The 72,089-nt window shown below is 31.5% G+C and overlaps 2 protein-coding genes across 2 annotated transcripts; one reads left to right on the top strand and one right to left on the bottom strand.

Moving 5' to 3' along the window:
• Positions 1 to 22,359: 22,359 nt before the first annotated feature.
• On the bottom strand, positions 22,360 to 26,822 carry LOC140448631 (uncharacterized). Its single transcript, XM_072541729.1, has 2 exons — positions 22,692 to 26,822; positions 22,360 to 22,635 (listed from the first exon to the last, which is right to left on the bottom strand). The coding sequence occupies exon 1, from the start codon at positions 26,769 to 26,771 to the stop codon at positions 23,061 to 23,063; it is 3,711 nt and encodes a 1,236-aa protein (XP_072397830.1). The 5' UTR covers positions 26,772 to 26,822; the 3' UTR covers positions 22,360 to 22,635; positions 22,692 to 23,060.
• Positions 26,823 to 27,379: 557 nt separating this feature from the next.
• Positions 27,380 to 28,492, top strand: LOC140449146 (uncharacterized). Its single transcript, XM_072542294.1, has 3 exons — positions 27,380 to 27,474; positions 27,685 to 28,238; positions 28,295 to 28,492. The coding sequence occupies exons 1-2, from the start codon at positions 27,380 to 27,382 to the stop codon at positions 28,232 to 28,234; spliced, it is 645 nt and encodes a 214-aa protein (XP_072398395.1). The 3' UTR covers positions 28,235 to 28,238; positions 28,295 to 28,492.
• The last annotated feature ends 43,597 nt before the right edge of the window (positions 28,493 to 72,089 follow it).

Genomic DNA, 72,089 nt, shown 5'->3' with positions numbered 1-72,089 from the left:
GAATTAGTTCTTGACATAGCCTCACTGCGCTTTATATAGAGTGTATTGGAGTTTTCAGAAGTTCAAACAAATTAGGACACAAGACATTATACGAACAAATGTCAATTTTTTAGAACAAAAAATCATAACATCAAAAACTAGTATTTTTTTACAAGCACATAAGAATTACAACCTAACTAATTTCATGAAAAAAGCATTAGTTACTTTATCATCGGTACAATTGAGGCATGTATATAATACGTAATTAAGTTAGATAATTTTAGAGTTTTAGGAGTGTATCAATAAGATTACAGGCATAGTTAGATTAAGTTTATAAACACTCATCAATGTTACTATTTCTCGTTTTAATTTGTCTTTCGTGGATTCGCGATACTGTTCACGTGTATACATTGTTTACTGTTTTCTTTTGATTAATGGTTCATTAAGAGAGAATACAAGAGCATCTATCTTCTACGGGAACCAAATTAAGAGAGACGAAAAAAGCTGTGTTGTCTACGATAATCCATAGGTAAGAGAGCGAATTTTGTTTTCATTATACAAAAGTGTCTGTATTTCTCGAAGACGGGGATAAAAGTAGGGAGGAGAAATTATTACTAAGGCTTGGTTTAAGTAATGATTTTAAAATTGATGTTGGAAAACATAGGAATGATACAGTAAAAGATATAATACTGTTTTTTTGCATCTAAAAAATTGAACAGGATGCCGAGAACGTGATATAATGGTATTATACTCAGTAACAAAAGAATTATATCATGATATTAAAAAATGAACGACATCATAATAAAATTAAAGGCTAAAAGGCTAAAATCAAATACAACACATTAAAAAACGGTTCAAATCAAACTGCTTCGAGAAGAATTAATGAATTAATTCTGGCTACTTCTGCTAAGCAACGAATTAAGTCGTTGACGAATATTATGTCGTTGACGTTTGATAGACGAACTATCACCTTAAACAATCAAAAACGTGGCTTGCCATAGATTCAATAAGATTATTATTGAAAAAATAAAGGATATGACATTAAGGTGATTAATGGTTATTGGAGGCAGCGTGAGTTATTGATTCTCACTCGAAATCAAAAGATCAAAAGATCAAAATAAAAGTCAGATATTCTAAAAACTGAATACAGCTCTTCCAATAAATCCTACTCCTACGTGACTTTCTAAGCCCAAATGTTTAGTGCAGCTTAAGTACTGAATGTATTGGGTACAATTAATATACGACATGAAACTGACGAGAGACGACAAAACGCAAGTTTTCGGCACCTATAAAATAACTTGAATATATTGCCCAAGAGGTAGAAAACTCATACAGAAACGAGGTAGATTGAAAAAATCGAGGGGGAATCTCCACTGTAAAGAAAAAATTAGTATCACACGAAAAGTTCAGACGGATCAAAATCATGACGAATCAGGCAAATTAAAATAAAAAATAAAAAAGCTCTAAAAAATTAAAGATATCTACTTGAAATTGGAGAAAATTGTAGTAAAAAGAAACAAGAAATAAACATTAAACTAAACGATTGTTGGATTGTTGGATTGTTAGAAAGAGCTAGTTGTGGTATAGCTTTATTAATAGACAAAAAGTGGATACTAGAATATACAATTACATATATATATATATATATATATATATATATATATATATATATATATATATATATATATATATATATATATATATATATATATATGTGTGTTTATGTCCTCTCAAAGAAGGTAAAAAGAAAAAAAAAACAGTAAATCTATAACTCTGTGTTAATTGTGTGGTGAACTGAAGAGCAACTTGAGTTGCTATCATCAAGTCCTCGTAGACACTTTGTCTCAGGACCAGCAACTTCATGTGGAGTCGTACGTTGCCATGTTATCATATCCACTGGTAACTTTAACATCCTAAAATATAAGACTAAATAATGTAAACTAAATTGTAACATATAACTTTTAACGGGTTTTTATCCAGATATTTAGTCGCTCAATATGTACACCTAGACACTGATGATGGGATATGGATTCCGAAAACATTTTGTCGTCATGACATAGCCCGTTTGGGTTTTTTAATTTATATACCTTTTATAAAAGATTTTAACAAAAATTTTTTTTTAAACAATATTAATATCGGTTGTTCTAGAAACAAAGAAAAACGCAGGAAAGTCACACAAACTAGAAAATACTTTCACATTTTTAGCGGCGTATCAAACGACAAGAGAGCGGCCAAGTGGGCACCTATACTTATGGAAAAAAAACTAACAAACAAAATAACAAATTGGGAAGCTTTTAATGAAAAGATAGTAACTATAAACCGAACAGTTACGGACACAAAATTAGTATATTAAGCATATATGACTCTTATGAAGATACATAAATCCAAGAAAAAGATATCAACAATTAGCAGACGTACTCTCAAAAATAGGCAATCAGCGAGAAATAATAGTGAAAAGGATACAGCACTAACTGCCACTTACTAGTGATAAAGAAACTGATAGAGAAGTCTGCAGATTACAACAAACCATTGGCACTTATCTTTGTCGACCACAAGAAAGCATTCGATACCATAAGCCATCAGAAAATGTTAAAAGCATTGACATAATGCCGAATAGACCATCTCCACGCTAACATAATCAAATTTATCTATCACAGCTAGATATATTTACTACTACTATTTACTACCATCAGGTATTGACTATATTTTACTTAAGCAGACATTTGAATTGAGAATACAAGACACCCGAATATACAGAGGTGCAGAATGTGGTTGCGTACTAAAATTTCGAGCTCAAATTTTCTCTGAACATAAAAACAATCAAATCTCAACCGAAAACTGTCAAATAATAAACAATAGCGTAAACGATGACACCAGACGAAAACTATATCAGAACAAACTAAACCAGATACCTAATAGTGCATATGTAAATCATCACACAAATATATTTTGAGAGCTTCATATAAAGCCTTGTAAAAAGAAGAGCGAACCGACCGACGAACAAATAAGACCTCCAAATTTTTAACAGAATGAGTATGAGACATAAAATCCAAACATGGAAACGAAAATTCGAGGAAAAAAGGAGTGAGGACATAAATACAAAAACCTACAAACCATCAACATCAATGTACTTAAAAGTAACTACACAAACGAACAACAAATTCCTCATTCATTTCCTTTCATCAGTTTGAACAAATTTTGTACAGTCCTGGACAATTGTTTTATATATCTTGCTTATAAAGCTTTACATCGCATTTATGCATATGTTGCAGTTTGTTTATGTTATTTATTATATATACAGGACGTTAAAAATTAAAAGCGATTGGCCTGTGACATATCCCGGAGGTCTTTAACTCACCCTATTCTGTCTGGCGTCCGTGCGTACACATTCCGAGCATCCGCCAAACTCCGGGGTCAGAGGGGAACCGTTAACTTTGGGAAGCTGCGGGGTGAAAAGAGAGATCTGGTGTTGGGGATCCAAATTCTCCCCTTTACCCTTCTCTGGCATTCCGACGAACTTACAAGACAGGAGAAACGTCGGGACAATTTTTTCCAGTCCAACTAAAAAAGAATTTTGTTCGGTTTTCTTTATGATCACTTCTTATTCGACAGTGGGTCACGTCGCGGAGAATGAAGAGATGAAATGGAAAATCGAAAATATAACAGGGATTAGACATTTTTTAACGATCTCCCTGAAGTAGGAGTACATGTTCGATAATCGGATAATATATATATATATATATATATATATATATATATATATATATATATATATATATATATATATGTATATATATATATATGTATATATATATATATATATATATATATATATATATATATATATATATATATATATATATATATATATATGTATATATATATATGTATATATATATATATATATATATATATATATATATATATATATATATATATATATATTGTGCATTAGCCAAACATGTCCATTCCACTGGCCATCTCATGGACTATACTAACACCACAATTCTCCACCGTGAGAACAATAAATCTAAAAGAGAGTTCATTGAAATGTCTTATATTTTCCTTAACGATTTCTCCATTAATGTTAAGAGTGACATCAAGAATCTAAGCGATATATACCACTTGTTACTTAAATCAGATACCAAGAACAATACTATATTACAGATAACTAACTTGACTGATATATCCATTAACAACTAACATACCTTTATAATTAATTTTCATTAACACAAAAAATATATAACATTCCCTTGCTTTTCTTAGATACATCTCAATAAGATGCAATAATACATGAACAATATATTATAATTAAATAAAGTAAATCAAAATAATATTTCCCTATACTGGGATTTAAATTCATTCGTTTTTTACCAATGAACCTTAACGACATAAAGATTCATAAGAACAATGAAGTTGTCAGCGCTTGCGTTCTGGCTAAAACAGAACCTCACTTTTAAACTATCTAAAAATCAAAAATTTAGTTATTGCCGACAATTCAAAGAATTACCTCCTTTTAAATGTAGTTACATTGGGTTTTTCGATTAACCTTGGGTAAGCCTTTACGTGTCAAGTTCAAAGCTACCATACATTTCAAACCTTAAAAAAAAACTTTTTTTTGCACATAGTAACAAAAAACACCACTATGTTACTAGCTAAGTTTTTTAATATTCTAACTCTACAATTCTAAGTTACGGTAAGATCAATAATGTTTTAATAGATAATATATGGTAGCTAATTATAATTTATTCTCTTTCAGCCCTGAAGAAGCCAAATTAATTCTCTTTGGCGAAAACGTTCGGCGAAACAATTGATACACATTAGAGTCTTTCTTGCAGATTTCCCCAACATATATATATATATATATATATATATATATATATATATAAAGGGCACCAAAAAATCTGGAAACACCTAATTAACTCCTAAATAGATGGTCCGAATTGTACAAAAACTGGAATACGCTTATTTTGTATATTTCTGGATTATTCTAGATATTTCAAATTTGATACTTAAAATGTTGCCAGATTTACTATTTTTTAGTAGTAGGCAGATACTGTAGGAACCTAGCTTATATATATATATATATATATATATATATATATATATATATATATATATATATATATATATATATATATATATGTATATATTGTGGTACTTATTAATGTCTTTCATGAAATTCAGTTACAGTCTGCACCTAGAGCTTCTAGAAGTGGTCCTGGTATCTTGTTGTTACTTCGTTGTTGATTGTAGAGGGGACATTTAAATAGTATGTGCATTATTGTTAGTGTCGTATTACACGTGTCACATCGCGGCGGTTTTCGCACTTTTTAATGAAGTAATCATGCGTTAACTTAGTTTGTCCGAGTCTGAGGCGCGTAACTATTATTTCTTGGCTTCTTGACGTAGGTAATACATTCCATGTCTCTATGCTGGCTGTCACTTGTTTTAATTTTGAATTCGACACATTCCATGTATTTTTCCATGCACTTAAGATTGATTTTTTTATAAAAGCTTTTATATCCGTTTATACCGATGTGATTACGATTTCGGAAACGTCACTCACTATCGCGTCTTTCGCACTATTGTCAGCAGTTTCGTTGCCTTTTATTCCTATATGGGATGGGGTCCAGATAAAATTTATCTCATTATTATTGATATAAACCGTTTTAATTTTTTTTAAAGCTGGTTTTTTGTGTCAAAAAATTTATTGTTACAATTTATGCAAAATTATGCAAGATTATGCAAACAACGTAGAACATTCTCATAGGAATAATTTTTCCGAACGAACCCGAGCTTTTCGCCTTGTGCATGGGTTTAGTTAAAACATCTGTCCTGACTAGTCCTCTGCTCTCAGTACAAAAACATTTTCGTTAGCTTTCATTTTATGCCAACTCATTTTGGAACAGATATTCTTTACACGTATTATAAGACAAATTTAAAAAATAAGTTAGATGTCTACTTATCTTAACAGATATTTTTCCATAAAAAATAAAACCGCTAAACCAAAACTGGTGTTAACATCGAAATCGACTTAAATGTGTACAAAGGAAATATCTACTTTCAAGTCACGTACTGTTTTTGTATGCACAATCTCTAACTCAAAACTAACCTTATCGGTTACGTGAATTTGGGAATGCAATTTAATTAATTTCTTTTTTCGCTTGAGTTTCTACAGAATTGTATTAACAGAACCGACTTTATCTCACATAGAACGTTTTTGTCATATTCATATTTCTACTTAATAATAATAATTATTGATACATTATAAAATTATTTCACAGTGAATTAAAATATCGACTACTTTCAGCACCCTAGGTAATTACATCGTTATAAATGATACATAGAAAAAGGTTTTTTTAAGATTTCCTTGGTGATATTTAAAATGTGGTGATAAAGCACAATACTTTGACCTTGCTGGACGACCGGAAAATTAACTATGTAATTTATTAAGGTAAACATAAGGTTAGAAACCAGGCCGGCGCTCTAGTTTCGTATTTACGGTGATATTAAGCTTCTTGGGTTACCCGCGGGTTGGGGTTGGATGAGTTTACCCATATTGACTGCCTAATAGTGGAGTGTAACCCGAAGAAAAAAAAAAGAGGACGAATAACGAGGCAGTTGGAGAGACACAATTGAGGAACAACGCAAAACAAATTTTGCGAAGAAATCCTAACTGGAGAAATATGAAGATTCAACTCCAGAAGAACAGAAAAACTCATAAAATAGTAACAAAATTATAAATATTGCCGATTGAGTTTAAATTCAATTCGAGTCTTTCCCTTGCACGTGTTTCAAGGTTTGCCTTTCATCTGGGTAGACTTTGCGAGAACTGAACTTACGCGTACCATAACATTTTTTATCATTAGATACATATCTCAATAATTTCGTGAAAAAATAAAAATTTTTCGTGAACATGTTCTTGCAATAATTTTATACGATAATTCTTGTAAAGTTGTCCCAAATAAACAACAATTTGTCGATCGACTTCGTTTTGGTTTTTGAGTTAAAGCACCAATACCAATAGGATATTATAAATTTTTATTTTTTTTATTTGTAATATATGAAATTACACTTAGCGTCTCTGGCAAAAGTAAAACCCTTAGAACGTCTCTGCACTGCACGCGATGCATTACTAATACCAACCTTGTAGTTATTGGCGAAACATCGATAACAAATAGAATTCGTTTCAGGTAAAAGATTATTAGGAATACGTATTTCACGCCTTGAATATCTTATGACAATTTTCTTACATCTTACTTTTGTTGGATCTTTTTAATTTTCAATAAGGATATTAAAATTTTTATTCAAAACAAGATTTTCCTCTATTTCGAATAAAGATTTAAGGAGTTTTATATGACAAGTTTGTATTAGTATAGTTCTGAAGCTAGTTTCTTGTATATATTTACTACTTTTGTTGGGGATAAAAAATAAAAAAGTTTATTGTATTAGTAGTCCAGTCGTCAGAGATTTGACCCCTAAAAATCATACGAACAAGCTGAATTTTGCCGAGAATATTAATCTAAAGACCTCAAAAAAATTCAAAAAAGTTTACCACTTTTACCCCCAGGCTTCCCCCTAAAACCCCCTCCGTAGGACCTCCAAAAAAATGGATTTACCAAAAATATGTACGTCATAGAAAAAAATATTTGAAATAAAAAATGTAGCTGAGATAATTTTAAATAAATATGTTTATTAGCACTTTTTGTGTAGAATGAACCGTTCTTTTACAAACAACGCTTGAAGCAAACGTCGATTTTGAATGTCAGTTACGTGCGTTAAATCAATGTACAAAAAATTTTTATCAGCTCGACGGTAAAAATCCGATATCTTTTGATTTAAGTGTCCTATCGATAAACATTTAGATGCGTTTTAAAGGCAAATTATTTAGCAGCTTTTGTATAAAGTTTTTGTATTTTGTCGCGAATAAACTCAGTTATTATAAAGGTGTTAACTAAATAAACGTGTCATGATTTTTGCCATTTTATAAGATTCTCCTAAGATCAATAAAATTGATCACTTTCATTAGCCAGTCGTGGTAAAATTTTCATTTTTAGAAATTAGTCTTTAAAACTTATGACATTAAATTTCAATTTTGAGTTGAGTCTTTAAATATGAGGCATTTGAAATATGAATAAACAACGCAGAATTAAATGTTTTACATTTCAAACGATCACACGTCACGGAAAATGCCTCCAAGAAGACGGTTTTGGCTGTAGTTTATAGCAGAAGTTTGGTTCTTCTGAAAAACGTACTAGTTTTATTTAAAAAAAAACAAGTTTCAAACATTTTAAATTGTTTGTTATATGAAAGTTTAAATCCAGCGCTTTTGAAGCATATTTCAAAGGCCTCACATTTGTTGCCAAAACTTAAAACTAAAATTTTAAACCATAGGTTTTGAAGGTTAGGCTCTAGTAATCGAAACTTTATAGTGACCAGTCAATAAAAGGAATATATTGTATAGATAGATAGATAGATAGATTGTACTCATTACAATTATAAAAAATGGCAAAAATCCCGCCACGTTTATTTATTTACCACCTTTATAAAATCTAAGTTTACCAGCGGCACAATACAAAAATTGCATACGAAAGCTGAATTCTTTACCTTTAAAACACATCTTGAGATTTGTCAATAGAGCACTTGAATCAGAAGATATAGAATTTTTACTGTCGAGCTGATACAAAATTTATTGAACATTGATTTCGCGGGCGTAACTGACATTCAAAATCGACGGTAGCTTCAAGCGTTGTTTGTAAAAGAACGGTTTATTCTACACAAAAAGTGCTAATAAACATTTTTGTTTAAAATTACCTCAGCTACATTTTTTATTTTAAACATTTTTTTCTATGGCGTACAAATTCTTGGTAAATCTATTTTTTTTTGTTTGGACCCCCTACGAGGTGGGTTTCAGGGGGAAACACTTGCATCTTTTTTGGGGTCCCACAATTAATATTCTCGAGAAAATTTAGCTTGTTCGTATGATTTTTAGAGGTTGAGTGGATTTTTCGTCTCTATGTCTCTATGTCAATACAAATTATGAAATTAAATAGATGGATAGATTGAATAAGGTAGCTCTTGGTCTATTTCTCTGCGACCTTTTCAGATCTATTGTGGTACTCTAGCCCTAGATTACATTCTTTAGACTGATCCTTTTTAAAAGGTCTAATAACTTCGAGATTGAACCTTCCACGTAGCTCTTTGCTGGTGGCTTTTCTTCGCCAAATGCAAACAACCGCACATTTGCCAGGCATTTACACTGACATAAAATGTGCTCTGATGTTTCTTCCTCTAGGTGACAGAATTTCCATAGGTCATCGTCTACCAATCTCATCAGCTTCAATGTCCTGTTAGCAGACTTACTAAGGCTTTGACTGTTTTCCTGTCTTTGCTTATTAGGTCTGCCGCAAATTTTGACGAATGCTCTTAATAAACTGTTTTGCCTGTCTTTGTCTTGGTGACTTCCTTCGCCATTACAGAGATTTTTAAGCTACCCACTTTCTTGTACGCCGCAGAAGGAATTATAAAATTATTCAACAACAAACTAAGTCACAATGTAATGAGCGGAATAATATCGGCGTAGAACATTGCTTAAAAGCGTATTCAAAACATACACTTTATTATTCTCTACAATCTTCTTTCCAAATCATTTAAACTAAAATCTTTCCCGCGATGTAAATAGGTTTGAAAACTTCTCTCTTAAGTTTTTTATCACTAGTAAATCGTCGTTAGCACTTTATTCAGATCTAAATCTAGCTTTTCCATCCATCAGTTCTTTGGGCTGATAGAAGTCTAATTCAGTCCGCAGTTTTTTTTGATAATTCTTGTATAATAAAACAATTGCTGCATTGTTCTATTAAGAAAGGGTTTTTCCTTGGTAGATGAATTCAGTAAAAAGTTTCGGCCAAATCCTGGATGTTTAATTGAATCGATCACTACTTCATCATCACCAGGAGATTTATTATTTTTAAAGTGTCATTTTGACTTCCTTTATCGTTATTTCTAGCATTTTTTCTCATCCCTGATTTTTAATTTTAAGCAGAGACTGAATTTGTATTGCGTTGTATTTTGTAATTTGTATTTGTTTGGTTCTATCCGTAGTAATGTTTCTATTTCTGTTTCTTATTATGTACATATTTTTGTTGCCTATATTGTTCGTATATTTCTTCAAAACATTTAAACTTTTGTTTAAAAGTCCTGTGCCTCTTGTACTGTTTTCTCGTATGTCTTTACGATTTGATCGGTGAATATGTTTATTTAATTTCTGAGTTGTTGTACAGTTGGAGTCATACTTTTCGGTCAGCTTTCTTTTTTTACTTAGAAGCTCTTTGGTATTTTTACTTAGTTTTCATTTATGGGCCACGACTGTCAGCCAGCGGTTTTCTGTTTCTTTTCGTGCCTTTACTATGTCATTATTTGCTTGTTTGATATGTTCTATTTTGTTTTCTAAGTCTTGCCTATGTCTGGTTAGTGCATCTTTATACGATTCGTTCGTATACGGGTGAATTCATTTCTTCTTTTGTGTTTTTAAGATCATCTTGGTTCTCTTCAAATTGACATTTTAATCGTATCTTTTCTGGGATTGATCTTTGGTTGCTACCTATCGAAAATTTGTTAAGCACTTCAATGTCTTTGATATTACTTTTTCTGTCCGTTATGATAAAATCTATCGTTGACTACCATTTACGTTGACGCGTTTTGAAGAAGTTAAGTAGTATTTCCCCTTACACATATTCTCATTTCTTTTACCATATCCGTACTTGCAGTTTATGAAGTCATTCATAATTATTGTTTAGTAGGTAGATGTAGCACGTAATGCTATACCTACCTACTAAATAGGTAGGTGTTTTTAACAGTTTTTAAGTCCTCATAAAAATCTTAAATTTCTATATCGCAGTGGATAGTGGTTGGAGTATATGCCTGAAATACCTTAAAGTATTTGTACTGCATTTAGTTGGAAAGTGAGATAAAATCCTTGGACTTATACTGTAAATTTTAACTATATTTTGTGTATGTTTTCTATGTATAATGAATCCTACTTCATCATTTAAAGTGTCTTCTTCACATCTAAAATAAAATAGGTGTCCTGATTTAAGAGTGATTTGGGTTATTTTCTCTTCGGCCAATTTCGTTAAGATTAATGATGTCCCATTTTATTGTTTTTAGCTCTTTTAGACTCTAGTCCGATATAAGAGTTTTCACATTATATAAAGTCATATGCATTTGTCGCTCTTTGTGATAGCCTGATCTTTTCTGGAAAATCCAAGCATCCTCTGTTCCAAACCTATTCAATTTTGAAGGTATTTTCACTTAATAGATGCATTCGGTAAAAACTTTTGTCTAAAGCCTGGATGTTTTTATTTGCACCTAGTTTGATCACCTCGATCACTACTTCATTATCGCCAAGGGATTTGTTATTTTTCATTTCTAAAAGTGTCGTTTTAACTTCGAATGGTGTTATTTCTGACATTTTTGGTTTGTGATTTTGAACAGTGGCTGATCTTGTTTTTCATTAGTCCTCTCATACATTTCGCGATACAATGATTTGACGATTTTAATTCTATCCGTAGTTATGGGGTTGTTGGTTTGGACATGGTTTCTCTGGGGATGGGTGGCTGAAAAGACCGTGAGCTCGCGTGAACAGTTTGGCTATTTCTGAAGTAGATCCCTGCCAGGATCGCTACCTAGAAGTATCCACCTGCTACCACCCGCATGTTTTATTGGTAATTAATGCATTTGTTTCTTCAGGTAATTTAGAAGTACAAAAACATCCCGCACTAGTTGTCATAACACAAATTTTAGTAAAAATGTATCCTTTGATAGCATATAGAATAATTTAGCAGCAATATTTGTATTGATATCTTCAACATATACTATACATTAAGAGGAACAGTACGTTTATATATTAAAAATACATATAAACATTACCTCGTTGTGCAACTTTCTTTATTTATGAAATGGGTTTTATAAAAATTTTAACATTATTACGATCCCACCCTGTACATTTTTTAGAATTTGTTTTATAAATTTTATTTTTAAATAAGTAAATAAAAACTTGACAAGAAGAGAAATAAACCACAAGAAGAAAAACGAAAAAGTCAGGGAAAAGAAAGAAGGCAAGCTACAATATACGAATAGTACGAGAGGCAATAATTTCTTGTTTTGTTGTTATACAAAAATTAAACCATTTGTATTACAAACTATACAAATAGAAGAAAAGTTTTAATTTTTAACAAGTTATTAATAATTAATGCATTTACGGTTGTGTATATTTTACATAGAGAAATTTTTATACTATTATGGCATAAGCATGTTTAGTATGTTTGTAATGTTCTTCATTTCATATAATTAATTGCTTATAAACACTCGAAGGCATAATTAAATCCTAAAATTAATTTTCCATAAGCGTAATTAATACCAATGAGCTCGTGCGGCAAATACGAGAAATAGAGTAAAGCACATTAGTTATTTCATAACAATTATCTGGATGATGAATATTAGCTGATATATATTCGGAGTTTAATGAAAACTTTGACTTAAATTATTAAAAAGCTTACATACGAATTAAAAATTTCAAACATACTTTTGTGTTTAGTAATATTATGTTTAATTAATAAATTTTATTATTTATTCTCCGTTAAACCAGAAATGTGAAAGTTTCACTTTAATTTCCAGGTTTTGCTCTTTAAAGCAATAACTTTTTTAAATTTTCCTAAAACAACCAGAACCAGGCAGCTTTCACACATAATAAAAAAGCAAATATTGTACAAATACAAAAGCTGTATTTGAAGTATCGAATTTGCTGCTCTCTGAAATCAATTTCATCAATATTGATCAAAATTGTGCTCTACATAAATAATAAGCACAGAGGTCTGCTTTACAAAGTAAAAATAGCGCTATCCAGTAACTATTTCCTCCTACTTAAATCCTATATATCAAATAGATATTTGATATGTAGTAAAATATACCGATATACCAGAGACTAATAATACTACAATCGCTTCCTTTGCTGATTACGTAGCAATACTAGCTGTAAATGAAGATCCCATACAAGCCTCACAAAACCTGAAACATCATCTGAACATACTCAGTAATTGGTATACGAAATGGAGAACAAAAATAAATAAAACAAAATCAACTTAAATAACATTTACCAACCGTCACAACATATAAAGGATGTAAAGGATGTAAGGATGGAAAATGTAAGAATACCAACAGTAACAGATGCTAGAGACCTTGGACTTCATATTGACCAACGTCTGCCTTGGAAGAAACATATTCAGACCAAAAGAAGACTTCTTCTTCTTCTTTGAGTGCCTTTTCTATCGGAGATTGGATATCATTAGGGCGATTCTAATTTTAATTACAAAAGAAGACAACTTGACTTAAAATTTCGTAAAATGTATTAGCTTCTTGCACGTAAATCAAAACTTAACATCCAGAACAAAATACTTCTATACAAAGCCATACTCAAACCTATCTGGTTCTAAGGACTGCACCTATGGGGCTGTGCAAAGCCAACGTCGCTAAATATTATCCAAAGATTCCAATCTAAAGTGCTAAGATCGATAGTGGATGCACCATGGTACATAAGTAATCAAACACTTCACTACGACTTAAAGATTCCTTTCATCAGAGAATAAATCCATTGAGCCACGGAGTAACAAAATGAACGTACCATTTACCATGAGAATAAGGGAATTATTCAACAATGGTCCAGCCTCAAGAAGACTAGATAGAACCTAAGACCTAGCCCCAAGACCTACTTCAAAACTAAACCAAAATAGAATAAATTAATTACTATTTAAATGGGAATAAGCCACAATTAAAAGTTAAAATACATTTATTGACGTTTCAATTTTTACTTCGGAAATCGTTCTCAAAATACAAACATTAGTAAATTAAACAAATTTTGTTTTTGTTACTTAGTGAAAAATTCTTCTAATAATTTAATTTTATCTGACTCATCTATATTGACAATTCAGACATACATTATACATTTTAAAGTAGACGACTTTAAAATGATATTGCCAATATTGTTGAGTTGCGTTCCTGGGACGACTTTACTTATAAGATAGTTCATTCGATTACATAAAATCAACTTTAACTTGAGAATATCCGTCAGAAAAAATCATAACATGTAATTCGCCTTTAAAAAGACAAATACATGCCATGATGACAGTAAAATTCTCCTTTTAGTGATTCCATAGTAAATTATGAGGGAAAAACCAGGAAAAAAACCTCATAATACTATCCCGACATGGTAAGTATTTGATCTTGCATTTAGTTTACCTTCAATAAATACCAAATTCCGACTTTATATGTTTGTTATTTAAAAAATATAAATGATGTATTCTCTATATGTTACTGACTTACCAATACTGGTATTTTTCTTTTAATAACTTCCTTTTTCAATATGGGTAACCAGATCCTACTACATTCTGCCGAGGAATTCGCGACACAATTGGTCTCATTTAGCATAATTAGAGCCGCTTCTTTGATTTTTTTTAATTTTGGTTTTTCCCTCATAATTTACTATGGAATCACTAAAAGGAGAATTTTACTGTCATCATGGCATGTATTTGTCTTTTTAAAGGCGAATTACATGTTATGATTTTTTCTGACGGATATTCTCAAGTTAAAGTTGATTTCATGTAATCGAATGAACTATCTTATAAGTAAAGTCGTCCCAGGAACGCAACTCAACAATATTGGCAATATCATTTTAAAGTCGTCTACTTTAAAATGTATAATGTATGTCTGAATTGTCAATATAGATGAGTCAGATAAAATTAAATTATTAGAAGAATTTTTCACTAAGTAACAAAAACAAAATTTGTTTAATTTACTAATGTTTGTATTTTGAGAACGATTTCCGAAGTGGAAATTGAAACGTCAATAAATGTATTTTAACCTTTAATTGTGGCTTATTCCCATTTAAATAGTAATTAATTTAAAATGCCACAAGAAAATAGCTTCAGAACAATATTACAAAATAGAATAAGGTGAGACATCATTGGATGTCTCTTCTTCACGCCCAAAACCTGTAACACATTTATTTAATACTCTGTAATGATGTAAAGAAATAAACATAATAATAAAAAAACACCCTGTATCTCGGAAGTGAAGCATTTACGGACATTATTTCATATAGCAAACTGTTAATACAGAGTGGAACAGCGAAATAGAATAAATTCGATAATAAATAAATGGGGGTGTGAAGAAATCGCCCAGACACTTCGATTAGTATTTCTTATTGCGTATTTCTTGGAATGAAAAAATTTAATACAGGGTGTGTCATGTAAAAGTGGCTAGTACCAACTTTCTTACTTGAAATACAACACCCTACATATATGATTCAATTTTTAGATTTTTCAGAATATTCTAGACATACCTCATGTACCTTTATCTTTAACTAATTTGGAAATATTGAGTGTTATTGCAGAAACTTTCCACGGATTCAGGGACTGGAACTGGAAGACTGGGAAATTTATGATGACTGGGATCGCCACTGGGATCGCCACCGGACTCTGCTCTTCAATGTAGAAGAGCAGAATGCTCTATGAAAGATTATGTCAAAATTTTAAAACACAAAAAAGTTATGAAATAAAATCTAAAATAACCCTCCTATAAAAGCCGGCTATGACTGCAATTACAAAAAACGTATTGATGGCCTCCTTCTTGACCAACGTCTTACTTGAAAGAAACATATCCAGACCAAAAGAAGACAGCTCGACTTAAAATTACGGTAAATGTATTTGCTTCTTGGACGTAAATCAAATTTAACATCCAAAACAAAATTCTTCTATACAAAGCCATACTAAAACCTATCTGGTTCTACGGACTACACCTATGGGGTTGTGCAAAGCCAATGTCGCTGAATATTATCCAAAGATTCCAGTCTGAAGTGCTAAGATCGATAGTGGATGCACTATGGTACGTAAGTAATCAAACACTTCACCACGACTTAAAGATTTCTTTCATCAGAGAAGAAATCCGTCGAGCCACGGAGTCATAAAATAAAGACTACTTTCAACTACTTATAAAAGCTCATTTTATCCCAGCAGGCAACAATCAATTGACGAATCGATAATAAGGATCAAGGGATAAAGTAGTTTACGCCAATATATGCCGATGAAGCCCATAAAAAAGGGATATAAGGTATGGGTACGTGCTGATCAGTCAGGATATGTTTTACAATTCCAAATATACACCGGAAAAGTAAAAGATGTAAGGGAGCAAAACCTCGGGGCAAGAGTAATAAAAGATCTTACAAGAGATTTAGTTGAAAAAAATTATGAAGTTTATTTCGATAACCATTTTAATTCTGTTGCATTACAACGCGACTTGATAAAAGACAAAATCTACGCATGTGGAACAACTCTAAAAGATAGAAAAGGTTTTCCAAGTAAACTTAAAACACACAAAAAAATGAAAAGGGGTGACTCAAACTCGAGAATTAGTGAAGACGGCGTGCTAGCTTTGCAATGGATGAATAAAAACCCATTTATTTTCTAAGTAATTCTCACAAACCTGAAGAAAATATATCACTGTGAAGAGGAAAGAAAAGGATGGAACATCGGTAGAAATTAATTGCAAACAATTAGTACAAGGTTACAACAAATATATAGGCTTCGTTGATACGTCCGATATGTTTGTATCTTGCTACGAATTGGATAGAATATCTAAAGAGTGGTGGCATGGAATATTTTTCATTTTTTGACCTAATATTACTAAACTCATATATAATTTTCAAACAATTAACAAATGGTACGAGAATGTCTTTGAAAGAATTTAAAATTGCTGTGGCCACCGGTTTAATTGGAGCAGACACCAGTAACAGGTTCAAAAAACAAGTTCCTCTAGAAATAAGAACTCACAAACCAGCCCATATGCCTCGTCATGGAGCCAAAGTACGTTGTACATACTGCAGTACCAAGCCAACTCCTCATTGTTCAAGATGGCACTGTACTGCATGTAAAGTAGGTTTATGTCTATCTGAAAAAAAAATTGTTTCATTCCACTTCACGCTAAAATATAAAAACCTTTCATTTGTCTATCTTTTGCCCTAATATGTCCTAAAAACAAATTGTTCATTATTTGATATAAACAAAAAAGGTCCGTCCACAAAGGGTTAAGACTTCGTTAATCGTTTTCAAAATTTTTTAAAATTATTCAATTATTATAGTTAACCTACAAATCAAGCGTCCAAATGCAAAACACGACAAGTCACATGTTTTACGATTTTGAGGTTTAAACGTCATCCTACTCGTAATCTAAAGGATTACTAGTTTCTGTACAGTTTTAATATAAAAGTTAACATCTTCCATGCAATATTTACCTTCTTCTTTAAGTTCCGTCTTCTATCGAAGGTTGGAAATCATCGTGGCTATGCGGACTCTGTTGACTGCCGCTCTAAAAAGTTCTGCACTACTGCAATCAAACCATTCCCTTAAGTTCTTAAGCCAGGATATTCTTCGTCTTCCCACATTTCGCTTTCCTCGGATTTTGCCTTGCATAATAAGTTGTAATAATGCTTATTTTTACCCTCTCATCACATGTACTAAGTACTCAAGTTTTCGTCCATGATATTTATGCAGGATACAAAACAAGCTCTAGAGCATCGAGCAAAAAGACAAAAGAGGGAATGTAAAGGTAGTGGGGGCAAAAATATTGTAAGACAGGAAGTGCCATCTTGAGAGGCCACATTAAACAAGGAAAGAGAAACTCTTTCCTTGTTTAAGAAATCAAATTTAGTTGGGTTATGTTATTGCTGATGTTATTGTTTGTCCCAACTGCCACATGAAAGATTATTTGTATTTTCTATTGAAGTTTTTTAACAATTGTTTCACATTTTAGACTATTATTGTTATTATTTAATTAAAACTTTATCGTGTTCTAGTGTTAAAAAAAGTATTTTAAGTGTATTATGTATTAATATTATGTAATATTAATATTATGTAATATAACAAATAAATAGATAAATTAGAACTCCTACACCACTGTATGATTATTGTGAAGTGTCATGAAATTTAAATTTGGCGCATTCGCATTTCCGGATATGTCCGTCATCAGAGGCCACTTTTTGACGTGACAACGTCTTAAATTAGGTTGTAGCTCGGAGTCATTTAAGAAAAAGTGTAACGCCCGCTCACGTCTGTTACAGTGAGTCGCCGAACGAGAGAGAGGCCCGCCGGACCGGCAAATGCCTTGCGTCTCTCTCCCACTCAAACATGATCGGTCCGCTGCGCGTGGCACTAGAGAATTAGGCGCGTTGAATCGCTAAAGTTGAAAATCGTTGAAAGTATCGTCAGCTGTGTCTGTAGTGAAAATGTGGAGTGCTTAGATTCGTCATTTACAACAACTACAACAATAAAGGTAAATAATTGTACACTAATATTTCATTATTGTAAACTATGATTGATTGATTAATTGTTAGATTGACACAAAAGTTGAGAAACTGAGTTTATAGGTTATGTCATACTATTGACAAATGTTGATAGTGTTAAGTAAATTATTAGTTTAAATCACTCTGCAATCAATCGTAATTCAGTCGATTGAGAAGAAACAGCGCGTATTGCTAGTCAAACATTTAAAATAACAAATTATAACTTCTAACCTGTCAAAACAGGGCGACCAAACAAACGAACTAAACCGACCAATCACCACGCGCGGAGTTAGAATTTAACTGTGTTTAGCAAGAATTTCAAATTCCAATTTTAGTAAATGTTTTAATTTTCAACTTTACCATTTACATTTACAAATTTTAATTAATTTCAAATTTATTTAGCAAAAATTTGAACCTTCGATCTGAATAAGTGTTTTGATTTTCAAATTGATTCTTTAAAATTAAAAATATTAAAATATATATAATCAGAAGTGAACGTCACATAACATTATCTGTACTTATTATTATTTAATATGTAGGCAAATACATGTGACCATACTTGGTAGACACAATTGGAAATAGTAATTTTTTATAACTGAAAAAAATAAATATATAAAATACTGGTAGCAAACAATAACTTCAATGATCGATATCTCCGCAACTAATTGATATATCGAAAAAATTTTCAAATAAATTTTGTAGAAAATAATAATATCAATAATATAATATAAAATAAATAATATATAATTCATATCAATAAATATTCTACCGAGAAAAAGACGTTGTCACGTAAAATCTTCGCCCGTAAAACCGACTTTACAGGCAACCGATTTTTTTTTGGTCTCCTTTTCATAACGATTAGATTCCCTCTTTTGTCTTTTTGCTCGATGCTCTAGAGGCAAACCCCGACACGTCCACAGCCAACTTCGGTCCAAACACCGACATGTCAACTTCAACCAATAAGAATGTGAGGCGCATATCAGAGACAGGGCCATTAAACTACTTAGTCACATGAAAATATGCACATGTTTTATGCAAATCAGATCAACACATACAATTGTTAAACTAAACTAAAAAAATCATTAAACTAAAAAAAGGTCTAAATAGAGACTTTAGTAAGATATATGTCTTTAAAGGAAAGTTTTTATTTGATATTTACTACAAATTTACAAAATGCTAATTGCTTTCAAATAACTTAATTTAGGGAGTAATTATACATGTATCTAGTGATGACCATGATGTCCATTATGTCCATTGTGTCCATTATGTCCATTGTGTCCATTGTGCCCATTATGTCCATTGTGAGCGTTTTGTCCATGATGCCCATTTTGCCCGTGATGCCCGTTCTGCCCATTGTGTCCATGATGACCGTTGTTACCGTTGTGTCCATTATGTCCATTATGACCATTATGATGTCCATGAGGATTATGTAAGTGTAGTGGCAAGGTAGGACTGTCTGGTACTGGTTGTTCGGTAGGAGTATCAGGACGGACATGATGCGGGTCAAAGTTTTTGCCCTCAACGGGTGTCAGCATGTAATAAGAAATGCAACCAAAGGCAACTAACGCAAATTGTAGTTTCGAAACCTAAAAATAATAAAATTATAAAATAATAACTACTGCGCATAGTAATATTTTCAGTAAGACAATATGAAATATATATTTTAAAATATCCGTTTGTTAACTAAAAAAGAAAAATAGGTGAAAAAACTGGATTAAGAATACAAATTTTGATATATTGGCAAACATTTTAAAGTATTACTAAAAAGAGTGATCTACTCGACTGTAAAGGATTACTTGGCAATAGCTTGTGAAATTAGTAAGCAACAACATAAGTTGCTTTTGCTGAATTTTGCTGAAGTTAAAAATTAATGAAATCAAAATATCGCATATCATCACAAAAATTTGTTGGTGGATGTTAAAAAAGATTGAATGATAAAAGTTCCATATATGGCTAGTAAGACCAGGAAAGAAACTTGGTCTAGTAAAAAAGTAAAAAAATATTTAAAATTATAAGTGCAGTTAAAAAGAAGTCCGAAGAAAAAATATAGATCATTTATACAATAGGCACAAAAGAAGAGAAAATAAGAGATATAAAATAGTTAAGCAAATAGCAAAAAAAAATAAAAAAGGATTGTGTGGTTACATGTATGCAAGACTTAAATAATAAAATATTAATAAATATTCTTTTTATTGATTATGAACGAAGGTAATAAAATAATCTACTTAAACGAAATATTTTACAGAATATCAATTAAAAAGAGCTTTACTACGCAGCTTTAAAAACTTGAGTCGTTAAATGAAGTTATTACATAAAAATATTTACCATTTTGTTATGTTATTAATAAGCTTTCTTCAAATTGTCATACACAATTGAACTGTATCTATACTACCAATTTCAGATGTTTATATATTATTTTACTACACGGTTTTTGTGTTACTTTTAAAATCCAAATTATTTTAAATCTGTTCGTCATAAATAAAAATTTAATTGGGAAATCGGTAATATTGCGTATTAGGTTGGCTTAAATACGGGATATTACAAAATCGAAAATTTTAATAGTGTGTTAATGGTTCTACTGATTTCGTTATTTACAAAATAAACCAATAATTAAAATTTTTCAATTGCAAGAAATCAATGCTTTATTATTTTTACACTACATTATTTTCTAAATACGTATAACAAATATGCAAACAGAAACAAAATAAACATAAATCTAGATTGTCGAGACCTTATAATAATTTTAATTAATTCTAAGCAATTTGAATGATTATTTCCCTATTCTCTCTTGACGATTCTCTGGTCTTCTATAAAATTAACTAAATAGCTCGGAATGTATAACTACTTTTCTAATTAGCCTTCTTCGGTCCATCTTTGGACATAGGCCTCCCCAATCCTATTCCATTCTTCTCTGTCTGTCGCTACAGTCATCCACCTAGAGCCCATGTGCTTTTTGATATCATCTGCCCATCTCATTTGGGGCCTTCCTCTGCTTCGTTTATATTCCCACGGTCTCCAACTTATAAGAATTTTGTTCCATCGGTCTTCTTTTTGTCTTATATTGTATCCGGCAAATCTCCATTTCAGTTTAGCAACTTCTTGTCTAACATCCCTCACTTTTGTTTTATCTCTTATCCACTCGTTTCTCTTTTTATCCATTAGTCCTATGTGCAACATTTGTCTTTCCATTGCTCTTTGGGTTTTTATGATTTTGTCCATGTTTACTTCTGTAAATGTCCACGTTTAAGAACCATAAGTGAGAACAGGGAGTACGCATTGATTGTATACTTTGGTCTTAAAATGCTGTGGATATCTTTTGATATTAAGAATGTAGCTTGGTTCGCCAAATGCCGCCAGTAGTATAGCAAGCGGGGTTCAAACGCACTTTGGTAACCTGTCCATCAGGGTCTCCGATGCGAAGGTATCGATGCCATGATTTGACCTTGGGGGTGTACAAGAAGTACAAGAAGTGATCGACAATGACCAGAGGGTTGTAAGAACTGGTCGCTTATCGCTTGATCTCTTCTTCTTCTCTCCCGAAGAAGTGATCAACAATGACCAGAGGGTCGTAAGAACTAGTCGCTTATCTCTAGATCTCTTCTTCTCAGCCGAAGAATTGTCACCTACGTTACCTGTATGTTTTTACACCTGTCTCACTTGTCTCTTCTTTGTCTTACCTGTCCTGAAGAAGTAAAAGAATCGGTCGACAATGACCAGAGGGGGTGTCTTTGAGTGGAACGGACCACCTTGTATGTCGAGTGCAAAACTCATCGCTTATCGCTTCATCTCCTCTTCTTTTAGTTAAATTTGTACAGGGTGATTGAAATAAATGAGTATTGAGACTTGGAAATTTTTTTTTGGTAGTGGCGAGTCAAAAAATAACTTGTTGTGTACAGACTTGCTTAGTCGTATCTAGCCTAGCCTAGCCTAGCCTAGCCAATGTCGTTTTTACTCTTGAAATTTAAGGAAATTAAAGAAAAAACAATGTACCAAATATAAAAGTTTATTTATAAACGATGATATAATTCATAATACTGATAAATTGCTATATTATTCCATAGGTTTGTTTTTACGTCTTGCCAATACGACCACGTCACCTGGTCAATATACTTTGCCCAAATTAATGCATCTCTGTGCAGTGGATGTTCATCAGGTATTTGGGCATTGTAATTGCTTTTATAATTAAACACCTCCTCCGATAAGATTTCTTCTTTAATTATAAGAATTCCCATACCCGAAGCTGGTATCGGTAGGTGGATTAAAGGCTGAAATAAAGAAAAAAAATTAATCAATAATAATTGAATATTTGTTACCAGTATACCTTTATGAATCAGACATAGTTTCATAACAATACAATGTAGTAGGTTCAGCGTCCATGTGGACGTCTAAGGATCTTGTACAAAAACAAAAAAATTTCTTGCATTCGAAACATGGTATTGTTCCATACATTTTGTTGTACCATGATATGGTAGGTCTAGTTTGCGGTTTTATTTTTTTTTCGGTCTTAAATTGTAAGCTTACAAATCGTTTTTCGTCTTTGAAAACTGCCTCCCATTTATTTAATTGAGACTAAAATAAAGAGCGTTATTTCAAAATATTTATTCAATGTAAATAACTTACCAGCATTCGCTTTTAGTTTTGGGTGACTGTAGATTAATTAAAAAACGATTTACAAAACTTTATAAAATAATTATTTATCATTGTAACCCCATGGAAGAGTATCAGTGGATAAATAATTTAATATTCTCTTATCATCGTACGGGCTAAGGGCCACCTTTGTTTGCGACATTGTATAAACATCATGCTTTTTCGACACTATTGAATTTTGTGAAATTTCTACGATTACCTTATTAAATAAACTTGCATAATAGTCATCATAGGATAGTTCCGTTAATGCAGATTTTTTTATTCCTTTAGCCTTTTTAATTTCTTCATTCTTATTTAAAATTTTCATAGTGTACATTTTTGAACGTAATCCTATAAAGTGTGTCATCAATTCCCCTTGGTTCTCATCTTTCATCAGACCTAACACTTTTTTATTCTGTAATGGAATATTGTATACATTATTCTCTTTGTAGTCTGATGTGTCAAATTTGTCAATGTCTTCTCTAATATGTTTATATATATCGTCAACAAAAAACTGATATATTAAACTATCTGTATCTGTATATAATAATTTTGCCTGATCTTTAAATTTTTTTATGACATAATTATAATGAAAGTCATATAAAATTGTTTTGGAAATATCTAAAATACACATCCCTATATATATCGGTTTATTAAAATTGACTTTTTGTTTTGTCATTTCAATTATTACAGTATTTTCATCGAAAACAGTACAACTATGAAAATTAGGTTGGGATATATAGAAATTTGCTCCATATCTTCCATTATATTTGTTTACAATTTTTATTTCTCTGTGTTTCCTGACATTTTCAATACTTTTACCGTAAGGGGCATTAATAAAAAGTTTAAATAAGTTTTTTTCAAATTCATTTTTGCTTTTCTTTCGCAAGTCAATGTTCAAATCGATATATTTTTTTAACCAAGGGGATTGTTTAAATTTCAAACAGCGATGAATTTTCGTTATTTTCAAACCCAAGTTAACAATCTGTTTCAAATATATATAATGAATAACATATTTTTTTTTATCGTACAATGTGGTTAATAATTTGGGAATTGTTGAATTAGAAGATGGTGGGATTATGTGTTCAGGACAAAGAGGTAAATCTTTATGTAAATTAAAAAGATCTTTTGGATATTCAATGTCTACCTCAAGTATATATCCATATTCTCCATCATTGGGACAATCCAATATATGTTCTTTATAAATATCAATCAAATTAATCCATTCAAAGCCTGCATATGGCAACGCATAACTCATCGCTGTACCATAAAGATTATTAAAATCCCAATACATTAGATAGGAGATTTCTTTATCAGGATTGTATTTATCTTCCATATATTTATTATTAGCTTCTCCATATCTATTACTACACTGTGAAACTCCTCCTCGTTTGGCTTTTTCAAAAAACAAAACCATCTCACTGTCTCTTAATAACTCTAATTCGACATTGGTTACTTTTAACATAGCATCAAAGGCTAATCCTGGTAAAGTATAATAATGAAGACTATCTAATCCATAAGTTTTTAAACACATATATCGAAAATTCTCAAAAATGTCAGCCAAAAGGAGTACATCTGTCTTTAAATATAATTCTGCATATTCCTGCAAGTTTTTTATCTGAAATCTAGTCCAAACGTTGCAGGCATGTTGATAGTCCTCTTTAGTAATATACTCGTTATTGATTTTACTATAAAAATTTTCAATAGGCGGAAGACAAGTGACCTGTAATTTCTCCCAACTATCTAAATACTCATAAGGGAAAACACCCTTTCTTTTAACCAAATTAAACTTCGAATCATCATTAAAATATCTACGTGTAATATTTTTTTGGTTATCATCTAGATATGAGGAAAGTTGATTTAATGAACATGACATAAATCTAAAGGAATCAATAAATCTAAAACTAATATTAGTGCCATGGATATATTTGGTAAATGATATATACCTCTCTTTGTTTAGCGGTAATAGTGACAGATGCCCTTGTATGTCAGAATTAAGACTTTTAATTAAAAAATGAGCGTCGTAGCCAGAGAGATTATGAAATGCGATAGGAATTGTGTACGAAGTCTTGTAATTAATGTTACACCTTCTGTGGCTTGCCCCACGAAATTGTCCGGTAATATGACAGTGATCTCGTACCTTTTCTGATTTATCAATAGGTTTTGAGCAAATATGACAAATAAAGGTTGAATTAAAATCTTTCTGTTCTTTATCAGTTAATGATATAACCTTTTGAAATTTTTGAAATAAATTTTCTCTATATATTTTCATAGCTATCTCTTTGAGTTCTCTCACAAACCATGTTTGACAATCACGACCCGTATATGTTTGTAAGTAGGATAAAGAATCATCATATGAACATTTAAAATAATAAGCTATACTGAAAGCTTCATGCTTTTCAGTTAAACAAGATTTCAAATTATTATTATTATCGTTAAACTTTGTAAGAATACTTTCAAGATCAGCATATATAACAAACGGAACACGTTCCTTATGATTAAAATTTTTAAATTTCATTAAATAATTTTTTTCGGTAGGTAAAACCATTTTAACAGAATTTATCTTAAAACAATCCTCTAAATGATTTTGTAAATATGTCTCACTGCTAAAATGATTAAAACATCGTTCACAAAACCATTTTTTATTTCGAACGTTCCCAACTTTTTTGCCACATAATCTTGAAAAATGTTTAATATGAGCAAAATGAAATACTCGCTGTTTTATGTAATTGTCCTCCTCCTCATTATCATCATTTACAATATTATCCATGGCATTTAATACAAGTAAATTTATTCGAGGAGAAAAATTTGTTTGGCTAAATATCAAAGGTAGAATTTCATTTCTTGTTCCCAATGAAAAGACATTTATAGCAAGTTTATTTAATTTTTCAAATTTTGGAATATCTTTAATATCAATGGGAAAACTGATATTATCAAATTTTAATATTTTACTAAAGTGAGGATAAGATGATGTTCGGTCAACACTTTTTGTGGCAGGGTGTAAGGCAGCAACAACTGACCAAAGGAAACAATAAGGATCAGAATTCCTAACATTAATTACACTTCTAGTATTCTTTATATACTTAGGTAGCTCAACGTATGTTGAAATACCACCAAGTAATGGATTATATTTGTTTATATTAACTTTTAAGTTTAAAATGTGGGATAGTGCCCATCCACTGTCTTTTTCTTGAAAATCTTCAAACTTTCTTAAAACGGTGTCTATACAATTGATTTTATACCAATCTTTTATGTTTGTGTTTTGATCAATTATTGTATTTTTCGTGGAAAAATGTTTAACAGACGTTTCACCATCTTGAGGTTTGATGAAAAGTCCATAAAAAATTACATTAACTTTTAACATACATGAAACTAAATTTTTTTTAATTTGAATTGAAAAACTTTTAAAAGCCTTTTCCATAAATAGTTTAGGGTCTTTATATTTTAAATTTATGATAACGCCTGTCTTAACTCTGCTATTAAAACAAGATTCCAAATCCTGCCACAATAAGCCTTTCTTAATATTTTTTCTAACATTTAATCTGTTTTTAAAATTTTCTAAATATGTTTTAAGGATAGCCATATTCGCCTCTACACAATGAAAATTTCTAATACAAGTAGCCCTATTTTTTATACATTTCTTTAAGAGTAAAATTTGTTTTTTCAAATATTTTATATAGTTTTGTAAATCAGTTTTAGTTTTAATTAATCTACTTACTGTTTCTATCTTCTTCACCATTTCAGTGGAAATTTCATCAATCACTTTAGTACTCATGTTCAAAGACCAACGTAAACTTCAAGACCAACGTAAACTTCAAGACACAAATGCCAGCGAGTAAAATCAATCCTGTATTTATACTACATTAAAAAAAATCCATTGACGCATTTCCACAACATGCTATGCAACGTGATTATATTTTTCTTCATCGAAAACACATTATGTATACAATAAACATATTGAAAGATAACGCTGATGTTAACATATTTTTCGGTCAAATCGGACACGAAGTATTTATACTACATAAAAAATCCATTGACGTATTTCAACAACACGCTATTCAGCGTGATTATATTTTTCTATCTTTATCGAAAATATACATGCAATAAACATATTGAAGGCTAACGCTGACGTAATTGCATTTTTAGGTCAAATAGGTCACGAAAATACATTATATGCAGATAAGCACATTTTATTCAGATAAGCATAAATTAAGTTTTGAATAATAAACGTTTTTACTAATAAACATGTTTTGTACTATTTTCTGCATTGCAATAAAGATCAAATAGGTCAATTACGTTAATGTATTTTTTTATTCTTACTATTTAAATTCGTTTAATTTTAAAGTGATCTATCAGTTAGTCAGTGAACACTAAACTATCAAAATGAGCGGTGTACCTTGCCAACTAGTCATTATGACCGAGGATCCAATCAACTTACCAATAAAGGATGCATTTGTTATCGTCAAGCAGTTGTTTATGTAAGTATTTTTTTTCCTTTTGTGATTTTGTTCTACATGATTTTATTTCGTTTTTACTGGTTTATTTTTTATTATAAATATTTTATGGGATTATTGTTTTTCCAATCGATCTTTACATTTATAAATAATTTTATTGTGTTTTCTCGATTTGATTTATGATTTTGTTTGCTGTTGGTTGATTTACGTTTTTTTTTTTTTTTTCTATTCAAGATATGGTGTAACGGATGTGTCACTTAGGGGTGACCGTATATTTGTGGAGTTAACGTACTCACCAAATAACAAAAACTTGAAGAAAAAATTTGGGTACCTTCCATTGAGGTATATGAGACTAAAAATTGAGAACGAGGGAGAGTTCCATGTACTGGAAAATATATGTAAAAAATATAGATTCAACCTGTTAGATGATGAGGTGGAGGAATTCGAGAAGTATCAACAGCAAAAACATTTGGTGGGTACGAAGAGAGGATATCTTCCTCCGCCTCCTCTTCTTTCTCATTTTGGACACTCTTCTGGGTATCCTTCCATTTTACCATCAACTTCAAGTTCTCCGTTTCCAACAACGACTTCTCCACCAACGAATTGGTCTCATCCCGCAACTGCCACATCAAATGACGACAACAACGAACCTCCAACAAAAAAACAGAAAAGAAAAGTGATGAAGATACCAACAACGACGACGACGACGACGACGACGCAAAATCCAGAGGATGTAGTAGATTTAGAAGACCTGACTATGGAACACTTCCTTAGCCAGAAATAGAAAAGTAAGTGATTTTTTTTTGTTTCGATATAATTCTAAATTTTACTATTTGTGTTTCAGATGGTTTGGGGAGTAAAAGTATGTGAGAATTATATTTTATTAAATAAAATACTTTTGTAATTATTATCTATGTATTTTATTTCATTTACACCTTTTACTTTACTAAAAAATATTGATCAATATTTTTGCGATATCGACCATCATTAATGTCGCTATCTTTGAAAATTGATAAGAATCCATAATTTTCTTTCCAGCATATTGAACATATTTTTTTAAAATCTTCAAAAGTCATATCTGTTCCGACGTGGTCATTGTAAATGTGTTTTAGGTTTAAATCGTCTTGTTTAAATACAATTAAAGTATTTGCATTGTCTCTTATAAGGTGTTTAGGTATTTTTGCATAACTCTGGCTCAAATAAAATGGATCCACCTGAGAATGTCGGGACATGCTAAAATATTCACGAATAACATCTTGGTTGTCACACGCAACATCATCAAAGATAAAAATTGAATTGGGCTTCGCTTCAGATGGGTGCATTATATCCGTACTTCCACTGTAAGTATAATATCCTATTCCTTTAATTGGTTCCAGCAAAGTTTCTAAATATTTGTACTTTGGTTGCATTAATGATTTTGAGTAAATATACACATTTTCAAATTTTAATCCATTAGCATGTTCCAATAGACTTATCATCACATTGGTCTTACCACAATTTGAAGGGCCAACTATAAGACATCGAATAGTTGAAGGGAACAAAACTCCATGCTTTTTAAACTTATTCTCAATTGGTTCCAATAAATTATTCTCCACATCAAGCGTAGTCTTTTGTTTTACAAGCTTCATGTCTGGTATCAATTTAAAAATAAATGTCTTGTGTGTATCTATTAATAAAAGACTATTTTTAATTTTTTATTTTTTTTATTGTCAACACTTTCTACAATATTTATACCAATAATGAATATTAAATACATTGTTTAGAGCACATTGTAAATTTTCATTGTTATGTTGAAAACATGGATGTGATTTAAAAATATGATTCATAGTCTCATCGGAAAGTATATTAGGTTCATCTTCTACACAATCAATGCGATTTTCCATGAATTTTTCCAAATATTTTTTTGTTTCATGATTTCTTACCAATATTGTTTCGTCTAATACGTTGTCGTGTAAAAATTTTGAAATTTCTTCATATTTTAGATGAGTATCACAAAAATGCCAAGATTGCCAATTTAAACCATGGTTTTGAACACATTGTTGTTCGATACATTTTATATATGACTTATTTATCATTGCTTCTGTTACTGGTAAAACAACCATTCTGTGTATAATGTTTTCTGTAGTAGGATCTAAAATAGCAATTTCCCTACAAAGAAATACATCTTCTCCAGGAAAAGAGAAACCTTGGATATCCACAATGAACATGTTTCCTCTCTCTCTCGATATTCTCTAACAACAAACAAAATCTTGCAAGTGGAACGTCTTTTACATATTTTTCTATCCCCTCTTTATTATATTGCGTCACTTTTATCTATCCATGAGTTGTGAGAACTATCAAAACCTAACCACTTGACAAAAATTTTATTTTTCTTTCTCTTTAATACCTTTTCAACTAAATAACTGTCTTTATGTTTAACTTTTTGTAGCTCTTCTTTATAAAATCCCCCAAGAATTTCTTCACCTTTATAGTCTTTTAAATAATATGTAATAGGGTTTCCCAGTTTTATTTTATAAACAGTGAAAATTTCATTAGACCAATTTGGATTGTATTTTTTGTCAAAAACTCCTCGATGTTTTGAAATGCGTACATGATCACCAATATGAAATTTTTGACTTTCCAAATCGACAATTTTAATGTGATTGTATACAGTGTTTAACAATAGTTTTTCATGCTTCTTCTTAACATCCACTGGTTTCATTCCTATTGTTCTGTGAACTTTATTGTTGTATTCAATAACAACTTGTTGTAAATTATCAATCCATTTGTAGGTACCGTTGAAACTAAACTGTTTCCAAATCATTGATTTAATCGTGCGAATGACTCGCTCAGCAATCGCAGCCTTTTTCTCACTGTATACATTGTAATGATTAATATTATATTTTTTCATCAATTTTTTCATATGTGGATTAAAAAATTCAGTTCCCATATCTGTTTGAAGATTATTTGGTTTTTGCTGTTTAAACACATACTCCATACATTTGGCTACTTCAAAACCTGATTTATTTTTTAGTGGTAAAGCCCATAAAAATTTTGAAAAACAATTTATTACAACCAAAATATATTTGAAATTTCTGTTTGTATTTGAATATTTTTGCATATCAATCAAGTCGGCTTGGAACAAATCATTAAGAGATTTTATAATAATTCTTCGTCTTTTAAAGTTAATTCTTGCAGGTTTGTGTAACTCATTAACGATATCTCTTTTAACAGACATGATATTTATTCTACAATATTTGCCTCTTTTAGTTCTTCAATAATTGAATTTATTTCATTTGTATGTCCTGTATGGCCAGCTAGCTGTGAAGATAGTAATAAACGTAATCGCTCTACAAGTTCATTTGGATCATCCCAGTGGACGTAATCGATTTTATTGTTGTTTACTTCCATAACCAATCCTTTACCTTCTGTTATTGGTGCAATTATTTTTTTATATTTTTCTAATCTACTACCATCTATCTGTTTACTTGATCTGTAATGCCTTCTGTGAGCATTCGTCGCTACAACTATCTTTTTATAGTTATTCTCATCTTCATCTGTAAAACTAGCTGGATATTTCTTAAACAAAAGCTCATATAAACCTGGTGTTCCCCTGTACCTTTTCTTTTTTAAAAGAATATCAGCACCATCTAAATCTATTTCAGAATTCCCAATCAGTAGCTTTTCAGATGTTTCATCAAATCGAATTCCATATTTATGATCAAATTCTTTGTTTAGAACATCAGCGTGCATATTTGTAATATATTTCCTAGGTAAAGGATCATATTGATCCCAGTAGTCTACACGCGCCTGGTTAGCAATATCTTCAAATCGATTTTCAGAGTGTTTATCATTTTTAATCTGTTCTTTTATATCATCCACTTCAATGTTGTCCAATATCGATTGTTTGATTTCACTTGTTTCAAAGTCAGTAGTTTCATTATCGTCATCATCGTTTTTAATGTACCTTAAAGGTTCATCGTTTTTTGTTTCATTTTCTGGACTGGAATTTTGTGAACTATTTAACTTGTTTTCGATATTTTTCAAGTGTTTTGTAATTGGATTAAATAAATCTTCTTGGATTATTTGTCCTTGTTTTAATTGTCTTAATTTACTTTGGATGTTTCTCCGTTTAGTTATAAGTTGTCTTTTCAAATCTTTATTCATCGTAAAATGTAGGTTTTCGCTTAACTTCTGAACAGCTCTGGATCAGGTCTCGAACAGGTCTCGAACAGGTCCTGATCAGCTTTGAACAGGTCTTGAACAGGTCTTGAACAGGTCTCGAACAGGTCTCGAACAGGTCTTGAACAGGTCCTGATCAGCTTTGAACAGGTCTTGAACAGGTCTCGAACAGGTCTTGAACAGGTCTTGAACAGGTCTCGAACAGGTCTCGAACAGGTCTTGAACAGGTCCTGATCAGCTTTGAACAGGTCTTGAACAGGTCTCGAACAGGTCTCGAACAGGTCTCGAACAGGTCTTGAACAGGTCTTGAACAGGTCTTGAACAGCTTTCAGATTTGGTACTAGTCTAGCCCCCAATTAGACACTTATGTTTAACATCAACAAGGTTATGAAAATATTTATTGTGTACAGGGTGTTAAATAAGAGTAAACTTTTTTTTAACTTTTTATTTATACTTAAAAACCCAAAGATTTGCTTCATTAGATGAACTACAGTTAAAACATTTGAACTACATTGGTTAGAGGATTATAATTAACAATACGGTCATGTATAATTATACAATAAGCAGTTGTGTTAGCTGGTATATTCTTATTAGTTTCTATTTCTATTCTCATATCGACACTTCCTGATTTAATTGATTCATTTTGTCTGCTGCAATCAATAACAAATATCGGAGCAACAGCACAGAATTGTAACATAGTAAGGCATGGATCTCCTATGGATTTGTAATAGTACGACGGTTGAAATTGTGCATACATTTCATATGCAAGGGCATAATGTCTTTTACTAAAGTTCAAGTTCAAATTGTCATACGGGTACATTTCAGAATTTAGAAATAGCTTTAAGTTTGTAAGATTACAGTGATCAAAATAGCTGTTCTCTTCTTTTATTGCATTCTTTTTGGCAGTTTGTAATGCAAACAAAACAAATCGTGGTCTCTCCAATAGACTGGTAGTTTTTACATTCCAGTTAAATTTCATTGTCTGAGGCAGTAGAGGAATTTCATGATATTCCCAGCTTCTATATGCAAGCTCCAAACTGGACCCATTTTCAATAAATTTATATAAACGTAACTTTTCTGAATCGGACACTTGAATATGAGGCATTTTCCATATTAATTTAAATATTTCCACTTTTGGTTTCAGTTCAGTTTCTACTGTAGACATTACTGCATTTAAATCAGTTGAACTTCTTATCAATACGAGTTCTTGGCGTATGTTAATAAGAATTTTTGTAAAATCTTCAAAAAATCCAAGTGCAAGTTTGAGTGGCATACAAACATTAAAATTTCCTGCTTTATCAGCAACTGTTGGTGTGTCATTAATACTCCAACCTATACAGTTGTATCGATTAGATTCAGTTTGTGTGAACGAAGCATAGTTTTTCATTGTCGTTGTTATACCTAAATTTCTCACTCTATCTATTACACAGCCTCCAATTTCATATCGTATTTCATCAAATAAATGCATCAAACCATTATTAATAAAGCGCAAAGTATTGCTTTCTTTCCCATCATTCGTTAAACGTCCTTCAATATACAGATAACTCTCAGAAGGTAGGGTGTATATATCTTGAGTCTGAATTGGTATTCTTATTTCATCACAATGATTAAAAGTTGCATTGGCATAGGGTAAATGACTGTGCATTTCTCGACTCACAACTGAATTGTCAACCAATACACGATCTCCAATATTTAAAATGTTAAAACTCATATTCCCTCTTCTTACAAGTACACCTCAAGAAAATCCCAAGTATTCTAGTATTAATAAAAAACTTTATTCTACACCAAGTATTTCTTTTCTTTTTCCCTGTCACTGTCGTTGTTGTGTTTTATTTTAAATCCTAGTGAGGTTAAAAAGACTTTGTTTTCTGTTGTCAACGGTTTGAGAGTCTGCTTGTCACTAATGTTTTTATCAACACTCTTAATATTATATACACTGTCCACACCTGGATTAAATTTGCTACAGTTGTAAATTAAAACCATTATTTATACTTTTTTTAAATGTAGTCTTAACGTAATAACTTCTCGTGTGAAATTAACAAGATTACCGTCCTGGTCAACTATTTTAATGAAAATTTCATCAATATATCTATTTGTGACAGGTAAATAAATTACCTTTTTTGGAATTTCCACAATTTTGTAACCCGGTAAGACATTTGGATAAAACATGTGGATGATATGACCTTGGTTTTCATTGACGTATGAATTAGTGATTAGATTACATTCCACACAAATAGAATTAACCTTTGTGATATGCACAGGATTCTCAGCTAAGTGAGTCTTTAAAGGTGAGAGCCGTTTTGGTGTAAATCCCAATAAGGGAGCAATGGTATTTGGTTTTTCAAAATGGATTACTTTGTTGCTTTTTATTTCACATTTGAGTGTATTGTTATTAATTCTCAATATCAAACTTGTAGGTTGATCTATATTATGTTTTTTTCTAGGCACACCTTTACCAATTGTATTATTTTTTTCTTGACTCTTTCCTTTATTAATTTCTGTATCATCTTTATCTGGTGTTTGATCTACTTTTAATTCTAATTCAGTTATTTTTTCAGTTAAATAATTTGAAAGATCTTCGACTTCATAAGAACCATGTGGAATCGTTATATCGTAACCATCTATATAAAACTTGTTGTTTGTTTGGTCTACATTTGGAATTGTATTGTATGACATGAAATCTATTAAACCTAGTACATACTGTTCATTTTCGTTTAAAATAATTGGTGGGTAAATTTTTGTTGATAACACCGATTCTCTTCCAGATAACACAAAAGTGTACGACATGTTCAAACGATAATCATAGAGTAAATAAAAGAATATTATTTTAAAAAGGGTATTTATTTAAAAAATCTAAACACAATTGTTCACAATTTACAGTGTTATAAGTTTGATAAATTTTATGATTATAAACAATTTGACAATAGCCATTTGAATTAAAGTATGATATAGCTTCCAACGGTGGTCTCAGGTTGCCAAAACTGTCAAAATATACGACTTTGGATTTATTCTTCTTGTAAGCTGTCCAATGAGTTCCAGGACCGTCTTTGTTATCTAAATTAATAATTCCACTCTCATGTTGCCAAATTTTTTTCGGAAACCCATTTCTCATCATTACACCTCTAAAATGTGGGATTTTCATTAATTTTGCATATTTTTGTAACTCTACATTTGTCAAAGCATGTTTTGGAATTTTTATTTGATCCATTTTCTTATTCATAAAAAAATACCCATTCCACTTTTATATGGTTTCAAGTATAAACCTTTTCCAATTGCCAGTGCTTCCATTTTACGATTATGACGTTGTTTTTCGAGTAAATCTTCTTTAGCTGCTTTTGCGTCGTTAATAGTTTTAACGATAGCTGATGTACCCCCAGCAATAGTGCCCAATGCGCTCAACCCAGCAAATATCGGTATTAGAGGTAATATACCCCCAGTTTTTGGAACTTGGATTACTCGTGGTTTTTTAATATTCTTGTAAGATTTAACAATTCGTAATGCTTGTTGAATAGCTTCTCTTAATGTTTTTGGTTTGCCTTCCAATAGTTTCTTTCTAATATCTCTAATTACTCTCAATAAACTAAAAGACTTTTGCTTTGAAATTCTTTTTTTGGAACCTTTTCTTTTATGTACGACCTTTCTTTTAGAGGTCTCTCTTGTCTTTTTCTTATTACCAATCATCTTGGCTGTTACTAACCAACTAACAACAATACAGTATTTATTTATTTTTTATTAAAATTCTGATTTGTATACAATGTTTTGCATAAAGTGTGGAGAATACGTCAGTGATTTTTTTAAATATACGATATAAATGCGAGATCATTTTGAGTTTTGCTTTAGTTACTGTATTCTCTTAAAATTAATCATGGGTGTTACAAATCCAGTTTTGACCCATATGTCAGGTCAACTTGTTTCAGCATGTCGAAACTTTAAGATACTTGAATATGAAAAGTATGTGTCACGGTACCCGCCACCACTCTATGAAAAATTAGCTGGTGATGGAACGGCCTTTGTACAACAACATATAACTGGAAATCGAATTTTAGATGGTCCATTCCTTGGTCGACGAGAGCTACCATTTCCGTTACCAGAGATACCTAGGTTAGGAGGAAATAGATAAAGAAAAAAAGATACATATTTTTTTATTATATATTTTTTAATTTAATACAGTTTATTGTTATATCTTAACTTTTTTTTTTCTTGATCATCATCATCATCCTCATCTTCATCGTCTCGTTTTCTTTTTTGAGTATTGTTTAATGATTCGATTTTTGGTTTTTTGACAACAATTAAATTGTCATCAATTATTTTTCGTTTTTCTCTTCTTTTAGAAACTACAGGGCTCACTACAGAAAAATCATCTTGGATATCCATATTCTCTTCTAATTGTTTTACTCTTTTATGATTTAAAAGCTTTTGTTGTATTTTTTCTTTATTTTTTTTCTGCTGGACATTTTGTCTGCGTTTTCTTGATTTGGAAATAGTTATTCCTTGGAGTAATAAAGTACAGTGGTCTATATTTTCAGTTAGTTTTTCCAACATATTTTTAGCCTTGTTCAATTCTTTACTACAACTTTTTGTTACAGCTTTATAATTAGTAGAACCTAGACCCATACCTAATTTCACTTTTGCTTTCATTGCACCAGCTACACCAAGTGCAGCCACCTTTTCAGAAAATGCTGTATTTTTTGATCGAAACTGTTCAAGAGCTTTTTCAGCTAGGATCTTATCAGCTTCGTGTCGTTTTGATAACTCTTTGTTTTGGGAGTATGCAATATCATGTTCACGACACGCTTCGTCTAATCCATTTATTCCCCTATCTCCTCTTGCTAGTCGTTTCTGTAATTTGGTGCCGGGTCCACAAAACCTATAACCTCCAGGGATGTGCATTTCGAAAGGTAATTTATTAATGACAGCGTTTAACATATTGGTAGCGTACTCGTAGACGATTTACAAATTAATACATAGTTATTCTAAATATAAGTCTTTATATATTTTTTCTCTTCTTCAGACAACTGACCTCACATTTCACCAAACATACTACTTGGTATATTTTTAGCACCAGATCTGGATCTCAAATATTCTATGTAGTCACAGTTTATACAATTCCTATTAGATATTTCAGTCTCCCCACCACACTTTGGACATTTATACTTTACTGGTACAGGCATACTTATTTTTGGATAAATAGATGACTTGGGTTATTTTTGTCACCACCAAATTGTCTAAATATACTTTTTAAGTAACAATTTACACAAAGTGTATTTGGAATCTCAGTTTCACCACCACACTTTGTACATTTATATGTCACAGGTACAGGCATATTCAAAGGGCAAAATAAAAATGAGCTTTATGTTATATTTACAGCTATTTTATTATTCTAATTTTTTATCATGCGATTACATTATTTTTGCGGTCTCTGTCTCTTTACATACATTCTACTAGGTATATTTTTAGCACCACTCTCTTCCTTGTACACCTCTTCCAATTCACAATTTATACACAGGTCATTTCGTTCTTCAGTGTCACCCCTACACTTTGGACATTTATTTTGCACAGGTACAGGCATATTCAAAGGATAAAATGTTATGTTTCACAGATGTACAGATATTCTTCTCACTCAAATTTTCTTTGTTATCGTTGTTGTTGTTGTTGTTGTTGATTTTAAGAAAAATAGGATACACTCTTTTCAAAAAAGTACAATTAGGACTAAATTTTTTGTGATCTTCGATTATATTGTCATTTGATTCCCATTTGTAAATCTCTACGCCACACTTGAAACACTTTACTATATCTTCCACTTGGAGAAAGTAAAATCCACAAGCAGCTAACTCTATTTCAGATTTATTCCCCTTCCAATTGTTAAAAGTTGAGAGCCTTGAATAAAACTCGTCTAGCATGTACACCTCAAGACACATCTTGATTACTGACAAAATTTTGCTGGATACATTTATTTAAAATAAATAACTTGTTTCAAAACAAATAAAATTGACCAGGTGACGTGGTCGTATTGGCAAGACGTAAAAACAAACCTATGGAATAATATAGCAATTTATCAGTATTATGAATTATATCATCGTTTATAAATAAACTTTTATATTTGGTACATTGTTTTTTCTTTAATTTCCTTAAATTTCAAGAGTAAAAACGACATTGGCTAGGCTAGGCTAGGCTAGGCTAGATACGACTAAGCAAGTCTGTACACAACAAGTTATTTTTTGACTCGCCACTACCAAAAAAAAATTTCCAAGTCTCAATACTCATTTATTTCAATCACCCTGTACAAATTTAACTAAAAGAAGAGGAGATGAAGCGATAAGCGATGAGTTTTGCACTCGACATACAAGGTGGTCCGTTCCACTCAAAGACACCCCCTCTGGTCATTGTCGACCGATTCTTTTACTTCTTCAGGACAGGTAAGACAAAGAAGAGACAAGTGAGACAGGTGTAAAAACATACAGTTAACGTAGGTGACAATTCTTCGGCTGAGAAGAAGAGATCTAGAGATAAGCGACTAGTTCTTACGACCCTCTGGTCATTGTTGATCACTTCTTCGGGAGAGAAGAAGAAGAGATCAAGCGATAAGCGACCAGTTCTTACAACCCTCTGGTCATTGTCGATCACTTCTTGTACTTCTTGTACACCCCCAAGGTCAAATCATGGCATCGATACCTTCGCATCGGAGACCCTGATGGACAGGTTACCAAAGTGCGTTTGAACCCCGCTTGCTATACTACTGCCGCCCATGCCAGTCTAACTCGTCTATTTATCTCTGCTGTTTGGTTTTCTTTGTTAAGTTTTATAGTTTGACCGAGATATATATAATCCCGAACTTGTTCTATTTCATCTTGTCCGATCCTCATTGTGATGTCTTCATCTGTATTTGTTATGATATTGGTCTTGCTGTAATTCATATTAAGGCCTATCTTTCCAGCTTTTTCGTCTAGTTCTTTCATCATTTCAAATATTTCTTCTTTTTCATCGGTTATCAATGCGATGTCATCAGCGTACCTTAAATGGTTCAAGCGTTGTGCACAAATTTTTATACATTTTTCTTCCTATTCTAATCTTTTAAAAATATCTTCTAGAGCCTGATTGAAAAGTTTCGGTGATATTGTGTCACCCTGTCTCACGCCTCTATTTATTTGTATTGATTTTGTTCCTTCATATACTTTAATTGTTGTTTTGGCTTCCTTATATATATATATATATATATATATATATACATATATATATATATATATATATATATATATATATATATATATATATATATATATATATATATATATATTGGCTATTAGTTCCGTATATCTGTGGTCAATTCTGCTGTTAATCAAAGAACTTTTCACTGCCCAATGTTCGACACTGTCGAAAGCCTTTTCGAAATCTATGAACGCTATATATAGAGGAATGTGGTATTCATTTGCTCGTTCTATAAGTATTTTCATGCTTAGTAAATGGTCACTTCTGCTGAATCCCTTTCTAAAACCAGCTTGTTCTTTCGACTGGTATCCGTCGAATTTTGTCGTCAATCTATTGGTTAAAATTTTTGTTAGGAGTTTATACATTACATTGAGGAGTGTTATAGGACGGTAGTTTTTTTATATCTGCTTTATCCCCTTTCTTGTGTAGGATAATGGTTACTGATTCCTTCCAGTTGTTTGGGTTTCTTTTTTCTTTTAAGATCTTGGTAAAAAGTGGATGTAGAGTATTAATTACACTTTTCCACCATATTTCAGCATCTCTGCAGTTTTTTCATCTTTTCCAGGCGATTTGTTGTTTTTCATTTCTTTCAATCCCTTCTTTATTTCTGATTTGCTTATTTCTGAGCTCTGAGTTGACATTTTTTATTTTAGCCTTAAGTTCGTTTTTAATTTCTTCTGGTGGTTCCTTTTTTGTTTTATATAATTCTGAGTAGAAATGGTGGATTATATTTATGATGTCATCTTTAATGTTTGTTTCTACTCCGTTTACATCTTTTATTTTGTTTATTTCACACTTACCTAATTTCGGTCTTTATTACTTCTTCTATTTTTATTTCGTGTTCTTTCCTCTTATTTTCTTTTATCATTCTGCTTATTGTTTTATTGATTTCTACATATTCTATATATTTAATTTTGCCTTCTTTTATTCATAAGCTTCTTCGTCTATATCTTTATCATCATTGTCTAATTTTTGGGTAAGTTGTTCTTTTAATATATCTTTGGTATAGGTCTTTGTATATATCTTTATATTGCCCTAGTTTGTTTCTATCTACTAGATCCCAGTTTCTAATTATTTTTCTTTTCATTTCATAGTTACCGTCAATAATAATTTTTGCTCTGTTGTGAATCTGTTAAGAACTGTGTTAATGTTAGAAAAAACTTTGTGGCTAGATGGATTATTGTCTGAGTTGGTATAGCAGATAATTATGCAGCCTGTGTTTCTGTCTCATCTCTTTCATGGACAAGTTACACTTGGAATAGAATATAATAGAATAGAAATATGCTTTATTGTCACTGAAAATTGTAAGATTTTATTAAAGACAGAAAATATCAATAACAATTAAAATTGACTGAAATGACACAAATCGTCAATATCACAAAAAAGATAGTACAATAAGCAATCCATCACAAAATTTAAATAAATTTCAAATTGCATAATAGAACCTTACGAAATAATAAGTTGACGTTGTTGCATGTGATACTCAAATATATATAAAAATACTTTAGTTACTTGTACATAAAGGTACTGTAATTTCTTAGTTATTCGTAAATAAACTCTTCTAGTGAATAATAATATATGGTCTTTTAGATGGCTTTTGTCGTTTTATGGGACTTGAAGAAAGATGTTGCAGATTTAAGTTGTAAAGGGAGATGGTTGTATAGTGTTTTTGCCGAATATAATATAGAATTTCTGGTGGAATAGTCATGATTAGGTCTTTCTGGAAGAACATGTAGGTGTATACGAATTAAGCAAACAGTTAGAGAGAGAAAAACGTTAAAATCTCGTGATTTTTGAAGTGGATTCTGCAATTTGTTGTTCTTCTGAGGTCAAACAGATACTGTATTGCCCTTTATTGTTATTTACAAATAACATCAAATTGCGCAGCTGCACTAGAACTCCAAAAACAAAGGCCATATCAAAGATGAGATTGAAACAAAGAAAAATATGTTATTTTGGAAGATGCTAAATTGATTTCCTTCAAAACAGATCTTATTGCATAACAAGCTGAGGCTAGTTTTTTACTTAACATATCGATAAGAAGGGACCATTTAAGATTGCTGTCTATGAAAATACCAAGAAATGTTACAGAATCAACGATACTGATCTGGCTAATATTAAGAAGCAAGGGTTGAAGAGCTCGTTTATGGGATAATATTACTATATTATCCACTTTAAGAGAGTAAATTAGAGTCAGACCAAGTTTTTATTTTATTTGGATCAGAAATTATAGTTGCATGAAAACTTGCAATATTAGAGTTTCTCCAGTTAATACCGGTATAATCAGCATATGAAAAAAAATTTTCATAGATTTTTAAATTACTAATGTCATTTATAAAGATAAGGAAAAGTAGAAAACTTAATACGGAACCTTGTGGTACTCCACACATAATGCTTTTGTGACTAGATTGCTCTTACTAGTTGTTTCCTATTTTAAGGTTTCCCAAGTAAAATTGGAACCAATTCAAAGAAATACCTTGAATTCCTTAGAAATTTAGTTATTTTTGTAAAAATTTCGTTATTTACACAACTAAAAGCTTTGGCATAGTTATAAAGATAGTAATGGCAGCGTTAACAATATTGCTTAGATGCTAGTAGCTAGTTCCAGTAGAGGAGAAGAATAACAATTAGATCAGGGCATAGCATCATCACGAACGATGTCACACGTATCGAATGGATGGTAATTTCTGACCATATGATCTTGAGATACAGTTATCAAGTACCTTTGCTAGTGAAAACTTGCCCACAAGAGAGATGGGCAGGTAATTCATACTGCAGATTTATATCTGGTATAGAGACTGATCTAGGGTCTGTGGGATCAGGAGCAAGATTATTCAGTAGTATTGGAGATTTAAACATTTTTATTACAATAGGAAGATATACTTTTTGTATTTTAGAGAGAGCTGTTTGCATTACTACACTGTGCAGTGGCGAGAGAAACTTGGCAAACAGGCGAAACATACTACATGAATCAGTCCCAAGTCATAGAAGAATACACTACAAGTCAAAAGCTAATAAATTTGCCAGAAAAGTATCGACTGAAAAAGCCTGGATCCGAAGACATCCTAACTCTTACTTGGAAAACATAACCGGTCAAATATATAGCAAAATGTGTATTGGAGATGTGCTACTAGGCTTTAAGTGCTGCGAAAACAAGTACTAATCAGCTCCGAGTCATAAAATACTTTCCTACTGGACATATGCTGGTTAAAGAATACCTAAATACAGTGTTTCATGGAAAATTTAGACTATTTAGCAGAGGACCTAAAACAGTCAACCACATCTCGCACGACTACGAATAATATGACCACAGGCGACAACCTTTTTTCAGAAATCATAAAAATATATGGTGCCCACCTCATAAGTACAATCAGCCAACTGGGCGCAGTAGGACCATTTTCAAGCAAATAGCTTTCACGGTAAAAACCCAAAAATGTATGTTTATTCTTATAATTAAATAATCATACTGCGCCTCGAACATTTTTTCACCAATACGTAACTCGTTCCTCTCCATATTTTCGTTGATTGTCAATCAAAAACAGTTACAAATTCTTTCCGCCTCACACAATAACCCATATGAGTCTACTGTCTTTTTTGTCATCAGCTAAAAACTTGAAACTATTAATCTTTATATTTTTCTTAAATCTTACGATTGCTCTTTGTTCCATCACGTATTGAATTCGCAGGGATCCCTTGACTATTTAGAAAGGTTAAAAGTGGTTATAAATTCTAAACTATTTCAAATATTTTATGGAAGTCTAGAGTAGTACAAAATAGAATACAGAAACAACAACTCAAATTACTTAGAATTAGTTAAAATAATTGCAAAATCTCGAAAATCTAGATTTATGTTTATTTTGTATTTTTTGGAAATATACTATGCACAAAAGAATGTAGTGTAAAAATATTAAAACATTGATTCTTTTCAACGAAAAAATTGAATTATTGGTTTATTTTGTAAATAACGAAATCAGTAGAATCATTAACACACTATTAAAATATTTTCGTTTTCGTAATATTCCATATCGTAGCCAACCTAATACGCAATGTTATCGATTTCCCAATTAAATTTTTATTTATTAAGAAAATATTAAAAATAATTTGGATTTTGAAAATAACCAAAAAAACGTGTAGTAAAATAATATATAAACATATGAAATTGGTAGTATAGATACAGTTCAATTGTGTATGACAATTTGAAAAAAGCTTAATAAAATAAACAAAAATGGTAAGTAACTTTATTTATAATATTTTCAGTTAATGACATCAGTTTTTAAAACAGCGTAGTAAAGCCCTTCTCAATTGATATTCTGTCAAATGCTTCGTTTAATTAAAATAATTTTTCAATTCTCTTCTGAAATTCTTTTTATGCACTAATATTTTATTGTTTTCGACTTGCACACACCTAATCTGAATAACCTTTTTGTTTTTTGTTATTTGCTTAACTATTTTATATACCTGCGTCTTATGCTTATTGTAAGAAGTTTTATATTCTGCTACTTGACCTACTTTGACCTCCTTTTTAGCAGAGTTATAATTTTGAAGATCTTTGTTTTTCAGATTTCAGCCAGACCAATTCACTTTTCACTCTTTATATAGTTTTGTCTTTTTTTTTAAACGGTTTTTAAACTTTTTTCTGCCATTAGAGATCTGTTTATTTTTATGTTTTTCCTGAGAGTTTACAAAATATTTCAATTGCAACATGTCTTACTAGTCATATTTTTTCAAATCTTGTAAGGACTTCCTTTCATATTCCAGCGAATTGTTATTACTGTTTTTGTCTTTCCATATTTTTAACATCTCCCAACGAATTTTTGTGATCATCTGCGACATTTTGAGTTCACTTTGCTTAAAAAATTTAAAATTCAACAAAAGCAACTTTTTGCCTAAAAATCTTACGAGCTATGCTCGTGCTATTCTTACATTTAAGCAAATAGTCTTTTTTTAGTAATGTCTTAAAATATTTGCAAACGTATACATATTCATACAGTTTTTTTTTCTTTGTACTTTCTATTAGATGAATGCAACTTGTACTCTTCTTTCTTTAGGTACTTTCTCTAATTAGATACATCGTAACGCTATAAATCTTTTTAAAATATTAGTATAGTTATTATTTTTTTTTTATTTTCAGGTTTCGAAACTACAGATTGCATTAGTTGCCTTTGGTTGCATTTCTTATTACGTACTGACACCAGTTGAGGGCAAAAACTTTGACCCGCACCATGTTCGTCCTGATACTCCTACCGAACAACCAGTACCAGACAGTCCTACATTGCCACTACATTTACATAATCCACATGGACATCATAATGGTCATAATGGGCATAACGGACATAACGGACACAACGGTAACAACGGTCATCATGGACATAATGGGCAGAACGGACATCACGGACAAAATGGGCATCATGGACAAAACGGTCACAATGGACATAATGGGCACAACGGACACAATGGACATAATGGACATCATGGCCACCACTAGATTCATCTACAATTAATTTAATTAATTAATTGTAAATTAATTTAAATTAAGTTAGTTTTAAGCAATTAGCGTTTTTGTAAATTTGTTAAAACTAAAAAATAAATTTTTTTTATTAGAACAGTATGCTTTTACATAACTTCTTTTATAACTTCCCTTCACAGACATACCTCTTTAAAGTCTGTGTTTAAACCGTGTTTTTAATAATTTTGGAAAAATGAACAATCAAAAACATTCTTATGGGATAATTTCTTTTTGTCGTTGAATATTCCCTAACCACCTTCACTTTTCTTCTTGTACTTTTCCAAATACACGTGTTTTTAATTTAACAATTGCTGAAATTTTGTTATTCCTTTTTGGCATTCATATTTTCGATATGCATTTTTTTCTGTTTAGTACTCAATATTTAGTAGCATAAAGCGTGGTTTAAATTTGTTTAGATTTCATTATTAACTGGTCATATCAGTCGTTTCTTTCTAACTTGATCATACATTGCCTCAACTTGACTAAACATGTAATCGTATATTTTTGTAATATTTTTTTTGCATCTGTACTAAACATCTAAAATTATTAATTTTTTAATCTTTAAATAAACACTCGAGATATTCTGTCTTAGACCTACATACTAAGGCATAAATATGGAGTTAGGCGTACACATTGCTTCACCCATAACCACTATTTTAAAACCTACTCTAGCTCTTACTTTATTAGGACAACAGAAAGTAGCAGCATGAGCTAATAAACATATTTAAAGAAATTTTGTAAAACAGTATTAGCAGGACTAAATTATTTTTTTAGAGACCAAATCACAACACGTAAAAAGGCCCGTTTAAAGGATTAACTTCTCCAACGCTAGTATAAATCAAAATAAAAGAAATAGTGGACGTTTTCTTAAATTTTAAATGTTCTTTAAGTTTTATTAGCTGAAAAACTATATTTGCCTGAAGTTTTCGTTTTATACGGGGTGAAAATATTTTGGAAAAAAATGTATTTAAGAAATGCCTAGTATCATCTCTGCCTTTATTTTAATTCGCGTATTTCCTGTCTTTCAGTTGTAATGATAGAGCTTATACGGTTATATTTTTATAAGATGGCTATTAGTTTTTCATAATGAATAGTCAGTAATTAGTACCTCATTAGTTAGGTACATTTGCTCTACTTGAATTATTGGGTCTAATTTTATCTAGAAGAAATCCCGTTTATTACCATTTGTTCCTGTAACAGAAAATTTTCTGTAATTAAATCTCTTATCTCCTTAGCATAATAATGTCCCTTTGTTTTTTTGTCTCATCATTGGTGCACCTACCTCCCACCCAGTAAATATTTTCTAAATATATATTTACTTCTTCTTTAAACTGTTTTTCAGTGTGCACTGGAACAGAGAAATTTATGTTTACTTCATAAGTTAGTTAAAAGCTATTTCAATTAGCAAGTTGGTTTGTTTATGCTAAGTAGAAAATTACTAATCTTTATATCCTGCATTAAAAATTAAAAAACACTATTTTAATAAAACTCTTTTAATTCCTATATTTTTAAATATATTCAAACATTCTAAAATTGCATTCAAATATCTATATTATCGATGAATCTAGTGATGGCCATGATGTCCATTATGCCCATTGTGTCCATTGTGACCGTTATGTCCATTGTGACCGTTTTGTCCATGATGTCCATTTTGCCCGTGGTGTCCGTTCTGCCCATTATGTCCATTGTGTCCATGATGACCGTTGTTACCGTTGTGTCCGTTATGTCCATTATGACCATTATGATGTCCATGAGGATTATGTAAGTGTAGTGGCAAGGTAGGACTGTCTGGTACTGGTTGTTCGGTAGGAGTGTCAGGACGGACATGGTGCGGGTCAAAGTTTTTGCCCTCAGCAGGTGTTAGTACGTAATAAGAGAGGCAACCAAAGGCAACTAATGCAAACTGTAGTTTCGAAACCTAAAAATAACAAAAATATAAAATAATTTTTATTTCTTACTGCAAAAGCAGTCATATTTTTAATTCAATAATATGAAATAAATATTTAAATAAGTTTTCTATTAAATTAGATGACCACACCACTTGATAAGCACAAATTTTGGCATAAGAAAAATGTGCATAATTTTAGCTAATAATAAAGAAAAGAAGATTATTGTAATAAGCAAGTTTATGACTAGTAAGGTTATAGATTAACAACACAAGTTCTATGTGCAAGTTGTTGAAGCACGAAGCCAATTATTTAGAAAAAAAAAACACCATAAAAATCAAATGATGGATATTAGAAGACAGAAATTGATATCCTTAGTAATATGAAAGTGAATTATAACAAAATTTGGAATAATATTATAAGAACTTACTGTAATTGAAATAGTTCGAAAAATCCAAGGAAAAAGATTTTAATATAAACTGATATGTGGTGGACAATAGAAGTTGGAAAATGTTAAAATAGATGAGACAATTATACAGGGAAAGACAAGAAAGTAAGCTGTCTCAGATGTTGAAAAGTATAAGTTTGCTAAAAAGTAAGTCAAAGTAGCTTTAGCACAAATAGAGCTAGAACTACAGTATTATAATTTATACGATAAACATGAAAGTGGATAAAAAAGAGGAAGTTACATAAAATAGTTAAACAAAAAAAATTTTAAAAATTTAATCAGGTTAGGTGTTTGGTGAACCAAAATTATATAATTTTAGAGCACAAAAACAATGTCAAAAAATAATAAAAAAAAAACAGTCTGAACGAAAAATTTATACAGAAAATCAGATTTATTGAGTTTACTACAAACAAATGTACTTACCATGTTGTTGTTTTTAAATTTGGTTAGGACTGTTTCAAATTGTCACAAACAATTGTACTGTGTTAATAGTACCTATGTAGTATCTTTATATATTATTTTAGTGCTAGTATTTTTAGTAATTTTTAAAATCCAAATTATTTTAAATCTTTTCTTAATAAAAAAAAATTAATTGGGAAATGGATAACGTTGCGCATTAGGTTGGCTTCAATTTGCGGTATTAAGTAAACGAAAATTTTAATAGTGTGTTAATGGGTCTACTGATTTCGATATTTACGAAATAAACTAATTATTTAACTTTTTGTATGGCAATCAATTATTTATTAATAGTTCGTATAGTATAATCTTTTTTAAATGGTAAATACGTATGAAAAAGATGGCAAAATGGATTTCAAAATATATTGCTAAAATTTTCACCCTTTAGGAGAATGTACATAAAAATGCATAAAAAGGTAAAACAAGCAGCTGATCTATAAAAATCCAACACAGCTATCAAACTGCAAAATCAACAAGAACTTTTTGATGATAATCGGTCCGAAAAACCTCCGTCCTACATATGTAATGACCACTTATCAATCAAATCAGATGAAGTGGAAAAAGAAATATCACAACTAAAAGATGGCAAAACTCCTGGACCTGACAATGCATATGCTGAACTCATAAAGCTATTTAACACCGACAGTACTGAACGACTAACAAAAATATTCAATGGCATATATTTAAACGGAATAATATCAAGATCATGGCTGAAGTCAACGTTTATTGCTCTACCAAAGAAAAGAAAATCCATATTCTGCAATGATTTCCGGAACAACACCTTAATGAGCCACATTTTAAAGTTATCTTTAAAAATTATACATCAAAGGATACATATTAACTAGGCGAAAAAAAAATCAGCCGTATACAGTTTGGTTTTTGGAACGCAGTAGGTACGAGAGATGCTCTTTTTGGCATACAAGTGCTATTTCAATGACGTAGTGAAGTAAATTGCGATATTTATGCATACTTCATTAATCACCATAAAGCTTTTAATACAGTAAAACATGTCAAGCTGATGAAGATATTAAAGAATATTGGAATAATCACCTGTGATCTAAGAATTATTAGCAATCTTTACTAGAATTTAACATCGTCTATCCGTTCAGATGCAGAAAAATCCAGTGATATCAAACTCAAACGTGGGGTCCCTTGCTGTGTAACATATCCTCTAAGTAAATCTTTCAAGAGCAGTAGATGATGTTGAAGCCTGAATTCACGAAGGTATTCGATGACAGTTATGAAGCCCTCCAGCAGTTAATTAATAGAATCACAGAAGTGAGTCAGAGATATGGACTTTCACCGAACATTAAGAAATTAAAATGTATGATGATCTCTAAGAAGGAACAGCAAATTGAAAGAATTATTGTGCATAGTCAACCAATAGAAAAAGTAAAAACATACACCTTCCTTGGTACGAACGTCAATGAAAATTGGGACCATTTTCTAGAAATAAAATAAAGGATAGGGAAAGCAAGATATGCATTTCAAAGAATGGCTAAGCTATTCAAATGCTATGATTTATCAGTACCCATAAAAATCAGATTACTACGATGTTATATCTTTTCTATACTGTTGTACGGAGTTGAGTCGTGGACTTTCACGGACGTTACCTGCAAGAAAATTAAGGTTTTTAAAATATGCCTTTATCGTCGATTCCTAAAGATATCGTATACTGACTACGTTACTAAGCAGAGCATTTTATTAATAATGCAAAAAGGAAACGAGTTGTTAACCACAATAAAAACAGCAAAAATCGAATACTTCGGTTACATCATGAGGAACAGCGAAAGATATAGGTTGCTGCAAGGAAAAGTAGAAGGAAAACGCAGACCAGGAAGGATTTCGTGGCTGAAAAATCTACGTACGTGGTTAAGAACAACAACCAGAAATTTTTCAAGAGCAGCAGTTTGCAAGATACAGATTGCCTTGATGGTCGCCAACATCCGAAACGGATAGGCAGTTCAAAAAGGAGTATGTGGACTGGTTAACATTTTTTTTCTATGTATATATGCTTAACTTTAGAAAGAAAATCGTTAATTATATCTAGCAAAAAAGTTTTATAGATAGATAATGCTAAAAAGTTTTATTATATATTGATATAATACTAAGCATATTAATGGTATGCGGTTTTCAGTTGTGAAATAGAATAACTAAAATTAATATAAGCTAGTTATTCCCATCATAGTCCGATTCATCATATACCACCGAAATAATTGACCAAAACTCTCAAAGTCTATTTCCAGGAATTATGTTATGCTCTTCTCCTTGTTCACAATAATTATCTTGAATTATCTGTCCTACCTCAGATCCTATAGGAGCATCTGTGGTGGGTATTCTTTTCCATTTAATAATATTTTTCTTAATAAAGTACAGTGACAGTGCTGGTTTCTCAAAACCAGTCCGCCAGCTTTTAAAAAGTCCCCACTTTTGGCACATATCTGTATAATACCATGTATGTAAAAAAATCTTTCCGTTTATATATTTTGTATTTTCTATTACTAACCTATAGTCTTTAAAGTCGTATTCCTTTTCATTGTTTTTAAAGATTTTTCTACGCTATGATGAAATCAATCGGTAGACATAAATAAGTATACAGTTTTGAAATAAGTTACTTTGGATTCGGATGCTTCAATAAGTGAGCTTTTAATCATAAAAATCAAGAAACTGGCATATAGCTAGAGCTACTTTGTAAAATTAATTTTTCTACTACGTATTGTTCATGTCAAATCACGGCCACTGGTTTTTCTTTAGAATTATATCATAAAAATATTAAGGATTTTAACATTTGTGTCTTGATAACATAATAATCTTCTGCAAGTCTACAGATACAATGAAATAGCTAATTTCTGATTTTAATTTGTTGGTATTACAAAATTTTCGAGCCCGTGCCTACTTTTTTTATAGACTTTCCATTTTGACGAAACTTCAGTCAGATTGAAGATTTTCTTCGAAGTGTTTATGTTCCACATTTCACACTCCACATGACGCAAATTACCAAATAAGACATTTCTTTCTTTCTTCATATTTCACACAAACAATTAAACGAAGGTGTTTTTTCCAAAAAATCATCATTCAATCTTTTGGCTAAAACAATGCTAGAAAGCTAACGCCGAAATGGTGTATGTTCACATCTGTAGTGCCAAATATTTTTGTTGAATGATTCTAAGTGAATCATTATTAACTGATAGTTTACAATGTTTGGGGATACTCTGCCAATAAATTTATTTTTTTGTGGTAACAATACGAAAATTTAAGCATAGCTTAAGCATATTTTACAGTATGTTATCATTGTTTGGATAAATATCCAGTGTGGTTAAAAAAGATTCTTAATATACCCCAAGACTGAACACATTCATCTTTTAATACTTGTTTTAATATCACTTTTAACTAAATAAATATAACGATAGTAAAACTAGGTAATATTTACTTTGTAATACTAAGGCGATTTGGCGGTCTCTATGTTTAGACGCAGCATTTTTTAAAATAAATTAGCAATAAGTGCAAATTGCTAATAAATTTGACGGCAACTGTAGCAGAAAACCTCAAAAACCCATATTATTCGACATTTACCGCTAAATGGCATTGTGTTTTATTTGTAAAGTGTAGATACCGCTCGTTTAAAGTTTTATTCAAAATAAAATGACTCAAAATAAAACTACTTTAAAAACATAGTGCATAGATTTAAAATACTCTGCTGTATTATATAGAGATAAAAAATTTGATTATTATTGACGTGACAACGTCTTAAATTAGGTTGTGGCTCGGAGTCACTCATGAAAAAGTGTAACGCCCGCTCACGTCTGTTACGATGAGTCACCGAACGAGAGAGAGGCCCGCCGGACCGGCGAATGCCTTGCGTCTCTCTCCCACTCAAACATGATCGGCCCGCTGCGCGCGCAGCACTAGAGAATTAGGCGCGTTGAATCGGTGCGTGCTTGTGTCTCTGTCTTTCTCGAGCGTTCTTGGCGTTGGAAAACAGAGAAAGCGTCATAATACAAGTTCACACGTGTGGTTAAAGTATCGTCAGCTGTGTCTGTAGTGAAAATGTGGAGTGCTTAGATTCGTCATTTACAACAACTACAACAATAAAGGTAAATAATTGTACACTAATATTTCATTATCGTAAACTATGATTGATTGATTAATTGTTAGATTGACACAAAAGTTGAGAAACTGAGTTTACATGTACAATGTTTTAGTAAACAAAATATATTTCTATAGTTAAAATTTGTGCAATTCTTATTTTCATTCAATTCCTTGTTCCTATTGTGCAATTTAATAATATTCATATCAATAAATATTCTATCGAGAAAAAGACGTTGTCACGTAAAATCTTCGTCCGTAAAACCGACTTTACAGGCAACCGATTTTTTTTAATAAAAAATAGTTACCGCCCGCCTTGGAACTAAACATGCCAAAGTTGTCAGAGGCGAGTCCATAGATAGAGGAGTAAGATCAGAATGCATTCTGTCCTTTGTGGTATTTTCCACTAGGAGAACTACAGGAAAGCGTATTAGTCAACTAAGTGTGTCTAAGCAACATTTGTCTAGTAGTTTTTGCAGATAGCTTGAAAGATCTACAAATAATAATAGGACTGATCAACAATAAGGATGACAAGAATAAGGACAGATTCTCAAAATGACAAAAATAAAGTACATGGTAGTCAGTAATCTCAAAATATTAAAGACACAGTTTCTGGTTAATCAATAGCAAATGGGCAGGGTAAACAGCTAGACATAACTCGGTAGCAACATAAACAGCCAATAGGACCACTCTACTGAAATAAACTGTGATCATAGCAACGAGTATAGAAGATCTACAACATCTTATCGAAAGCTTAAGTATGAATAGAGCTGAGATGGGAATTACTATAAACGCTAAAAAAACGAAGTATATGACATTATATTACAAAAAGACCACAAAATATACATCACCTATTGACAATCAATGGTAACGTGATAGAACAAATAGAAAAATATCAGTACTTGGGAACTGTGATCAATGAAACCAATGATCATACTGCAGACATAAACAGGCGAATAGAGATTGCCAGATCAGCATTTATACGAATGAAGCCACTCCTAACGTGCAAAAATTTTAATTTGGAGATCAGACGACGTACCATTCGTATATATTTTCAATATTGTTATATGGAGCTGAGACTTACACATTAAAAAAATAAATGCAATTTAAAAAGAATCGAGGCTTTCGAACTCTGGTTATACCGCAGAATATTAAAAATATCATGGACTGATAGAATTATAAATAAAGAAGTACTGGAGAGGGTTGGTAAAGAAACAGAATTAATCACCACTATACAAACCAGAAAACTGAAATACCTAGGCCACGTGATGGGGGGACCAAAATATGAAATTTTGAGACTCATAATACAGGGAAAGATTTGTTGGCCGAAGGCAGAACTCATGGTTGAAGAATCTACGTGATTGGTATCAATGCAGATTGATTAATTTGTGTAGAGCAGCAAGTTCAAAAATAAAAATAGCCGTTATAATTGCTAACCTCTGTGCACTCTAAGAAGAAGAAGACTGAAATAAAACAGCGCATAGAGAAATCAAGATCAGCTTTCGTAAATATGAAGTCTCTTCTCAGAAGTCACAATTTACCAGTTTATAGTAAAATCTTCATCATCAGATGTTATGTGTTTTCTACGTTACTATACGAAGTATAAGCTTGGACACTTTCCAAAGCTTTTTTAGGTAAGTTTGAGCCCTTCGAGATGTGGTGTGACACACATCTTAAGAAATCACATACATGCGCGGATCGTGTGACTTTCGTTAAAATCCTACGTAGAATAAACAAGAAATACGAGAATATTAAACAAAAAGCCCAAATTAGAATATCTTAGCCATGTTATAATAAATTAACAGAGATAGGATTTTTTTGAACTTCTTCATTTTTTAGTGTTATGTACTTGGAAAGATGAAAGTAAGCAGAAAAATATATTTGCTTCAAAATCTTAGTAGTTTAATATGTCTATATAATATATCTATGTCTATATATGTCTATAATATGTCTATAATAGTATGTAATATGTAATATGTGTTTAATATATTGCTTAACAAATAGGATAGGCACCGTACGAACAAGAATAAAATTTTCAGTCTGCTTATACCTTACGATTGCTCTTCGTTTTATCACTTCGTTAAATTCGCAGGGATCCCTTGACAATTCAGCAAGGTTAAAAGTGTTTATAAATTCTACGCTAATTTCGATATTTTATAGAAGTCTAGAGAAGTGCAACAAAGAATAGAGAAACAACAATTCAAATTGATTAGAATTAGTTAAAATGATTAGATTAGATTTATGTTTATTTTGTATTTTATTTTTTGCATATTTTTCATACAAATTTACCCTGCACAAAATAATGTAGTGTAAAGATGTTAAAGCATTGATTCTTTTCAACGAAAAATTTTAATTATTGGTTTGTTTTGTAACTATCGAAATCAGTAGAATCATTAACACACTATTAAAATTTTCGTTTTTGTAATATTCCATATTGAAGCCAAATTAATACGCAATTTTATCGATTTCCCAATTAAATTTTTATTTATTAAGAAAAGATTTTAAAAAATTTGGATTTACAAAAAACCAAATACACGTGTAGTAAAATAATATATAAACATCTAAAATAGATAGTATAGATACAGTTTAATTGTGTGTGACAATTTGAAGCAAGCTTAATAAAATAAACAAACATGGTAAGTATTTTTATTTGTAATAACTTCAGCTAATGACATGAGTTTTTAAAACTGCGTAGTAAAGCCCTTTAATTTAGATTCTGTCAAATGCTTTGTTTAATTATAATATTTTTTTAATTCCCTTCTGACATTCTTTTTATGCACTACCATTTTATTATTTTTGTCTTGCTTACACCTAATCTAAATAACCTTTTTATTTTTTGCTATTTATTAACCTATTTTATATACCTGTCTCTAATCCTTCATGCTTTGATGCTTATTGTATAAAGTTTCATATTCTAGGTATAATTATTGATTCAGCTACTTTGACCTTGACAATTTTTTTTACCTTTTCGACAGACTAATTCACTTTTTGCTTTTTATATAGTTCTGTGTTTTTTTTTAAATATTTTTTTAAACCTTTTTGCGCCATCAGAGATCCTTTATTCACAATTTTTTTTCCTGAGAGTTGTATAGAGTATGTTTTCCTAGCCACACATTTCCAAATCTTGTTAGGACTTTGTTTTATGTTCCAGCTGATTCTTTTTCTGTTTTTTTTTTCTTTCCATACTATTTCACATCCACCAACGAATTTTTGTGGTCCTCTGTGATGTTTTAATTTTATTGAGCTTCAAAAATTTAAAACTCAACAAACGCAACGTTTTGCCTGAAAATCTCACTAAGTACTGTCGTGCTATCCTTACATTTAAGTTTATCGCCTTTTTTACTAATTTTTTGGTATATTCGCCAACATATCACAATTTGTATACTCTATTTGTTTTTTCCCTTTGCAATTTTTTTACGTGTGTCTTGAGTGTATGCAACTTGTACATTTCTTCCTTAGGACACTTCTACCAATTCCATCGTAACAATCCAAAAAAAACTTTTAAGTTATTAGTTTCCAAAGTTATTATTTTATATATTTTTTTATTTTTAGGTCTCAAAACTACAGTTTGCATTAGTTGCCTTTGGTTGCATCTGTTATTACGTGCTGACTCCTGTTGAGAGCAAAAATTTTGACCCGAACCATGTCCGTCCTCATACTCCTACCGAACAACCAGTACCAGACAGTCCTACTTTGCCACTACACTTACATAATCCACATGGACACCATAATGGTCATAATGGGCATAATGGACATAACGGACACAATGGTAACAACGGTCATCATGGACATAATGGCCAGAACGGACATCACGGACAAAATGGGCATCATGGACAAAATGGTCACAATGGACATAATGGCCACAATGGACACAATGGGCACAATGGACATCATGGTCATCACTAGGTCCATCTACAATTAGTCCCTAAATTAAGTTATTTGAAAGCAATTAGCATTTTTGTAAATTTGTAAAAAATAAGAAATAAATTTTTTTTATTTATAACAGTATGTTTTTAGATACTTATACTACAACTTCCTTTCAAAAGAATTTCTCTCGAAAGCCTGTGTTTTCCTTTTTTCTCGTATGATTTTAAAAAATGAACAATCAGAAACCTGCGTATGGGAAACTTTCTTTTTGTCGTTTAATGTGCCCTAACCGCCTTAACTTTTCTTTTTCTACTCTTCCAAATACACTTCTATTTAATTTAATAATTGCTGACGTTTTGTTTATTACTTTTTGACATTCAGATTTTCGATATTAAAAAAATATTTTATTTTCTGTTTAATGCTTAATATTTAGTATTATAAAGGGTGATTTAAATTTGTTTAGATTTTATTAGTAACTGATCATATCAGTCGTTTTTTTTGCTATATTATACCTACTTTAGTCTAAAGCGTGAATTTGACCCAGCGTGAATCACATATAAATCAATACTACAATATGTCATAAGAACTCTAGAAACTATGCCACCAATTCTTATCGGTACGTCGTTGTAAAAAATTCATCTATATATCGATTTGAAACTTTATGCATAAATGTCGTAACTCTTTCAAATTACCCAACATGGAGAAAAATTTTTCCTAAAATAAAATATTTCCTTGCTGCTGGTGCCAATATTTTTCTACGTTATTAGGTCGCAAGTCATTATTTTTGTATTACCTACCTAACTGATAAATGCCGTACAAAAATGTTTGGTGAAAAAAACTTATCCCCTTGAGTGGTAAATTTGTCTTACCTGTGCTCATAGGTACCGATAGGAATTGACGGCATAGTTTCTAATATTTTTTCAAATTGTAGTATCGTTTAATACTGGGATACAAATGTTCTAGTTTTATTAGCAAAATGTCTATAATATTGTTTATATAAAATGCCCACTGATTTTTTCTCTCATTTCTGGCTTTATTATTATTGACAACTTCCCGTCTTTCAGTCATGGCCATTAGCTTTTCATAACGAATAGTCAGTAATTTTGTCATCATTAAACTTTCTCTCTGAAGTTCGGTACTTAAAATTTTCTCTACTAGCATTATTTTGTCCAATTTGATTACCATTTATTTCTTAACATATATTTTTCTGTAACCAAATCTCTAATCTCCTTAGCATAAGTTTATGTTCCGTTGTTTTTTGTCTTATCATTGGTGTACCTCCCAGACAGCTTGTTAAATATTCTCTATAATCTTTATATTATATCCCTTATAATTAATGTAGTTTATTTATGTTGATGTAAGCAGAAAATTACTAATCCTTATATTCTGTATTAAAAATTAAAAAACACATTTTAATAAAACTCTTTTAATTGGAATATGTTTTAAATATATACAAAAATTCAAAAATTCCTTTCAAATGACTATATTATGGATTAATCTAGTGATGACCATGATGTCCATTATGTCCATTGTGTCCGTTGTGACCATTATGTCCATTGTGACCATTCTGTCCATGATGTCCATTTTGCCCGTGATGCCCATTCTGCCCATTATGTCCATGATGACCGTTGTTACCGTTGTGTCCGTTATGTCCGTTATGCCCATTATGACCATTATGATGTCCGTGAGGATTATGTAAGTGTAGTGGCAAAGTAGGACTGTCTGGTACGGGTTGTTCGGTAGGAGTATGAGGACGGACGTGGTGCGGGTCAAAGTTTTTGCCCTCAACAGGTGTTAGTACGTAATAAGAGAGGCAACCAAAAGCAACTAATGCAAACTGTAGTTTTGAAACCTAAAAATATCAAAAATATAAAATAATTTCTCTTCTAATTCTTAAAAAAAAAAAATTATTACTATATAAGTATAAAGGAGAAGAACCTAACTTATTAATACAAATTGTGGTATTTAAGAAAAACGAAGCGTTCTTAGATAACACTAAACAAAGACGATATGAAAGTCCCATGTACCTACAAGTTAATAAATTAGAATGCAAAATAAAACTAAAATATTCAAAAAGGACCATAAAGATCCAACGATGGATATTAGGTGATGAAAAAGTTCTTAGTGTAAAAATAGAAAAATAGAAAGAAAGTTGGAATATAAAAGTAAATTCTAACAAAATTTGACATAATATAACTAGTATTATAAGACATACTGCATTTGGACTAGTAGGAAAAATCTGACGAGAACGGTTAAAATATAAAAAGATGTGCAGGGAACAAAAAAACTTTAGGGATGGCAAGAAAGTGAGCTGTGCCAGATTTCGCTAAAGGGGAGGTCATTTTAGCATTAGCAAAATGTAGAATATATCACAAATTAGACATAGACGTAAATGATACACAATTTGGTGTTCGCAAAGGACTAGGAATGCGTGAAGCTCTCTTTTCATTTATTATACTGATACAAATATACCTGGACGTCAATCAATATATATACGCATGTTTTATTAACTATAATAAGGCATTCGATGAAGTACGACATAAACAATTAATAAATGTCCTGAAATCTAAGAAGATTGACTACAACGACCTCAGGATCATATCTATAAACAGCGAGCAAAAGTACGTGTTAACGAACAGCTGTCAGAAGAAATTGAAATTAGACGTGGACTGAGACAGGGATGCGTATTGTCGCCACTTCTTTTTAATACCTACTCCGAAGAGATCCTGAAAAATGCTCTTGAGGGTAAAATAGCTGGAATAAAGGTAAATGGAGTTCCCATTAACAACATTAGATATGCGGACGACACTGTGATCTTATCCGAAAACATTAAAGAACTTTAGAGACTGGTGGCCAGAATAGCGGAGTATGGAAAAGAGTACGGTCTAACAATGAATGTCAAGAAGATGAAATTTATGAGAATATCGAAAACTCAAAAAAAAATAACGAGAATCTTCTAATAAACGGAACCAACGCCGAACAAGTGGACAAATATGCATATATGGGAACAATGATTAACTAAGAGTTAGGTTGGCTAGGTGTTATGTTTTTTCGACTTTGTTTTATGGAATGGAATCTTGGACCTTGAATGAGACATCAATGAAAAAACTGGAATAATTTGAGCTGTGGGATTCTAGAATTCTGAACATATCGCTGACAGAACACGTCACAAACAAAGAGGTTCTTCTTCATGTGCCTTGTCCGTTCCGAACGTTGGCAATCAACATGGCTATTCTGACTTTGTTTACGGCAGATCTGAATAGTTCAGCAGATGACAATCCGAACCATTGCCGCAAGTTTTGGAGCCACGAGTGTCTTCTCCTCCCTGGACCCCTTCTGCTGTCTAAGAGGTTCTGAGAAGGATGAATAAAGTAATAGAATTTTAAATACAATTCAAACAAGAAAATTGGAATATCTCGGACATATTACACGTGGAGAGAAATACACCTTGCTCCAACTGATTATGCAAGGAAAGATGAAAGGAAAGAGAAGCATAGGGCGGTGTAGAATGTCATGGCTGCGCAACCTGAGAGAGTGGTACTGATGTACATCAAATGAACTTTTCAGAGCAGCCGTCTCAAAAGTCCGAATAGCTATGATGATTGCCGACCTCCGCCGCGGAGATGGCACTTGAAGAAGAAGAAAATGTAGAGCTAGAACTGTAGTATTATAATCTATACGATAAGAATAAAAGTGGATAGGCTAAGATGAAGATATATAAAACAGTTAAAAAAATGAAAAAAAAAAAATGAAAAAACTTAATTGGGTTAGGTTTTTGTAAAACCAAAATAATAAAACTCCAGTATACAAGAAGACAGTCAATACACCGTAAAAGAACAATTTAATTAAATGAAAAGTTTGATAATTTAAGTCATTTATTGAATTTAATACTAACAAATTTACTTACCATTTTGTTTTTTGTTTTAATTTGGTTAAGCTGGTTTTAAGTTATCACAAATAATTGTACTGTTTATCCACTTTGCATGTTTATATATTATTTCAGTGCTAGTATTTTAGGAATTTTTGAAATCCAAATTATGTTAAATCCTTTCTTATTAAAAAAATAACTAATTAGGAAATCGATAACGTTGCATATTAGCTTAGCTTTAATATTGGGTATTAAGAAAACAAAAAAAACTTTAATAGTTTCTTAATGGTTTTACTGATTTCAATGTTTACAAAATAAACTAATTATTTAAGTTTTTTATTGCAGTCAATTAATTTTTTAGCATGTCTTTATTATGCCATATTTTTTAAATGGCAGGATGCAAGATAGATGTAAGATATAGATACGAAGTACATGATATTTATCTCAAATAACTTGCAAATAATTAAAATGCCATATTATTGTAGACAATATATTAGTAATTTTTTCAATATATTTTAAACTGTATTAAAAACTGAATTAGATCTATTAGACTATATTAGATCTTTGACTGGATAGTTTTTTATTCTATTTTGAACTACTTAAGACTTTTATATTATCCTGAATAGTTCAGAATTTATAACTACTTTTAACTTTTTCAGTGGACAAGGGATGTCGAGCAGAAGCAAGGATATGGAATTCTTCATATAGCAGTTGAACGAAGAACTATATACAGATTTATAAGCGATTTAAAAGGTTCCTACTTGCAAGTTTTATATTTAAGACAAAATGGCTTGAAATCAGTTAAAAAAGATTTTTTGAAACTCAAAGTGAAAATAAATGAACCATCCACCTGAAAATTATTATGAAATACTCTACTAATTTACGCTTATATCGATCTCTATACGAATAAATATGAAGTCAAGTCTTCTCATCGATGGAAAGTTCCTAATTTAATTCTACTCGAGATTTAACTCTCTTAAAAAAAATTTGCAACCTAGTATGATAGGTCTTAAAATTCATAGTAAGAAAAGTATAGTATATAATAGTAGTAAGAAAACATAGTGAATATTAACTAATCAAATAAATATAGCTTAACAGCAAATTTTGATAGATGTAGAGAAAGTAAAAAATCTAAGTGATTTTAAATATCTAGCCAGCTGATTACACAAAACTGCAGGCTCTGTTGAGAAGGTAATAACACGGATTGAGTATCATCACAGGCATCAGATGGAGGGATGGTGTGGATGAGGATTGTAGAAAAATATGCGCCGCAAACTGGCAACAGTTGGCAATGGATAGAACTGACTGGCGTAATAGACTTGGGAAGGTCGAGGCTCTTTTATAGGGCTGTAGCACCAATGATGATGATGAGTATCATGCAAGTCATTTATGACATGGAAACTAGTTCTGTTTAAGTTAAGTTAGTTTAAGATATTATGTTTGGTGAATCCTATTTTATAGTTGCGAGACATGGACTCTAAAAGCAACAACGTTAAACAAGTTAGAGTAAAATGGGAGTCTTCTTATTTTTTTAATTTTTAAACAGCTATCTAAGAACACTATAGTCAAACTGACTAATATAACTTTCACAAATATTGATAAACCATATCATGAAGTTAATTCCCACAGACCAATCTTACTAATTCCTGTTACGTATAAATTACTTTAAAAATTATTTTCAAAAGACTTAAATTTCTAAATATTAATAAATACATATTTTAGTCAGTGTTAAAGAGAAATCTTTAGAAGAGAAAAAGTGAACTCAACAGCCTTTTTTAAGGTATTTTAGGGCTTGGACTGGCTTTTAGGAATTGGACTATGATTGCACTATGACATGATGAATTAATATCAAAGTTAATTACACTTATGATCCATCCCTTAATTACCAATTTGGAAATAAAGATAAGATATATAAATAGTAATATCAAAAGATGTTTAGATATTGAAGAGGCGAATGATCGAATTAGGAAAGCAATTGTCACAGCATTCTAGGAGAACTGTCCGATCAAAACCAATAACAAAAAAATTCTTTGGTGGAGCAGAAAACTGAAAAAACCACGAAAGTAAGTAAGCAAGCTATCGAATAAAGCCAAAGAATTGAGGAACGCAAATATACAGAAAAACTCTTACTGAATGCAATAAAGAGATAAAAAACGAAAGAGGAACCTTGGAGGAAGTTCTGCAAGAGTATTTTAGATATGCTTACCAGCACTAGAATCTTTCCAAGGATACGGCACCTCCTTAAAAGACCTGATAGCACCTTTGCCAAATCTAAAAAGAAAATGCTGGAGGTCTTCATATATTATTGTTTTCATAAATATTGATGAGCGAAATTAGGCTGGAAACCTAGAACAACCCCCATTTTCTAGGACAGAAAACTGACAAATCTTTGCACTAAATATCAAATTGAAGAATATAAAGTGGACCACAAACTTCTCTGCTACGTTTAAATCTCCAGGGAAGGATTTAATATTTCCTGCCCCACCACAAAAAGAATTGAACATCTTATTGGTTATATATCAAAGAATCGGACAAATGTAAGGGTAGTGTACACAGACAAAATAGGACAAGTCAATGCCCTAACTAAATTTTACAGACCGATCAGTTTTACAACATTTCTGTTAAAGACAATAAAGAAAATTCTTAATGGATATATTACAGAGGCAGAGATCATTCTCTCAAAGGCAACTAGCAAGCATATCAAGAAGGAAAATCAACAGAAGTAGCACTCGATGAAGTAGTTCACAAAATGAGTAACTTCATTAATAATGGAGAAATTGCATTAACTACCTTTCTAGATATGTCCTAACTGCCTTTCTAGAAGGTGCATTTAATAATGCACTACTAAATTCTCTTAATGATGCAGCAGCATCAAAAACGCTATGCTGGAAAATAGGATTGTTATAACAGGTTGGGGGTGCTTTCTCTTCTACTGTAGTCACTCCTTGTGGATGACTTGATCTCGTTTTTTGACTCTTAGGTGGTAGAAGTGCAGGAATAAGCGGATGTTCTATCTAGCACTTTTAGCACACAAAAGAACATTAAGTATCTTGTAACTGGGTCGGGCGACAGAAAAAAACTTTCTGTAAATCCTAGGAAAACCATAGTAGTCAGTTTCATAAGGTGACGGAACCTAGACAACATCTGGATGTCCACTCTATGTGAAGAAACTGTCAAAGAGGCGAATGAGATCAAATATCTAGAAATACTAGATAAGTGGCTTACAAAGAACATCCATTTGGTAATAAAAGCCAACAAAGCAAAGCTTTCCCTTTGTACATATCGAATGATGTAGAATAACATAGGATATAAAACCCAAATAGATGTACTGGCTATATATGAGTATAGTCAAACCTATGATTACGTATAGTGCACTAATCTTCTTCTTCAAGTGCCATCTCCGCGGCGGAGGTCGGCAATCATCATAGCTATTCGGACTTTTGAGACGGCTGCTCTGAAAAGTTCATTTGATGTACATCCGTACCACTCTCTCAGGTTGCGCAGCCATGACATTCTACGCTCCCCTATGCTTCTCTTTCCTTGGATCTTTCCCTGCATAATTAGTTGGAGCAAAGTGTATTTCTCCCCACGTGTAATATGTCCGAGTTATTGTTTTTATTGAATTTAAACTTTCCGTTTCTTTGTTCATCCTTCTCAGAACCTCTTTGTTTGTGACGTGTTCTGTCCATGATATTAGTGCACTAATATGTTTGTCTAAATGCCAACATAAGTGAAGCTGCATAAGCTTCAACGATAAGCATGTTTAATCATAAAAAGAGCGATGTCGATTCCCCCAGCCCCATCATCATCCTTGTCATACTTGCACTCTATTCATAACATATATGGATGGAAAAGGAGGCGAGATAGACTCATATAGAAGGCGAGTAATATGCCAGAAAGTAGGGCAAAAGAATAACGGGATCAATTCTGGAGAGATAATTAAAAATCACCCCGAGTTAAAAATGGTACCAGATTTCGAAAAGCCGTTAACCGTCCTCTTTCCAGGAAGGGACTTATGGCAGTCGAATAAAATAAATCGCATAATGGCAGGTAAATGCTGGTGTGCAAACAGCTCTAAAACCGATAGGATATATGGAGGGCAACCAAATCTGAGCCTTAGTAAAAGCCTGAGTACTCACTCTACTATCTTCCAAGCGAAAATTTAGTATTAATTACGAGGAACTGTCAGGACAGATATATAAAAATTATATCTCATATCCAGGTGGCATTTAAGGCAATGGAATCGAATCGGATTGACTCCTAGTTCATTTGGAACTGTCTTCAAAGAGTATTTCGAATCAGAAAAAACAACAAAATAAGTTTTCTTTGGGTACCTGGATATGCTGGTATTAAAGGAAACGAAAAAGCGGACCTACTTTCTAGATAAAAGACAAAAGAAACATTCATAGGCCCAAAATCTATAGTTGGCGTAGACAGAAGCACAACAAAAAGAACAGTATCGGATTTGGTGAAACGGATGAAACGTAAACACTTGTACGAACAAATGAGTCTTAGAAATTCAAAAGTTTTTATACATAAATATTCGAAAAAGATATCAAAGATCTACTAGATCTAATTAAAAATGATCTGAAAATAATCGCAGGCCTTATAACAGGGCACTGTCACCTCAAGAGGGCACTGTCACCTCTCTAACGATGACACGTCAAAACACGTTCTGTGCAACTGCTTTTGGTTGGATATAATAAGTCTCAATTGAAGAAATTGGTAGAAAACTTGCCGGTATTTCAATCTACCGTAAATCTTTCTATAGTTATATGAAGCTATATGATGCATTCGATATTATTTTTTACAGATTCCTTCTTTAATCAGAATGTTTAATTTTATTTATAAATTCAAAGCTATTTTGGATATTTTACAGAAGTAATGAAAAGTTGAAAAGAGAATAGAGAACTAGCTAGTCAAAAGTCTACTACGATAGAAAGATTGAGATTAGAACAGAATAAAATATTTTAAAATTCGTAAACTCAGTGTAAAGCATATTGAAATAATTAAAAATATGTTAAGTTGTCTACGGTAATTTACTTTTTCATACGAATTTGCCATTTAGAAAATGTTTTTTTTTTGCGATGGGAAACCTAAATTATTGGTTTATTTTGTAAATTAATACCGAAATCAGTCCAACTATTAATACACTATTAAAATTTTCGTTTTCATAATACCCAATATTAAACTAACCTAATACGCAACGTTATCAATTTCCTAATTTTTTATTCTTAAGAAAAGATTTAAAATAATTTGGATTTCAAAAATTACACGGGCAGTAAAATAATATATAAACATTCAAATTAGCTAAAACAGACACAGTACAATTATTGTTTTTGACAATTTAAAACAAGCTTATCCAAATTAAAAAAAAAAACAAAATGGTAAGTAAAAATAATTGATAAATTTAAAACGTGCATTGCCCTGTTATAGGATTTTTTATTGTCTGTATTAATTTTTCGTTTAATTAGATTGTTTTTTAACATATTTTGACGTTCTTTTTGTACACTGGATTATTATTTTGGTCTTACAAAAACCTAACCAGATTAAACTTTTTTTATTTTTTGCTAGTTGCTTACCTATTTTATATATATTTCTCTTATCCTATCCACTTTTATGTTTATTGTATGGATTATAATACTATAATTGTAGCCCGATCCCTAGCTCTAATTTTTGCTTACTTTCTTGCCATTATTTGTACAGTTTTTTTATTTATTTTAGTTTTTTCCAACTTCTTTTGTCCACCAGAGATCTTCTTATATTTAAATCTTTTTTGTGGAACGTTTTAAACCATTTTATTACAATATGTCTTATAATACAAGCTATATTAATCCAAATTTTGGTAGACTTTATATTTATTTCCATGTTCCAACTCGTCTATTTTTACACGAAGTGTATCACATTCCATCTCATAATCATAGGATTTTATTGTAAATTTTTAAATGTTTTGGTTTTATTTGGCTTCTATGTTTAATAACTTGCACAAGTAACATATGTTGTCTTATAATTTTACTACACAATAACTTTCTTCTCATATATTTTTTTAGCATTACCTTAAAAGGTTACGTTTTCTTATATACCACATTCATTTTTTTCTCCTTTATACTTCGTATTAACAGAAAAACTTTTTTCAATATTTATTTCATATTATTGAATTAAATATATCACTTTCTTGGCTATCTCTCTATCTCTTCAGCCTTAAGTAACTTAAGTAATCCAACTTTGCACATAGGCCTCCTCCAAATCAATCCAGTGTTTTCTATTTTGCGCCACTTGCTTTCAGTTGTGTCCTCCCATCTTCTTAAGTCCATTTCATTTGTGGTCTTCCTCTGCTTCTCTTTTTTCACCATGGTCTCTTTTGTTGTATTTCGTGGTTCTATATTTTATCCTTTAGTCGGGAATTGTGTCCTACGAAGCTCCATTTTAGTTTGGCAGCATATTCTCCTACGTCTTTTACTTTGGTTTTGCTGCTAATCCATTCTTTTGTTTTTTTGTCTATAAGTCTCACTCCGAGCATTGCTCTTTCCATCGATCTTTGTGCCTTTACCATTTTATCCATATTAGACTTATATATATTATTATTCTATTTTAGTGCTTCTTAAGATCCATCTCAGTTTTTCAAATCCTGCCCACGCTAACGTTATTTTTCTGATAATTTCGGCAGTTTGATTTTCTTTGTTAACTTTCATTACCTGTACTAGGTAGATGTATTCGCTTACTGTTTCTAAATGTATGTCGTTTAACGTTATTTTTTTAATGTTCGGTGTAGTTGTCATTATTTTTGTTTTTTCCAAGTTCATTTTAAGACGTACTTTTTCCGAAGCTTGAAATAGTTGCGTCGTCATGGTCTGTAGTTCTTCGAAACTTGTAGCGAATATTACAATGTTATCAGCGTATCTCAAATGACTCAGTTTTTCTTCCATTAACATGTATTCCTTTATCTGCCCAGTTAATGTCCCTGAACACGTCTTCCAGTCCAAGTGTGAATAGCTTTGGTAAGATAAGACCTCCCTGGCGAATTCCTTTGTTGATTGATATAGCTTTGGTTTTCGCATCTATTTGTATTTTCATTGTAGATTTCTTGTAAATATTATGCATGATCATTCTGTATCGGGAGTCTGTCCTGCAGTTGTTTATAGCTCTCTCTATTGCCCAAAGTTCTACGGAGTCGAATGCCTTTTTATTATCAACGAAGCCAATGTATAAGTTCAAGTGATATTCATTGTAAATTTTGGACAGCAGGGAGTTTGGCCTATAGTTTAGATCTCCCCTGTCTCCTTTTGTGAAGAGAAGTATTGTCAAACTTTCATTCCCATTATATGAAACAATTCTTTTAGAATAATGTAATCCTTCAACATTTCTAGTATTCCATCTGGGTCCGGAGCCTTTATTTCGAAGGATTCTATTCACGGTAAAATGTTTGAGTTACTATAGGCTTTCCTAAGTTTGATCTTAAGCATTTCAGGCCTCAGTTCTTTTCTATTATTTTTTCTACTTTGTTTTTATTGTAGAACATTAAATTATCATTTACTCCCTTCTTAATTTGTTTATTCAATTCCTTAGAATCATCGGTGTTTCGCTTTCCTTCGCTTAGAAATGTGCATCTCTTTTCCATCAACCGTTTTGTTCCATCACTTATTCTGTCTTCTTTATTTTTTGTTTTCTTTGCAACAGTCAGTCCTGCTTTCAAGATCTTCTAATTTCTTTATTAATTGTGTTCATGTCGGAATATTCTTGTTCATAATGTTCTACAAGTTCTTTTTTTAAGACTTTTCTGTACTCATCTCCCTTCTGTCGCATTTTAGTTTGATCTATTTGATTACAATAATTATGTGGCCCGTTTCTACTGGTTTTCGTCTGTTTAAAAAGAATCCTTGCTCTTGAGTATGATCGCTGCCAGTTGTGAATCGATTGAGAGCAGTTATATCTTCAAAAATGTCTTTGTTCCCACACGAGAAGTAATCGATCTCGTTTTTCGTCTTTTTATCGGAAGATTTCCATGTTCATTTTCGGTTTGCTGGTTTCTTAAAGTGTGTGTTCATGGCATATAAATTTTGTTGTTCTAAGAAGTTATACAATTTTTCTCCTCTTTCTTTTCGTGTGCCATAACTATGCATCCCTTTGCTATAATTAGTAGAAATTATTTTTTTTTTGTATTTTTAGGTTTCTAAACTACAGTTGGCGTTAGTTGCCTTTGGTTGCATCTCTTATTACGTACTAACACCTGTTGAGGGCAAAAACTTTGACCCGCACCATGTCCGTCCTGATACTCCTACCGAACAACCAGTACCAGATAGTCCTACTTTGCCACTACACTTGCATAATCCTCACGGACATCATAATGGTCATAATGGGCATAACGGACATAACGGGCACAACGGCAACAACGGGCATCACGGACAAAACGGGCATCACGGACAAAACGGACATCACGGACAAAATGGACATCATGGTCAAAACGGTCACAATGGACATAATGGTCACAACGGACACAATGGACACAATGGACATAATGGCCATCATGGTCATCACTAGATTCATGCATAATTTAGTAATTTAAAATAAAATTTTAGCATTTTTGTATCATTTTAAAACATTAATTTTAGTAAAAGAATTTTATTTAAAGGGATTTTTTTTATTTTTTATACAGAATAGAAAGATTAGCAATTTTCAACCTAAACCAACATAAACAAGCCAACTTACTAATTGGAATAGCTTTAAACTAAATCTAGAGGTAAAAGTAAATGTGCACCAGTGCACAGTGAAAAATAATTAGAATAGAAGGAAGAAGTAAACATATTTACAGAGAATCTTTAACTCGTTGCCTTAGAAGTACACCAACGGCAAGACAAAAACCAAAGGGACGTAATTATTACATAAACTAGATTTTCTGTAAATAAAATTAGATTAAATAATGCTAGTAGAATGGGACATTAATTTATTAGAAGGAGTACAACAAAGAGCTACTAAGCTACCTTTTAATTGTGGAAGATTAAATTATAAAACCCAACGAAAAAATTTCAAGTTGTCTCCATTAATGCTCAGACGAAAAAGAGGTGATGTCATATCTACTTATAGAATTATTAGGACGGATTTTTGGGGAACATTAAACTTTTTTAATATTAACGTAGATGCTAGACTAAGAGGTCATAAAAATAAATTGAAGTATTGTAGTCTTTTAAAATCACTGTAAGACAAAACTTTTTAGTTAACTGAGTTTTTAATAAATGGAACAGTTAAGTGATGGCATAGTAGAAGCTACTAGTTTAAATAGTTTCAAAAACAAGTTTGATGAAAACTAACAGTATATTGTAAAGGCCAAAATAGCCAAAATATCGAGGCCATGGATGAAAATGATATTTATAAATACCTCAGAATAAAGCAAGCGCGGAAGATTGACCATAAGCAAATGAAAACTGAGATAACGATTGAGTTTATATAAAGGGTAAAACAGCTGATTTTCCGCGTTTAGCTACCTCACAAAGACACAAAAACATCATCCTGAAAGTGCAGTAGAAAGAACAATATTACTGCGGTATTAAGGAGAAAAAGGACTTATGGATATAAGTAAGCAATTAGAAAAACAGATTACTAATTTAAGAACTTATTTTCAAATGCAGGCTGAGATATCTACTCTACATTACGTGATTTGTGCAGGAGATGACACAACACTGATTAAACTGCGGGAACCAGAAATTCGCATAAACCATCTTACTAAGGACGAAAAATGCGCACCTGTATGGTTAAACCTCTGTACGGGCGACATCCCAGTGAAGTCAGTTAACACTATGTCGACAATATAGCGTCGAACTATTTTCTGACATCAGGAAAGATGTTTCCCAAAACAGGGTTTATTACTTGTCATCCAGGATCAGGTTATAACAACAAAAGATTATCTCAAATATATGATCAAATAGCTTTAAGTCCAAAACGACAAATGGCGATATACATGTCAAGTCGAAGAAACCATTCAATATCTTACTGGGGCCTGCCGGGCATTTGCTGCATCTGAATACAAAGAACGGCATGATTCAGTAGAAAAAATCTTTCATTAAGAAGTAGCTATCAAACTGGGTCTTCTCCAAGCAAACCATCTCCCATATTATCAATACGTCCCAGAGAGTATGCTTCAAAACGACAACTTCAAGCTATATTGGGACTGCACTGTGCTCATAGACTAAACCATAACACACAATAGACCAGATCTCGTACTAGTTAATAAACTAACAAGGCAAACAACACTTATTGATGTGGCGATACCTAACAACAATAATCTGAGTGTTAAATACAACAAAAAGATCACCAAGTACAAAGATCTGGAAATACAAAAAAGGACAATGGAGAATAAAAAGTACCCATACAAAACCTATTATTCTTTTTACTACTGGAGTCATTCTGAGGAACTTCTTAAAAAACATAAAAAAGCTGGATCTCAATGAATATGTCTATAAGATCATGCAAAAAGCTGTACTACTCTTGACGTCCAGATATGTACGAAAATTTTTGGGAGGTATTTCACCATACTAGGTCACCTAGGTCTCGATAACATGAAAAGAGTCCCTCCAGAGCTGAATTTTTTTGATACTGTGAAGGTATCTGGGATGAGCGAATTTTCCCCTTAGAGGGAGTGAGAGCCGTAAATTTCTTACGACTGAAAGACTAGAAATAGGCGATTAATTGTATAGGTAGAAAAGGAAGAAAAGTTCAGTAGATATTTCTTAAATTTTTCTCAAAAATATCTTTAACACATATTATGAAACGTAGACTTCGGACAAATACAGAGGTTTCGCTAGTAAAACAAGAAGAACATTTCAAATCAAAGGAAATATATTCAATTTGTTCTATTTTGCTTCATACTAGTGTTGGTGAGGTATACAACACTCGTCTATTCAAAGTAGTGTTGCCCAAATGCAAGAACAAGACGAGACTTAGACAGTCTTGGTCTTGGTCTTGCGCCAATACACCTGGTCTTGGTCTTGGTCTTGGTATTGCACTCCCGGTCTTGGTCTTGGTCTTGATCTTGGTCTTGCAGCAAGAGTCTTGCAAGTCTTGCAGTTACCCATTAGCCTATTGCTATTTATTAAACGTTATTTTAGATCTTAGATCTTTATGCTAATGACATAAGCATGCCTGTATTTTAAAGAACATTATCTGCCTAGAAAGGGATTGATGGTCATGATGGGCAAAAAATCCACATACATGTATCAAGGGCACAGATTTTTTAGGTGATAAGATCACAAACTATAATCCACTTATTAAAGCAAAATAAATGTTTTTACCAATCTTATCTCTACTTTTATATAAAAAACTAACTTGAAAAAATAAAGAATAGTTAAAAAAGCAATGGTAATCAAAAGAAGTTATTTTAAATTAAGGAGATCCTACTTAATGATGCTTCCTTAAATCTGACGTTTTGCTGTTGATCATTCTCATTTTAACCTTTCTATGTAGGCACAATTTACACAAAGCAATTTTGGATGCATGAATTATTTCGAAAAACTCATTAAATTAACTTTTAGGTCTTTTAGATCTATAACTTCAACGCTCACTACTCCGACTAGAACTATTTGAATCTTTGTCCCTCATGTCAAATTGTAAACTTGTCACTCCATGAACAACAAGGATTAGATGAAAAACAATTATTATTACATTAGACTTAAAGGAAAGCTCAATTGGGAATGAAGTTAAGTTATGTCTAAAAAGTAACTACTATACTACTAGTTACTTTATGTTCGTTACTATCCAGTACCCTAAGTATCTAATATCAAACCGAGAATTATATATCGTTACTTCGTTATCCTAAATACTTCGGTATTTTGTTTACACGGTAGGCGACATTATCTGTTATTAATTTGTCTCTTACTTTTCTTGTCTTGTCTTGTTACTTTTGAATATTAGCCGCGCTTTTTCAGCAAATTTTGTTTAACCGAATGATGTCATCGCACACTCAGCAGAAACAATTTTTAATCTTAGGCCGATAAGATTTGTTTATTTAGATTCCTCCTGACTAAAATATAGTGAAAAAAAAAAATTGAATTATTAAGTGGGTGTTCGTAACAATTATATTTTTTATTAGCTAGGGTGACATATTTTAAAAAATATCGATACGATATTACTGTCGGCGTCGCAATGCAAGAAGATTATTTTTATGATTAGAGGGCAGCTATTCTGAAAATATGGACAATTAATTTCAGAGCGAAGAAGTCGTCTGCTGGATATAAATATTTTATTTTTACATTGTGATTTTTACCTCTGTAATGTGTAATGTGACATTTTACCTCTGAGCACGTGTCAAATGTGTTTTTTTTTAATGAATATTTTGATTCGGTATGTATGTTTATGGTATTGTTTATAATGCGCATAAATCCAGTTTTTGAAATTTTTATTACATATTTTTTTGCATCTCATAGAGTCCTTAAGCATATATCCGAACTACTATACTCGCTAAAACCACACTCAATCCTAACTGCAAAACGCAAGAGTCTCGCAGGCTTAGTCTTGTTCTTGCTTAAATCTTGCACGGTCAGTCTTGGTCTTGGTCTTGCTAAAATTAGACGGTCTTGGTCTTGGTCTTGGTCTTGCAAAAACGCAAGAACAAGACCAAGACTGCAAGACCAAGACCAATTTTGGGCAACACTAATTCAAAGTATGAACTTTGTTAAAGGGTTGATGGTTTGTATTCCAAAGTATTCTTCTAATGTCTGCAGTAAACATTTGTCAAACATCCATATCTTTATTGTTACGAAACAAAACTGCCCGATTCTTAACGGCTGCAGTGAATAGATCGTAATTAGTTTTCAGAGTTTCCATTTCCTCCTAATATAAAATGCTTTTATTATTGGTGATGAGAATAAGAAAGTGGTTGCTCTTAGACGATAACAAAAGTGTATTAGGTAAGAAGAGAAGCTATGTTAACATTATTAATACCCAAATCTATTGAAGAAAAGGATTCTGGAACTCGGTATGAAAATATGTGCTTTTTCCTTTATTAAAAAGGCTAACAAAGAAATTATTGTCTCGATCAAGAATGTATTTATAGTTCCCATATAATACTATGGACGTTAAAATCGGAAACAAGGTTAAGATTTGATTTATTAGATGTGATAGTTCAGTACTACTACTGGACAGCACATGTAACAATTTTTTTGGGAT

This window comes from Diabrotica undecimpunctata, chromosome 8, assembly GCF_040954645.1.
Source record: "Diabrotica undecimpunctata isolate CICGRU chromosome 8, icDiaUnde3, whole genome shotgun sequence".
In the NCBI taxonomy this organism is placed as follows: domain Eukaryota; kingdom Metazoa; phylum Arthropoda; class Insecta; order Coleoptera; family Chrysomelidae; genus Diabrotica; species Diabrotica undecimpunctata.
The sequence above is the reverse complement of the archived record's forward strand: the minus strand, read 5'-3'. Positions and strand labels throughout refer to the sequence as shown.

Coding starts and splice junctions, on each gene's coding strand:
- LOC140449146 (XM_072542294.1), top strand. CDS start 27,380: ATGAGCGGTGTACCTTGCCAACTAGTCATTATGACCGAGGATCCAATC. Junction 27,475..27,684: donor ATCGTCAAGCAGTTGTTTAT/GTAAGTATTTTT, acceptor TTTCTATTCAAG/ATATGGTGTAACGGATGTGT.
- LOC140448631 (XM_072541729.1), bottom strand. CDS start 26,771: ATGAGTACTAAAGTGATTGATGAAATTTCCACTGAAATGGTGAAGAAG.